Source organism: Oryza glaberrima, chromosome 2, assembly GCF_000147395.1.
Source record: "Oryza glaberrima chromosome 2, OglaRS2, whole genome shotgun sequence".
NCBI lineage: Eukaryota > Viridiplantae > Streptophyta > Magnoliopsida > Poales > Poaceae > Oryza > Oryza glaberrima.
In genome coordinates this window covers 16,982,973-17,054,339 of record NC_068327.1, presented here as the reverse complement: position 1 = coordinate 17,054,339, position 71,367 = coordinate 16,982,973, and the positions used below count along the sequence as shown (strand labels likewise).

Below are 71,367 nucleotides of genomic sequence, written 5' to 3'. Positions count from 1 at the left end.
ATTTATGAGGGTATAAGAAATACCAACACCAACCTAGATAGATTCACCCTAAAACATTTGTAGCTCTCACATTCGTATCTTTTTTTAGAACATGCAGGAGATCTGCGTATCATTTTATTAAGATAGAGAAGAAAATGTGTACGGTGTTAGAAAAAGACTTCGACACCCACCCACCAAAGATACAACATAATACCACACATCCAAAGAAAAAAAACACAAACTAGTGCATTAGCAGCACAGTTCTAGTAAAGAGATCACGGACCCTAGCAACTCCTGCTAGGCACCAAAGAGCGCCCTCATTAGCGATGGCTCGGAGGACATCGGCCAAGCATGGGGTAGCGCCATTAAACACACAATTGTTCGTGTGCTTCCAAATTTCCCAAGCAACCAAGATGATTAAAGAGTTTAACACTTTCTTCTCATAAGTAGGTAAACCCCTTACCATTCTTGACCACCAATTGACAAACCTAGCAGTAATCTGGGCTGGAAAGCTAGAGTAGCCAAGCCGTTGTAGGACAAAAACACCATACTTGTCAAGAAAACACACAAGTGATTAGGATGTGATTAATGGTTTCCTGAGCTTGATCACATAATGGACATGTAGGCGGGTGTTGAAGTCCTCGCTTGTCCAACCGATCTGCTGTCCAACAACGATTATTAATTGCCAACCATATAAATAATTTGCATTTCAAAGGCGTCCAACTCTTCCAAATTCTTCTCCAAGATGCAAACCTTACCGTCCCAACAAAGATGGCCTCATATGCAGATTTAGAAGTATAAATTCCTGAGTTTGAGAGCTTCCAAACATGCTGATCTGGAACTCCAACTTGTAAGGCCACCCCTTCGACCAAGTCCCAAATCTAAAGAAACTCCACAAGAACCTGAACCGTCAATGGTCCGTTAATATCTGTTACCCATTTTTTGTTGTCCAAGACTTGCACCACCGTACACCGCCTGACAGTCTTTTTGGCATCAACTTAGTCAGATTAGGAGATATCTCACTAACAGTTTTCCCTTCCAGCCATCTATCTGTCCAAAACAAGGTGGATTGTCCATCTCCTATGCAAGTCTTTACCGCCATGCTAAATAACTCACGAGAAACATGAGGCACCTGGACTGGTAGACTGTGCCACGCTCGAGCACTATCAGTCTTCTATAACGTTACAGAGCCAACGTATTCGGAGCGACCAACTCATGTACTCCAGATTAAGCACTCCCAAACCGCCATACTCAATGGGTCGGCAAACCAATTTTCGATGTGTGAATTGAAAGCTAACTTGATGGCTGACATCATGGATAGAGCCCAAGACTCCAGTTCCTTCTGTTTCACAGCAACAGCCGAACCAAATTAATGGTAGTACAGGTAGTGTTTACAAGCATTAATCATTCAAACTAAACACTAACTTCAAATATTTCCTTAATTCAAATAAAGGAATTATGTGTCATGTGTCATATTACTCAAAAACAATATCAAAAGCTCATATAAAAACTAAAATGCACACAGCTAGTCTAGTAATCATATTATCTAACAAGTATTACTAGAATGCACAAAAATATACAAAGCTCTTCTCCTTTTTTTCCTTTTCTTATTTTTTTCATTTTATATCACACCATGCATAAATTTAAACATTCATGCAAAAAGAAGAATCAAAAGAAGAAAAGAAAATATGAATACAACAAAGAGCCAAACTCCCCCTCAATTAATGCCAAAAGGATGAACAATTCCCAACTCACCTCAAAGAAAAACAAATCGAGAAGAATTCAACAGTTTCGTGAAAATTCAATTCCACATCTCCCTTCTCGACATGATCTCTCAAAAAGTGATAGCGAATATCAATGTGCTAGGTGTGTGAGTGTTGTACAGGATTTTTACCAATGTTTATAGCACTTGTATTATCACAAGAATTCTGAAGATTCTGAACAGAGGAGAGCAGCTGGTTATGTGTGCTTTCATGCATGCATCCACCTTGCTCTAATGCTTGTATGTGTGGTATTGTAATTAACTGAAGCTATATTTGTTTGATCTAATTTCTTTTATGTTTCCCAGGGAAAAGAGTTAACCATCTCTTACTCCTTGTGTTAACCTTCTCATTTTTTTCTTGACAGTTGAGGTTTCATTAAGCAAATGAAAGCATTCTGCTTCTGCACTAAAGTGCAACCCCTTACCTTTTCACAATTACATGACATGTTTGTTCAAACATACAGAAGCTCCCAGAAGGATAAGATTAAAATTATTGTTAATGAACAGACGCACAAGATTAAAATCATTAGCAAGGAACAGAAGATCGCTCTGATGATAAGTGGTAAGACACAAAAGGTTCCGCCAGGAGCCCAATATTGGAACCCAGGTCGGATTTTGTTTTTCATCACATTTTTTTTCCTAAGATGTCTCTTCTTGTTCCATAACAAAACACAAGATTACGTCAATGTAGCAACATACAGACTACACAAATACCATAACTGATATATCCGAGATTCCAGGTCAAATCTCATATGCGTCAAATTCATGTTTTTCACATAAATCCCCTATAAATCCAAAAATAAGCTAATACAGCACCCGCGAAGAATATACAAACAGTAACTCTGGAGTATTGTTATGGCACGTTCTACCAAACCTTAGACTGGATATTCACACTGCATTTTTTTTTAATTTGAAAGGCAGAATCACATTGAACAAATGTTCCATGATTTCACAATCTTGAATAGTAAAGCACACTAGTTACTAGTTAGAGCTCTGCCAGAGAAAAGGATAGCCTCCTGTTAGTGACAAAAAATGGCAACTGTCCTCCCATGCATCCATACTTATTGCCTAGCCCACCAAAGCCTATGTAAAGAATCCATTTGCACATAATACTTGTTTACAATAAATAGACTAACAATGAACCGTACTTACTTCATGGTTTCTTCTTTCGGAGGGCCTTCAGCAATCTTGTCACTCGTTTGGGTGTCTTTAGACTCTATGGCAGTGGCCTGAGCTCTCTTACTTGCAATTTCTCTTTGCATTGCTATTTGATCTTGCATTACTTTCGTCATCTCCTTTATTTGCTTCTCTTCTTTCTCCAGTTGCATGTCCGTTATGATCTTAGCATTCTTATCGATTGGTTTGAAATACTCATCTATGGCGGTTTCCTGAAAAATAGGATGGAGAACAAGTTAGCACGTTATAGATCCACAAAAAGAGAGAGAGAGAGAGAGAGAGAGAGAGTAGCATCTCTAGAAGTTACTACTACATAACATGTGCCATTCTGTTACACCTAAATTTCCATCGTATAAAATCATGGCAAACACGTAAAGCAAACAATCGATTAAACCATAGAAGATATGGTGTCCTTCAAAATCCAACAGCATGATGGCCAATCCACCTCTTACAGTCAGGTATACATGGGTAACTTAAAGCATTATTCATGATTCAAGTTGTGAGATGGTTCATAAACTAACATGTAACACTTTCTCAAAACCACAGTACACATTCCTTATGCAGGCATTCAGACATCGACTGGGTAATTTTATTTGTGGCAGGATGTCTTACAGTTTCTTCAAGCTGCTGATTGAGGGCTTGCATCTGCTGCACCATTTGACGAACCTCTGATAGAATAATTTGTTCTGGCTGCTTCCGAAGCTCTTCCTTCTTAGCTTGGGCCTGGAAAAAGTTCCTAATATTTTAAGTATTCATGTAAATGAACACAGCATGCTCATTGCAACTAATGAATGCATACACAACGATGATTGATGTTATCACCATGGATAACCAACCATGCTACCTTGAAACCATTGTTTTTGCAACATTTACAGACATTTGATGAGCTGAGTACTGAAAACTTAATAATTTCTATACTGGAATTAGGATAAGTGATCGTAACCCTTACCAACACCAAAACTATAAAAAATCAGAAAAGTGTAATCTTTTGTTTCTTTTAAAAACAAATTCATCGGTTCCCATTTATTTACATATCCCACGAGGACCCACATTGTCTTGTACTCCCTCCGTACCAAAAACAACTTCATTTCTAGCCTCTAAAATTTATCCCAAAATAAGTTCATTTATACCCTTTGCATACCCCCGGTCTGAGTTTTATCCCCTTCCATATCCTCTTTCCTACCCACCGAACAATACTACTTTCCTATTAATAATAGACTAATTTGAATACCACTTGCTAGAAATGAAGTTATTTTGGGGCAGAGGAACTTCAAGGCAGTGCATCATGGGCCAGCAGGGACGTGCATATAAGAAGCTAACACAACAACCACACCGACTGAACAGCCATCAGTTAGCATATTTGCTAATTTTATCTATTGGCTATCTCCTTGGATTGGATTATTGCATTACGAAATCCCTATTCAAAGAGAGCAATTATTCAAAGTAATTGAGTATGTAAAATAGGTACAATACGTGGTATTCTGCATAACTGTCGGCATCAGTAACCCTGCCAAATAAGCACAGTTACCATGTATAAAAGATATGGAAGTAAATAATCATTCCCAATACAAATATAAAAAACAGTTACTTGTGGTTGTGGCAGTAGAAATTGGATAAGACTACAATAAGTGGGATGGTTTGTCTGAATAAAAAGCAGATGGTAACTAGTACCACTTGCAGGACATAGCTGATATTTCCACAATCAATGAAACCAGCAACGGATATGCATTGTGAGGCACACAAAAAAGAGCACATTTGTCAATTAGACACAAGACCAATTTACCATAACAATAATCTCTTATCCGTGCCATGCCAAATTGCCAATCAGCTAAAGGAGAAGATTCCAGCTTCAATTTAACAAAACTCTACTGAAAACAAGATAACTACATCCTTAGCGGGCAACCCTATCCCATTTCAAGCAGGTCATCCCAAAGATGACAACTAGAAGATTCAGTCTTACGCTTTACCATAGTATTAGAGACTTGCAAAAGTAAAAATGCTTTCTTCAGCTTTCACATGACACAATTCATGGAAGAATAGATATGCCATCCAAGAAAATGGCCGTGTCATGGTTAAAGAAACAAAAAACACCAGCCTTACCCTCGCGATCTGCTGCTGCATCTGCAGCCTGTGAGCACGGATCCTCCTCTCCTCGTAGCCGGACAGCACCCGCACCACGAACCACGCCTTCCTCCCGAACTGCACCAGCTTATCCATCCCCGGCGAGCGGCAGGGGCACACGGCCTCGCCTCCCTCTTCACCAACCACCTGCTCCAATCCAAGAAACAATTTGCGTCATCAACAACAGGGGGCGGACCCAGGGGTGGGCCTAGGATTTTCAACTTGGGTATTTGAAATTAGAAGAGATAAAAAAAATTCTTGAGTTCTCTTCTTTGTGGCAGCTTTATCTTAAAAAAGGCCTTTAAATTAACCGTGGGAGCATTTTTTTTCTTCATTTTTCAAACGTACAAAACAACATTATACTATATTCAACCATGAACCATTCCTGGATTGAAATAAACTAAATCCTACTTCCTCCGTTTCATATAACCTGAAACGGAGGGAGTAAATCCTAAATCAAATGAACCATCCTGGATTGATGGATTTATCTATGAACTAAATCCTAATATCCTATATTCCTAATCCAAAATGTTCCTACTTCTTAACCATCTAGACATGACATCTACGGGGTACGGGCAGCAGGGGCGCAGGGCAGTTACCTTCGTCGGACTCGAACGACCGGGCGGCGTTGCTGGCGGCTGGCGCGTGGCCGGTGGAAGCCTGGTAGCCTGCCTACTGCTGCAGTGCTGCTGCCTGCTGGCGCCGTGGCGTGGTCGGCTGGCCGCTGGCGGCAGCCGGGGCGGCGCGAGCGTGGAGGGCCTGACCGGGGACCTGGGACGGCGGGCTGCGGCAGCGACACGACGCGAGACCGCGACGCCGCGACGGGGCGGGGGCGACGGGCGGGGGAGACGGGCGGGCGGCGGGGCAGGGCGATCGGCGACGGGGGGCGGCTGGATCGGGAATGGGAGGTGAGGAGATAGTGTTTGGGCGCTTTTTTTTTATTGGGCCAATGGGCCTGAAAAGGAGGAAGATTGTGGGAGGGATAGCAAGCCCTTTGGAATAAGTTCACTTTATGACCCTCAAAAGTGATCGAAATCTAATCCATGACCTTAAACCACAAAACAGGATATCTCGACCCCCAAACTCTTAAAACCAGTGCAATTTGACTCCCTGGGCGGTTTTGGAGGCCGGTTTCGCTGACGTGGCGCCTACGTGGCAGTATTGACTCGGTCTTCTTTCCACGTGGCGTTGACATGGCGCTTAGGTGGCATTAGAAATAAAAATATGCGTGGGACCCATCTGTCATTCACACACAAAATAAAAAATTGTGAGGCCCACTGACATGTGGGCCCCACATGTCATCCTCTCTCTCCCTTCTTCCTCCTCTCTTTCTTTCTCTTTCTCCTCTCCCCTTCGGTCGGTCGCGGGGAGCATGGGAGGCTGGAGCTGGAGCGGCGGCGGCGGCGGCGGAAGCTGAAGCGGTGGCGACGGCCTCGCCAAGTAGAGAGAGGAGAGGAGAGGAGAGCAGGTGAGGGAGGAAACGGATGTGATGGGTGACATGAGAGGCGGCGGCGGTGTGTAAGGGCCGGAAGGGAGAGGGGAGAGGCGGAGCCGCCGAGCTTGTGTTGTCGCCGCCACCGCTGCCGCCGGTGCCTCCTCCCGCACTCGCGCTCGCGACAGCGCTGCCGCGTGCTGACCCGGAGCGGCGGCGACGCGTCCCGTGGGTGGTGGCTATGGCCGCAGCCGACGAGGTCGGAGACGAGAGCGGCGACCGCGGCAGGCGTACGAGGGGCAGCGGACGGCTGGTCTCGATCTGGTACTCGGCATGGTCGAGGAGGTCGACGCCGACAACTACGAGGAGGATGAGATAGAGGGGGTGGGCAGCAGCCGAACGGTCCAGCCCGCCGCCGCCGCCACCTCTTTAGCTCCCGCCGCCCGTGCTCCCCACCGTCCACCGCCCACCGTCACCCACTCGCCGAAGGTCCGCCGCCGCCGCCGCCTCTTTAGCTCCCGTCGCCCGTGCTCCCCACCGTCCACCGCCCACCGTCGCCCACTCGCCGGAGGTCCGCCGCCGCCGCCGCCTCTTTAGCTCCCACCGCCCGTGCTCCCCACCGTCCACCGCCCACCGTCGCCCACTCGCCGGAGGTCCGCCGCCGCCGCCGCCTCTTTAGCTCCCGCCGCCCGTGCTCCCCACCGTCCACCGCCCACCGTCGCCCACTCGCCGGAGGTCCGCCGCCGCCGCCGCCTCTTTAGCTCCCGCCTCCCGTGCTCCCCACCGTCCACCGCCCACCATCGCCCACTCGCCCGAGGTCCGCCGCCGCCGCCGCCTCTTTAGCTCCCGCCACCCGTGCTCCCCACCGTCTATCGCCCACCGTCGCCCACTAGCCGGAGGTCCGCCGCCGCCACCGCCTCTTTAGCTCCCGCCGCCCGTACTCCCCACCGTCCACCGCCCACCGTCGCCCGAGGCCCGATGCGGTAGAAGGAGCTGCTCCCGCGCCCGTCGCCGGAGGTACACCGTCCACCATCACTCCGGCACCCACCCACCACCACCGGCACTCGAGCCCCCTCCTGCCGGCGGCTCATGTCAACGGAGAGAGAGAGAAGCAACGGAGAAAGGAGGAAGAAGAAGGGTAGTGAGAGAGAGGATGACATGTAGGGCCCACATGTCAGTGGCCCCACTTTTTATTTTGTGTGTGAATGACAGATGGGTCCCACGCATATTTTTTATTTCTAATGCCACCTAAGCGCCACGTCAACGTCACGTAGAAAGAAGACCGAGTCAATACTGCCACGTAGGCGCCACGTCAGCGAAACCGCCCTCCAAAACCGCCCAGGGAGTCAAATTGCACCGGTATTAAAAGTTTGGGGGTCAAGATATCCGGTTTTATGGTTTGGGGTCATGGATTAGATTTCGATCACTTTTGAGGGTCATTAAGTGAACTTATTCCCAAGCCTTTTAGTTTGGGTTTCTTTTGGATGGGTAAGCTTTTCTTTTTCCTTACTAAGCAAAAGGTCCATGTGTTGCAATGGATATTTTTATTGGCTCGGTTTCTATTATAGTAAATTTCTCATTATGCGTATAATACTTAAAAAAAATATGCTCATGCGGTTATCCCTGGCGTAAGAGTGAATTAGACCTTATTTTAAATTATGCATTTAATACTTTAAAAGAAGGATACTCATGCGGTTGTCCCTCGTGTTTGTTCTGCTTTTGTAATATCGCTGATAACGGGGACCCCGTAAGAACAGGTACAGTAGCAGGCTATAAGCCAGCTACATATTTTAAGAGGATAAATAAGGAGAGAGAATAGCAGCGGGCTATAAATTTATAGCCAGCTGTAGCACGAACTCCAAGACATATTGGGCCTGTTCGGTGGCACTGGCTGCTGCAGCACTGCAGCTGCGCTGCAGCAGCGACTACAGTAGATGCAGCAGCGGCTACAGTGGCTAAGCAGCCATCCAACAGCCACGGTTCTAACTGCAACAAGACAAAACAGCTGCCTACAAAAATGCTAAATTTGTTCACATTCAAAACTGGCGGGAATCATTTATCTGGCGCCAAAATGTTTTCACTGATACAGACATAAGGCATTGATGGGAACTACAAAAGAAGAAAAACAATATAAAGACATTTTGTTATACTATTCATGCATTGGAAGGTATTCATATCCAAGGGTGCTCGAGGAGCTTGTGGAGGGGCAGACGATGCACCGAATTCTTCACGAGCATCTGCAGATCAAAATATTTCTTGAGGTTCACACTCCGGTTGATGTTCTACTCTTCACCAACAAAGCATTCTTTACTGAAGTTGCTGGTAGCTGCCAAGATGTCAACAGCTTGAAACTGTTTTGCAGTTAGAAAGTTTTTGGATGTCCTGGCCCAAACTTTTGCTGTCATAGCTCTTTCAGGCTTAATGACATCACTAGAGGAAGTCTCACAGTCATTCATAAGAGAATTCCAAGAGTACAAGACCTCATTTGCTTTAGGGACTGTAAAATGATATGTATGAATTTCAGTTATATGAAAGAATGTAAGTCTATCCAATAATGCAACATGCAGGAATGGAGAACAAGATATATATACATGATTGGATATTATATACAGATCCTAACACAACGATGAATATTAGGTGACGAACAAGAATATATAGAATATGTCTAGCCATTAACTACAATTGCATAAAGCGGTTATGCTTAAACTAATAAAGTTCCAGTGCTACCTTTTTCCGCATTGGCAGGTGGAGATTTGGCATTGTTAGAGGTGCTCTTAGGAATGTATGTGCAGCTTTTCAGAACCAAGCCAACAATGAGCACAAAAACTGTACAACCTGGTTGAAACTGGTTCCCATCAATCCTGTAATGTTAGATTAGCCAGTTATTTCAACTAGATATGAAGTCAAGGCAACATGTATGCATAAATATCCTACGTAAAGAAAAGTGGGTTATTAAGCAGAACTGAATACCTCAACTCAGGAATGGACTCAAAAGTTCCTGGCACATAACCACTGAAGCGATTGTTTTCAATGTTGCTGCAACCAGTTGATAATTGTCAGGAAGGATGACAATAAACAAATATAGAGCAAGATAAAATACAGTTGAATTTCTTACAGGGCTGATAATGGAAGGTCTGCCAACAAAATAACAAATCCTGTGAACTCAATTATGTTGTAAATAACTGTAAAACCAAAACAAAATGAACCTTTTATATTCTAGCATATTTTTGTGCATGAAATCGTTAAGAACGCACATCATTCTTACAGGTGACAGGCTACAGCGCAAGAAATAATTCATTTATTCAAGAGGATAAAGAAATTAGAATCTGTTCAGAGAAATGCATGCACCTCTACAACTCCTTATAAAGTTCACCTTTTAAGGCATACTCCAAGATTAAGTACACACGGGTCTGCAAAATCCATATAGCAAAAGATATGATGATAAAACTAGAGGAAAAAACAATATGACAATAATTACATCATATTAGTGCTTTTTTTTTCTCTGGACCTGATCATAGAAATACTCATACAACCGTAGAATATTGGGATGACGAAGATGGCTCTGAATCTCAACTTCACCACGCAGCTGATACTTCACCTGGGACTGCTTCAGTTGGCTCTTGAAAAGTACTTTCAAAGCCATAATATGGTTACTCTGTTTCACATAAAGAAAATAGATTTAGTTCACTGACAGTGAAATAATTAGAATCAGCAAACAGTAATAAACATTTTGAAGCATGCAATTTTAGGTTACAAACACTTACAATTGCAGGAGATATAAAAAAATGCTTTAAGTATCAAAATAATTAGCATGATCCAGGTAGAACCATATGAAAGCACACTACTTAGTGACACAACTTGAAAAGATTTTAGAGTATTTTTTTAAAAAAGAACTATACCAAACTTACACCTTGCAATTCATGACATAGTATCGCCTGCAGTGACCTGACTAGATATCTTCTATGGGTTCTTCCAGCCCTAACACACATAAAACATAAGAAAAGAGCCAAAAACTTATGAAACTATTTTTCATTATTATCCAGGCAGCACAGAGATTAGCCATATTTTGCAGGTTACAACCATATCGAAATTCCCCATTCATAACCATCCTTCAGTCACATAAATATATGGTCACCTAATTCATAATATAGCAGCCTTAGCGAAACAAAATAAATACAGTGGGGCAAAATAACCGGTCAACCGACAACAACACACAAGGAGACATAACCATCTTCCAATTCTGAGGAGTCATAGATACACCAAATCACTAACATGTCTCGTGAGAACTGCATAACCAGTCAAACAAAAATATCAGTCTAGTATACACGATTACAAAGAGATCAAAATAATTGCACATGTAACATTATACTACTTTACACCAATTGATTTTGGTAACCATATAAGCATAAGTACCGTACCTATTCATGCCAAACCATATAATCCAGCTGCAATCCAATCACGGACAGTGCCAATATCATCATTGGCAGTAGCTGCTAACCAATCTTGCAATGGGTGAATTTGTTGACCCGGCTTATGAAGGTACTGGTGATGCCCAAACACATTGTCCACGTCCATCTCAGGTTCATTGTTGTCCATTGCGAAATTGTGCAGCGCGAAGCATGCGACAATAATCTTTGATTGCTTCTCCATAGAATATAATGGTATCCCCTTAAGAATCTTCCACTTGTTCTTTAAAACACCAAATGAGCGTTCAACCACGTTCCGGAGACAAGAATGGTGGTAGTTAAAAATCTCACACAGATTTTCAGGACCTTTACCATCAAATTGCTTCAAATGGTACCTAGTCTTGCGATATGGGGCCATGTAACCCTCGCGTAGTGGGTAACCAGAATCCACCAGATAGTACTTACCTACAAAATGAACTAAGTCATATTTTGTAATTTGAAATGGGAAGCCTCAACGTAATTTAAACTGGAAGTACTCACCTAGGGGTGGGTGAGGGAAATGGTCAGCATTGTTCACTGCCTCCCTGAAAACAGCCATGTCATGGGCAGCCCCCCTTTTACCCGTAGCAACAAATGTGAACCGCATGCCCATGTCACATACAGCCAACACGTTCTGGCTGGTGAACCCCTTCCTGTTAATGAAATCATCATGAGCCGGATCAAGGACTGTGACTGGAATGTGGGTTCCATCTATAGCTCCTATACACCCATCAAAGTATGGGGAGAACTGGTGTAAGTTGGGATGCACAAATCTGAAGCTCGGGTCCCTTGGCCTAATAATCCTACGTGCAAAAGACAACATGGCATCTAAGACCTCGTCAAACTTCCTGCTCACGGTGTCCAGTGACCGACCGAATCGATCTGACATCTGTCTTTGACATTGTCTTGTGCCACAAGCCCACAAGAACATCTCTAAGGCTTCAATCGACTCACATTGGCGTGTGGATTTTAGACGATGGTTGGCAACTAGTGTTCTATGCAGCAAATGGAATGCAGTTGGCCGGAGACGGAAATTTGTGTAGCACTTGTTACTGTCGGCAAGATTGAGATCTACCCATTGACGACCCGTCACCTCCTTGAAGGGCAAGGGAGCATCTTGCGCTCCACAACCACTTGAGCTTGTTGATGCTACTGCTGCTAGCACACCGACGGTTGCACCCATGTCCCACCAGATAGACCACCCATCATCCAAATGGGCAGCTGAGGAGCTTGTGCTGCTTGAAGTTTCGGAGGTTGACATTCTGCAAGAAACGTACTATCTTTGAGATTCAACAAAAAAAATATGGTTTCGCATATATCATAGTGCCTTTTACCTAGTATTGACCTCCTTGCCTATCCTTTAGCACCTCTTCATCAGTGAGGCCTGCAACTTATAGAATTACAATGTCAATTACAAAATGTATGCATGTACAAAACCAGTATAGTGCATTTTTCCATTGTTCTACAGTAGGTGAGGATGCAACATGGTTATTCAATTTTCAAGTAAAAAAAAGAATAAAGAAAGGGCAAGTAGATCTATACGAAAAGACAAGCTGACTGATACAAATTTATATGATAAAATAGCAAAGCAAATAAGGTCCTAATGCATAACATAAGAGTATGCCAAGGTCAAACAACCGATTACATAATGCCACGTCATGTTGGCGATGGGTATATACAATCAAACACCGTGTGTGACAACCGGTGTAGTTAAGTGGAAGCATGGACTGGTATCACTTTTTCCTAGCATTGTCCCAAGTCCATCGGAGCCATGCTTTGCGATTCTCTGCAGGGTAAATACACCTAAAAGCTGCCCGTCGTGCAGCTGACCTAAATAGATCAGTAGCTATGAAATACAACTCAGATCCTTGAGCCACACCATCCTCTTCTACAAGTCGCAGCAATTCTTTCATCTCATCTTGCTCTCCCCTGAGCACACTGCTTTCATTCCTGCTCCTTTCGAGCATACTCTCTGATATGCACCCTACATAGTACTCCATATTCTTACTCTTCTTGGGTGGTGGGCTGTCAACCACCTGCTCCTTCCCTGCCCTTTGAGCCACACGGCCAGCACTAGACAGGCCGACATTATCGTTTGACATCGGAGTAAGGTTGTCGTCGCTTCCACCGCTTGGTGTTCTCTCGCCAATACCACCTACGCACAACATTGTACCTTCTTCGGTGTCCATGCAGCCAAAAAGAGTAGTTAGCTCATCCTCATGTTCAAGCGGCTTTCCACGGAACTGTCCGGCATCCCTATTCTCCTACAAGTCAGATATGGACAATGTAAGCTTGACGAGACAACAATAAAAACTCAATATTAGTTTAGTAGTAAAATCAATATTCACATGTAGTTACCTCTATACGGTCTTCCCACCAGTCATCATCGCACCTTATGGTGCCAGAATTATTGTCCCACCCACCTCCGCTCATATTCTTTAGGCTCTTCCATAGCTTGTATTGTCTCTTCATGGTGCTAAACTTGTTTTGAAGCTGTTTACTGTCAAAGTTCTTGCCTGTTTGTTCTCTGAAATTGCGATATAAATTCTGCCAACCTATGTTGGTAAGACCCTTCTTGTTGTAATTGCGCTTTATCTTCTCAGCAATGCATAAGTCTAGGAATATCTTTGTGAGGGCTTTGTCCCAATAGGCGCGACCACCACCCATCTGTGTGTAATTTTGCATTACATGTAGTCCAACTTAGGAGTTTTTGAGATCTTAAACACTGTACTAACATCAAGTTGCAGGTATGCGAAACATTTTTCGCACTGATAACTAATATGAGAAAACAATGCTTGCCTTGAGTCGGTTCTGCCGTGCAGGAGTTGTACGCAGATTTTATCGTGCGGCTTCAGGTGGAGACCATGACGATGACGATGACGACGAGGGGAGGGAGATCGTTTGTTCAGATTGGGGATTCCTTCTTACAAGTCGCTCCTGTGACCTTACAAGTGCCAACCGCTCCGTGGTGCCATGTCGTCTGAGGTTACGTGCCAACGGTTCTGGCTGCGGTCCTACAAATGTCCAAGAATCAAATCAGCGGTTCGTATGCCTGTGCAAGGTGCCCTTCGGGCCGAGTTGACATGGCGAATGGTGCCATTCACAAATACCCTAAAAATGCAAGATCAAAAATCACTAATGGGAGATGATTCTTACCTCCTTACTGCCGGACCTGGATGGATCTGGGGGAGAAGACGTCACTGGCGACACAGCGTGGGTCTTGCCCGACGGGATGTGTCCCCTTGGCTGCACTCTATCCCCTCAACAACCAAACCCTAATGAGGTGAACTCCAGCCGACTGATGAGCTTCCCCTCCCCTCAGCCCCCACCGTCGAATCAGGATGAACTTCACATCCTATTGGATTTAATCGATCAGATCGGGAGTGGTGGGAGGGCAGGAAGGAAGGGGATGGGAAGGGGTGGCGTCGGGTGGGATATTGAAGGCACGGTGCGGCTCGCCGGGAGGAGGATGGGAGAGAAGGCGGAGGGGATCCGGAAGGCACGCCGCGGCTCAGTGGGAGGAGGACGGGAGAGAAGGCGGAGGGGATCGAGACGCCCTCGGTAGAGTATGGCGATGGGAGAGAAGGCGCGGCGCTGTGGCAGAGAGGGGCGGAGTTTTGGCGACGCGATGGGAGATGGGAACGAGAAGAGTCGCACCTTTTTTCTTTTTCTTTTCGCGAGAAATCTTTCTCTACAGGAGAGTGGGCTGCAACCGTTCCCACAGCCGAACGGCTGGGCTGTGCAGCACAGCCCAGAACGCTGCAGCCGAACGGCTGGGCTGTGCAGCACAGCCCAAACAGCTGCGAAAACGGGCTGCCGAACAGGCCCATTGTGTATGACAGGTGGGGCTAGGTATTAATAGTGTAGTATGAAACTATTATATAAATGAGCTATTAGATTAGCTATAGATGAATTGGAGCCAGTAGTTGCTATACTATTAAACTTGCTCTAACTGTCGGTGAAGGGACTGAAAAATCTAACTTGGTTCGAGGTTAGATTGATCCCCGATTCCCCACCCCGACTTATCTCGTCTTCTCGTCTCCCTTTATCTCTCTCCCTCTCGCCGCTTCCTCCGCGACAGCAAGCCGTCACCGCCACTCCAAGCTGCGTCCCTCCCTCGTCGTCGCACGGTTCTAGTGGAGTTCTAGTCGGCGGTGTGCCTTAAGTCCAAGCCTGGTGCCCTAGCAAGCTGAGGCTGGCGACGCCAAGGTGATGGCAGCGGCGGCGGTTATGGCGTGCGGTGAGCTTAGGCCGGCATGGCGCTCCCCGCCGGTTCTTCTCCTCTGTGCAGCAGAAGCCACGGTGGTGGCGAGCCTCGCTCTTGTGCAGCCAACAAAGCCAGGGGCGAGCCCCGTCCGGGAGGTGGAGATGAGCTAATACGGGACTGATGCTATGCGCGGCAGGCTCTGACGATCTGATGCTGCCAAGACAACGAGTAGGACCCCGATTCGGTAAGTCTAAGCCCCAATTGCTTAGGAATTTGATTGATTTGGGGTTTTTATTCCGGTATCCACTTAATTTTTCTTGGGGGGAGATTCTGAGTCCTTCCAGGAGAGGGTGGAGTCCTTCCACGCGCGCAGGAGGAGTCGGATGCGGATGACGACGAACGAAAATCTTCCGAAAGCCTTACATGGTGGCCATCGCTAGCGACGGACGGAAAAACTGATGTGACGATGGGAAAAATATCAAATAGTTAAACGTTGTAAGATTTATATATTTAGATTCACCGTGTAAAATACTTTCCTAATACATGATACACATGTTGTTAAATGATATGGGTTTTCAAAGATATATCGACTTTGGACAAGAACGACAATTAATTTAAAGATTATGTCGTTTAGAAATTCGAAAAACATATTACGAATTAATCCATTCGTCGAAAACAAACAGGTCGGCCCATCGATGAGTCCGATCCATCATCCATGCGTGAGCAACTGAGCATACGAGTACCCGCAGCAATTTCCAGCTAAGCGAGTGAACAGTGAACTGATGACACACTATACTTCTCCCCGTGACTTCCCTTGGCTTCCCGCGTACGCCTCCTCTCTCCCCCTCTCTCTTTCCCCTTCTCCCTTCTCTCCTCCAGCCCCAAAACCACCTCTCTTTTTCCCCTTCTTCCCCTCTTCCTCTCTCTCGAGGACGCCGTCGGAGCAGCGGTGGCCGGGAGGCGGCGCGTCCAACTTCGCCTGGCCCTCCGGCGTTAGCACCAGCCGTCGGATGCTGCCGGCCGACGGCGGCGACGGCACGCCTGCGGCAGGGGAGCACCGCGGCGGAGGTGGCCACCGCGAGGCCCGCGGCGCCTGAGGCGGAGCGCGAGAGCATTGCTTGCTGTCGTCGCCGTGGAGAACAGAGGCTCGCTGGCGGGGTCGGTGAGGCGACGAGGTCGCCGTCGAAGGAGAGCGAGGCGGGCACGGATCACTATGTGGAGCAGTCGGGGATGGCGCGCCAGAGCGGGAACGAGGACGGGAGGTGGAGCACGGCTGTCGTGGAAGCTGAGGCGGCGGAGGTAGAGGAGCGCTGAGCGGAGCTGGTCGCGAACGCCGAGGTCATCGGTGAGGAAGGCAAAGACCGGGTGGAGGTCGGCGCGGACGCTGGCGGTGTGCCAGGAGCTCCGCCGGGATGCCGATGTGGAGGCGGTCGACTTCGACCCCTTATGACGTCGACCTCATGGACGAGGACGCCGCCGAAACCACGCCGGCGCCCGCCCCTCGCCTCTGCTCCACCATCGCGGGTGGCGGCGACGACGGGGGTGTAGAGGTCGGCCTTCATCGAGTCGACGACGTTCTCGCGGAGCTTCATCAGGCAGAGGGCCTCGTCGATGATCGATCCCGTTCCCGGCCCGGCGCCGGTGGCGGCATTGGTGCCCCTCATCATCTCCTTGTCGGTCACCCGCTCCGTCGCCAGGCAGAGCATGCGAAGGCCGCCGCGGCGGACGCGCACGATGTTCCCGCGCATGATGTGGAGAGGCGGCGCGCCGGCTGGCAGCAGCGGCGTCGCCGCCCCTTCTCTTTGTCTCCTCTCTCACCGTGTTCTCTAAGTTGATAAGGGGCAATTTTGTCTCAACAATTAGTAGAGGAGAGAATCTTTTCCAAAATGAATAAAATGGTGAAAATGGCAAAGTGGCGGTGGACGTACGTTTCATATTGGCATTTTATCGAATCACGTTTTCGGGATGGCATTCTAGCGAAACCGCGTTTTAAACATGGCGAAATGTCCATTTTCTCATATCCGATGTAACACGCAAAGACTTTAAACCCCTAAATTTAAACACAGCCAAAGTTAACATTTTTGGTAAATACTAGTCGAAAACCCCGTAGCATAAGGGAGTATTCCTGCTGCTGTAGTTAGGTAGGCAGGCAGTCGCAGTGTCGCACATTCAAATCCAAGTTCCTACTCCCCAATCGATCCCTTCCATTCTTCTTCCAACCGGCCAACGCGTCAACCCTAGCGATCATCCAGCGGCGGCAACCTTACAATGGCGTCGCTCTCTCGCGTGCCTCCTCCCGCCCGCGGAAGCCGCCGCCGGCCGCCCCCGTCCAGTCCCGTCCCCCTCTCCCCGCGGCAGGAGATGCTCCTCGAGGCGGCATCCGACGGCGACCTCGGCTTCCTCAAGCGTGCGTGCTCTACACCCCCCCGATTTCGGTTTTGATGTTGTTCGGCCGGCGCTGCGTGCTTGATGATTTGCCCTTTCTTGCAGGGGTGGTGAGGTCGCTGGACGGAGGGAGGGGCCGCCCCGCGGAGGCGGTGGAGGCCGTGCGGGAGTGCGGCGCGGGCGCGCTGCACCTCGCCGCCGGCACGGGGAAGCTGGCGGTGTGCAGGTACCTGGTCGAGGAGCTTCGGGTGGATGCCAACGCCATCTACGACCAAGGTCCTCACCCTCTCACTCGCTCACACACCCGCGAACGCCATTGTATTTAGCACGGGTCGTGATCCTATCGTCGTTGTCTACTCCTATTTGGTAGCAGTAATTAATGCAGGGAGATTTGTGCCTTGCTAATTGTGGAATTTGGGCGATACTAATGATTTTGTAGTGTCGCTGGGTTATTTTCAGAATTCGTTGGCTGATGTGTAGTTGCGCTTTGTTTAGGGATGCGTTTATTCTCATTGACTGATCACTGATGTGAGTTTGCCTGTGTACGTGTATACCCGTACACATTTACTTGATGCCATTCATAGTGTGCTTTGGTGTGTGAGTGCTTGTATGCTTACTTCAGTGATGCTAATTTTGACTTAATGGTACTCGCTTAACTGGCTCTGTCACATGATATATAGACAACCCCTTTTTTTTTTTTTTTGCAGAGTCCATCTATATACTAAATTTGTGTTTAGCCATTGTTAGGAAAGGTGATTGTTTCTTTGGCTGCTTCTTTTCTTATTTTTAGCAACTGCTACATCGGTCCCAATTCTCAAAAGGACCTTCATCGGGAATGGAGGTAATATATATGTTATCATGAGTCATGACTGAAAAATAACCATTCCTTTGTTTTCCTCTGAGGTTGTGGTTTTCATAGCTGTCTAGCCCCTTGATTAGCATTTCTTTTGAACTTGCATTTGTTTCTTGGCTTCTTCAGTTTGCCAATTCACACTGTTGCAGTTTTTCATAGTTGTCTAACCCCTTGATTAGTATTCATAATTTTATTTCTCACAATTATGCTGTAGTCCATTTGAATCCTGGAGTTGGCATTGTTCAGTTGACAAATATCATCCATCGTTTATACTTCTATTTTGGGAATGCCATCATAAATTTGCATTTGCATCTGTATGCTACCTGGTACATGATATGTCGTATTTGTTAGGCCCTATTTTCATATAGCATATTAGATTTTACTTATGTAAAATCCATATACTTAAAACTGAATTGGCCAACAAGACATTGGCATTAGTCAGCCTTATTGTTATAAGATAAGTTCTAAAGTACTAAAACTAAGCATGGTATAGGCATGAATATCCTGATATTTTGGATCCACTATGTAGGGAAAAGATACTTGCATTTACAGTATATTGATGTAAACTCCCATTCTCACATGAGTTGTCCAACAAAGGTTGAGTAAATAATTCCATGGTTGTTTCATTTTTCTCCAAATAGTCCCTGTGCTGCAAACATTATGCATGACCTTACTTTTTATCTTATGGTGCTTTCCCAAATCCGATGCACACTTTATTTGAATGTCAATGGGCGGTACGTATAACAGTTATTGAGTGTTCATTTTAAACATGTTTCTGACACTACCTTTTGTATCATTAAATAAATATTATCTTATGGTGTTTATTTGCCTTGATTAAAAATATGCAGTTTGTTTTTTATATTTTGGACTGCTCAAAGGGAAAAAAAGGGAACCTGCCGCATATTAGATAATCAACATTTAGTAATGTAATGTGATCATAATTTAGAAAGGCCTATGCGTTGCACACTTGAACTATTAGTGGTTTCTGTTTTATCTTTAGGAGATGGAAGGTAAATGTGTAGCAAACTGTACGCATGCTAAAACCCCAAAACTTGCTCTTGGTTGATATAATCATTTGTTCCTGATGCTTTTGACAGGTGAAACACCTCTGGCTTATGCAGTCAATGGTGCAAATGTAGCTACCGTGAGGTACCTTCTTGACCATGGCGCCCATCCAGAAAAAGCTGATAATAAAGGATTCACCCCTCTCCATTTTGCTGCTGAAGAAGGTTTGCATATATCATCTTTTTGCCTGTCTGCTGTACTTCAATTTATTTTTCATGTGTTAGACTCTAGAGAAATGAACATTATGATATGTATCTGAGATAAACTGTTTGGCCATTCTTTGTTTATGTAACTGATCGAAAACCAGTTTTTCTACATGTGAGGTGGCATATATGCTGCTTGTTCTTATACCATGCCACCATGGTATTCTTTTTGTACACCAGTAAGTAAGCATTTGTTAATTTTGAAGTTACTAATGAATGAAAATTTTGGTACTTATAATGTTTGACTTGATGTAGACTGGGTGGTCTAACTCTGACCACCTGCTTACTGTTAATTGGGCAACAAGCTGCCTAAGTGCTTATTTGCATATTTAGGTCTTAGACCAAATCCCTTGAACGTAGGGATTTATCTGGGTATGGCCATCTGGCAAGCTATCTGCATGTTGTAGATCTTATCAAGGGTGTCTATTCTAATTCTCTCCATATAAAACTGTCCACCTTACGTTTTTAAGGTATTGATTTTAATTTGACTATATCATAAAATTTCTCACAATGATCCACTGAAGCAATTACCTTGTTTAAGGATGGGGCTGGCCCATATAGCCCCAGGTTCAGATACAACCAACTCATCAAGGTGGTGGTCAAGGGCGCTGAGAGAAAGAGACAAAGACACTAATAAAGGACTTAGCTCTCTCATCACTCTGGTGTTATGGGAGATTTGGAAGCATAGGAATGACTGTTTTTAATGGTGCTAACCCTTGTGTAGCTACTGTCCTCCAAACAGTGGCAAATGAGTGTATCATGTGGTCGCTAGCCGGGGCTTCTAGGCTAAAGGAGTTAATTGATAGGCCAATAGCCCCTCGGAGGTGGGGTTTTTTGTGTGTGTTGTAAAGGCTACGGCCTGTTTTGGATCCGGTCGGTGGGCACTGCTCACTTCCCGTCCTTTTTTTTCTTCTCTTAATGAAATGATACACAATTCTCTTGCGTGTTCAAAAGAAAAGTGATACCAAAGTGTTACTACTATTTGCCATTGATTGATCCTATGCTCCTTACTTGATTTACAGATATCAAAATATCCAAAATTTGCCCATGGGTACTTCTCCAGGAATTGTTTATCATTTTTTCTGGCTCAGAATAGATATTCTAATGCAATATTTATATTTCCTTGATCATTTATGTCCCTAATATACATATGTTAAGGGCAAACTGAAATCTAGCAGATGTTATCAGGAAAAGTAAATCATATAGAATAACTATCTTGCATAGTGATACCCGTTGAAATTTCTTGTTCTTTTTTTACAGGATATTGCAATGTAGTGGAGCTCTTGCTTGCTAAAGGGGCTCAAGTTGATTCGATGTCTGTTCGTGGTACACCACTACATCTGGCTGCTACTAATGGACAACATCGTGTAGTGAAGATTTTATTGGACCACAATGCTGATGTATGCCATTTTTTGCTTTCATGTTCCTAGTTTCTAATTAGCGTAATGCCCACCGATTGTGTTGGCAGCCTAATAAATATACCATGAAATCTAAACGTAAAGATGCAAAGAAAATATAATTATCCTCAATACTGTGTATTGCACAACTACAGGAGATTGGTCAACTACCTCCATAATATGCACATTTGCAATACATTTTTCTACAAAAAAGAAGTTGGAGAGATATCATGCACATGTCTATGTAGATCCATCCACGCAGATGTTTTCTATTGACGGGATGGGTGCAGAGTGCACCATCACTCCCGACTCTTTTTAAAGACTGCAGACCATTGTAAGATAAAATTAACATGGTTTAACGGCATTGCATGGCTTGCTCCTACTCATAAATATTATATTTGTTCATGGAGGCTGCGCTGATTTTTCTTCCACTGAATTCTACACTACTATTGTTTAAAATCATAAGAAATTCAAAGTTCAAGTACAGTCGCAACCCTTGATAGATAACATTTGTAGAGTAGTTACCCCTTTTCAAGTCTCTGAAGTCTGTATAGTGAGCATTGCGGTTCTAGTTTCATCAATTTATCTTTTTGTTTACATTATAATGCGTCTTTGTTTCCTTTTGTCACTGAGGTTTTTGGCCAACTGATTATTTTTGCAGTGCAATAAGATTGTATCTGCTGTCTACACTCCTCTCCTCGTCGCCATTTATGGTTCATCACTGAAATGTGTAAAGCTGCTGATTAAGGTACTGTGGCTTGTTCCTTGGGATTTACTGTCTACACCACTAAATAATGGTTGCCCTCGAATCCACCGGTTCAAATCATTCTTAATTTTGACCTTGACTGCGTCAGATGATATTGGGATGCCACATAATTTCTTATTGCTAGATTTATTTTGAAATTACTTATATAATATTTTTTAATGATTTACAACAATATATTACTCCCTCCGATCATAAATATTTGATAATTAGGACAAGATTTGGTCAAAATTTGAAACTTTGACCATCAATGACTTCTAAAATGCTTAGTTTAAAACCCCAAAGAAAAGGTATGCTTAGGTTTGTCTAGAAAAGTGCTACCATAATTTCATAAACTTAAAGTTCAAGTACTATGATAGTTGATCAAAGTTTGCCCTAAAAGTCAAATATCTATGACAGGAGGGAGCAACAGAAATTAATGGTCATGATAGTTGATTAGGTACCATGCCAATGTCCAACAAGACCTATATTTAGTGAAGAGGGAGTAAATCATCTAGAATGTTTTGGTGTCAAATATTTCATGGGGAAATTCAACATGTATCTCCTGGAAATTCTAATTTCATATTTGTGATATGATTATAGCTGGCTACAGATTACATGTGTTGCCCATTTATGCTGTTCTGCTCCTAACCATCCTGAAACTGCCACCAATCAGCAGAGTATGAAGGGCGACCATTTTTTTTTTTTAAAAAAAGGTACTATGGGGAAGGTGCTATTATATGTCTACTACTAAAAAGGGGAGTTTCATCCATCTGCACCTCCCACACATCGGGCGTTCCTCCCCTCCCGAAAAACCAAAAAAAGCTGGTTACTGAGAAAACAAATAGGTCAAATCCCATCTTCTGTTGCACGCACCGCATGGCTGCACCAGCTGTGCCTTGTCAGGGTCAGGCCCGCCCTGCAAACTCCCCAAAACTACTTTGGCCCAGTAGGAAAACTAAACAATACAAGGAAAGAAGTAACCTTGAAAAGGTGCAGTCAAAACCATGACAACCCAGACCAACCACGAGAAAGAAAAGGATAATTTGATGAATTCAGATAGCCAACATATTCTTTTGATTAGTGCATATTAACTATTGTGAGTACACGCTGCCTTATTTTTGCTTTCAAATGAGCTTATGTTGGTAAATAATTTCATGGGGTGCACCACTAAGTTTCACAGTTGCATTGCTATATGTGCGTCACAAGCAATTGACGTGATCCATTTTGTTATTCTGTAGCAATACATGGGCATTTGACTAGTTAAGAAAAATACCATGGGAAGGTTTTTATGATGCACATGCACTTAAAAATATTTCAGATATTTCGTTTTGATTTTAACTTTAAAGAGAGGCATAATATTTGGAATTTCAGAGGAAATAGATGTATTTGTACAACACTGCATTTCTCAATGTTATTAATTAGGATATTTATTTTAGAGGAGGCAACCCAACATTTTTTTCTTGGTTTAGGCTGGTGCTGATGTAAATGGTGTTGGTAATATAACCCCCTAATAGCTTCTGTTGGCTCAACTGAGATCATGAAGTGCTTATTGGAGGCCGGTGCTGATCCTAATGTCCCTGATGAAGTATGTTCTCCCCTCCCATCATTTTGATGGCATGTTCACCAACCTTATTTACCTAAAGATATAAGATATTTTGTTTTAACAAATCATTGCTGAACATGTTGCTCTTTTAGGCTTCGCAGTTCTTAATCATTTATCCAATCAATTTATGACGTTTTTATCCCATTAGTGACTAAGACAATTGCAGCAACCATAGTATCAGATGGATACACCGATTTAGCATGCAGCAGCCTTAGTCATAATTGTTCGATTATTGAATAATTTGAACTCCTTTTGTCATATTAGATTTGGTAATTCCTTGAGTAAATTACTTTGATACTTTTCTCAAGTACTTCAAAGACTAGATTGTTGCCAATTATTGCATTGAAGTTCTGATGTTTTTTATTGTCTCTTGTGCTTCTATTTCTTGCCCTCCAAATTGCAATTATTTTATGAACTCATATTTTCTTGATCATGAGCAGTTCGGCAGGATGCCAATAGAATTTGCTGTGCGATGTGGTACATTGAAAGATGTCAATATCCTATTTCCTTTGACATCTCCTATGCCGACTGTACCTGATTGGAGTGTCAGAGGAATAATCCGTCATGTGAACACACTGCCAGGGCAAAAGGTACTATATGAACTGTGGCATCAATATTGTATCTCTCTTTAACTAATAACTTCAGTATGCAAATTGGTATTTGATTTGGCTTTAGAAAGTCTTCAGAATTTTTTTTGTTTCATCCTTGAATTTTGGGAAGTTCGTGATGATGGAATTTTTCATTTATTTTATGTCTGGTTCATGTTTTCACACCCACTTGTTGAAATGTTCTTTTTGTTGTGGTTGGTGCTAGCAGTTTCACCAATGTGCTAATTGCTAGTCAGATCGCAGACCGTACCTAGGATTAGCCTGCCTAGGTAGCAAATTTTTGTTGGCCACGCAAAATAAAATAAAAACAGTGCACTCAGGGCATACATGTTAGGAAGAAGAGGGATCAGGGAGGCTCAGTTGCTACCCTCGAGCTGCATTGCCACGGCTTTTGGTTGCTGTGCGCCACCCTCGAGCTGCTGCTGCCAGAGAAAAATGATGGCAGCTGCTAGTAAGAAATACCTAACCCAAGTACTCTTTATGGCCTGACTAAGTTTCATGGGCTGCTAACCCTACTAGCCTTCTCGGTTGTTCAATCACCAATTAATCCCCCACAGCCATTGGATTCCGCATTTGCCTCCTACTCCTAATCCCTTTCACACTCTTGGCTCTCTTACAAGCGAAGTGCCTAGGCACCACCTATATCTTCTACTTTTTTTTTCATAACACTGGATGCTAGACTTGAAACATAATGCTTTTAGGGAGTTATACAAATAGTTGTATATGTTGGATAGTATAGGAGACTGCGTAACGTGGGACACATTTTGTATTGAGCCTCAGGGGGCCGATATATATTGAGTACATGGGGAGGAGATAAGGAAGGATTACAGATATGGAAGGAATCCAAACAAACCAATCATATCCTAATATGACTCTAACTACCATATACTCTAACATCCCCCCGCAGTCCAAGCGTGAGCAGCGCAGACACTTAGACTGGAGAAGAAACCGGCAAGAGTGCTCAACACGGATGATAGCCCTTTGTGCCATAGTCGATGTAGCCAAAGCGATGGGTGCGAGGGAGCCGTGGTCGATGAAGCCATGCGTAGAGTAGCCGTGGTCGATGTAGCCGAAGTAGAGAAGCTGATGTCGAGGTAGCCGAGCCGCAGGCGCGCATGGGGCGCCGTAGAGTGGTCGTGGACGCACGGGAGGGGCGTAGAGGTAGCTGATGTAGTTGAACCGTGAAGGACGAGACGTCACGTCGGGTTTGCCAGACCCGGGGACAACTCGGGACGAACGCACGCAACGGTGTTGCCAATACCGCGCGGGTGAGGTAGGGGACCACCATGAATCATACGCCAATGACGGTCGCGGCATGAGAACGGCATAGAGGGAGAATTGCTGGAGCAGCACGCGGTTGTCGGAGAAGAGCGAAGTGTAGTCGAGGAAGATACGGGCGATGAATCATGCTGGACGAAGACGAAGGCGACGAAGACGAAGGCGAAGTAGTGGGACCAACGGCCTGGATGGCGACGTCGGTAGCCATGTAGAGGTAGCTGCACCACCGGCCTAGAGTGGCGACAGTGGCAGATTGGAGATGCGGCGGCGATGCTCGAAGTAGAGGAAGAAGACCCTGAGCGGCTAACGATGACCAGTGCGGACGACGAGGTTGTTGTTAGAACCTCAATGGTTACTCTCATTGAGAAGAGGATGGCACAAGAGATGGGGCAATTTTCTGGTTTTCTCTCATTCACAAACACAAAGCCATACCTTCCCGAGGAAGGTTGGATACATATATATAGCCATAGCTGGCTGCAAGCCTATTGCTGCACTCTTCTAGTCTAAAAATTCGAAATTTGAAAGGGATGCTGTCCTAGAGGGCATCCCAACTGAATGCTGTCCTAGAGGGCATCCCAACTGAATAAAGCATAAAGGGGGGGCATAAAGGAGATGCTAACCGCAGCTGTCCTAGCAACTGAAAATATGCTAAAGGAGTAGATGCTGTCCTGAAAAGGTGAAACTACCCAAAAGCAAAAGAAAGAATCACAAACAAGGACCACAAAGACTTATCCATCATTCTCCCCCTAAGTCTTGTGCGTCGTCTTGTGGGGAAGTTGGGCCATCCCAATCCTGGAGCAGAGCTCGAGGAACTTGATCCTCCCAAGAGGCTTGGTGAGCAAGTCCGCAAGCTGGTCCTTGGTGTTGATGTAGCTCGCCTTGATGCTCCCTTCCTCCAAGTAGCTTCGGATGAAGTGGTACCTCACCCGGATGTGCTTGCTCCGTTCGTGAAAAACGGGGTTCTTTGCCAGGGCCAGAGCGGACTTGCTGTCCACCCTGAGCTCTACCGCTCCAATGTCTCTGCCGAGGAGATCACCAAGCAGTCGAGCAAGCCAGAGCGCCTGGGTCGAAGCGGCGGATGCCGCCATGTACTCGGCCTCGCAGCTGGACAGGGCCACCACCTGCTGCTTGATCGACTGCCAGCTAACGAGGCACTCGCCGAGGAAGAAGAGAATCCCGCTCGTGCTCTTGCTGGTGTCGATGTCGCCGGCGTGGTCGCTGTCGCTGTACCCGACGAAGTGTGCCTTGCCAGGACACCTCGGGTAGTAGAGACCGTGGTCGAGAGTCCCCGCAACGTAGCGGATGATCCTCTTCACAGCCTGCTGGTGCTCCGTCGTCGGTCGCTGCATGAACCGACTGACGTAGCCGACGGAGAAGGCCAAGTCCGGCCGTGTGTGGGTGAGGTAGCGAAGACTCCCCACAAGACGCCGGTACTGTGTAGCATCCACCTCCTCCGTCGTGCTATCGCGGCTCAGCTTCAGTCTCTCCTCCATCGGAGTGAGAGCTGGGTTGCAATCGGTGAGCCCAGCTAGCTCAACGACGCGCTTGGCGTAGGCGGTCTGTCGAAGCGTGATCCCGGAGTCGTCCTGGTGCACTTCGATCCCCAGGTAGAAGGAGAGAGGCCCCAGATCACTCATCTGGAAGGTGGCCTTCATCTCCTCCTTGAACGCCGCCACCTCCGCATCCTTGGTGCCGGTGATCACCAAGTCGTCGACGTAGACACCCACCAGCAAGGCATTTCCTCCATTGCCCCGCCGGTAGATGGCCGCCTCGTGCGGGCTTTGCTCGAAGCCCATCCCCTTGAGCGTGGAATCCAACTTGGCATTCCACGCCCTCGGTGCCTGCCGCAAGCCGTAGAGGGCCTTGTGCAGGCGTAGCACCTTGCCCTCCTTGCCGGGGAGCATGAATCCCGGAGGCTGGTGCACGTAGACCTCCTTCAAGTCGCCGTTCAGAAACGCCGACTTGACATCCATGTGATGGACACCCCAGCCTTCCTGAGCAGCCAGCGCAAGGAGGAGTCGCACAGACTCCATCCGTGCCACGGGAGCGAAGGCATCGTCGTAGTCGATCCCCTCCTGCTGCACGAAACCGCGTGCCACCAAGCGAGCCTTGTGCTTGACGATGGCTCCGGCTTCATCCCTCTTCAGCTTGAACACCCACTTAAGGGTAATCGCGCGGTGACCACGAGGGAGGTCAGCAAGCTCCCAGGTGCGGTTCTCCTGAACCGCGTCCATCTCCGACTGCATCGCGGCACGCCATGCCGCGTGTTTCTCGGCCTCTGCAAAAGACCGAGGCTCACCGTCGTCGCACGCAAGGTGCAACTGCGCCTCCAGGTCGCGAGGCACCTGTCCCGGCACCGGCTGGTCGCCGAGAAGATCCTCCATCGTACGGTACCGTAGCTGCTCGCCGTCGTGGTACGCGTCGATGCGCTCCCCGTCGTGGGAGAGCAGAGTAGCGAACTCCACCGGGCTGCGCTCAACACGAACTGGCGTCGGAGTAGACGTGCCCGGAGGAGTGGCTGTTGGTGCTGGAGCGCGTGGGGTCACCGGCTGGGGCGGTGTCGGCGAAGAGCTCGTCGTAGTCGAAGTCGTGGTCCGAGGATGTGTTGGTGTCGAAGTCGGTGGAGGCTCGGGGACTGGGGTAGACACGCTCGGTGAAGAAGAGCTGCCTACTCCCCCAGCTCCCTCGAAGTGGACGTACTCGATGGTGAAGTCGTCGTACGTCGGAGTCGAACCATCGTCCACCGCCTTGTCCCATACCCACCCTCGCCCTTCGTCGAACACTACGTCGCGCGCCGTGCGCACACGCTGTGTCTCCGGGTCGAGAATGCGGTAGGCCTTCGAGCCCTCCGCGTAGCCGATGAACACCCCTGGGGTGCTCCTGTCATCGAGCTTGCCGATGGGTCCAAGCTCCTTGGCGAACGCGAGGCAGCCGAAGGCCCGCAGGTGGGAGACCGCCGGCTTGCGCCCATGCCAAGCCTCGTACGGTGTCCTGCCATTGAGAGCCTTGGTAGGCGAGTGGTTGAGGATGTAGACGGCCGTCACCACCCTCTCCCCAGAAGATGGCCGGCATCCCCCTCTGCTTGAGGAGAGCCCGAGCCATCCCCACAACCGTCTGGTTGCGCCGCTCGACGACGCCGTTCTGCTGCGGGCTGTACGGCGCGGTGTAGTGGCGTTGAATGCCCTCATCAGCGCAGTACGACGCGAATTCAGCCGCCGTGAATTCGCCGCCGTTGTCGGTGCGCAGCACGCGCAGCTTGCGGCCACACTCCGCCTCTGCAGCAGCCTGCGCGTGCCTGATGGCGTCCGCAGCCTCTCCCTTGCTGCCGAGGACCATCACCCACATGTAGCGGGAGAGGTCGTCGACGAGCAGCAGGAAGTAACGTTGTCCTCCTGGTGTGGCCGGTGTCACTGGGCCACACAAGTCCCCGTGCACGAGCTCGAGCCGCTCCTTGGCTCGGAAGCTCGTCTGCTGGGGAAAGGGGAGCCGCCGCTGCTTCGTCACCACGCAGACGTCGCAGAGCTGCTCCACGTGGTCAAGGCACGGCATGCCTCGCACCATCTCCTTGGCACTGAGCTGCTTCAGGGCCTCGAAGTGGAGGTGCCCGAAGCGCTCGTGCCACTGCCACGCCTCGTCGTCCCGACGAGCAGCGAGGCAAACTGGTTGTGCGACCTGCGCGCTGAGGATGTAGAGTCGATTAGTGCCTCTGGTTACCTTGGCAAGAAGGCGACGACGGCGATCCCAAATCCTCATGAGTCCGTCCTCGACCAACACGCGTGAGCCGTTCTCATCCAGCTGTCCCACGCTGATGATAGAATTCCTCAACGCGGGGATGTAGTAGACTCCGGTGAGCAGCCTGTGCTCACCGGACTTGGCGGTGAAGGTGACGGAGCCAACGCCCTTGATCTCCACACCGGAGGCGTCCCCAAACTTGACAGAACCTCGGACGCTGGAGTCAAACTCGGTGAAGAACTCCCGTCGGCCGGTCATGTGATGGGTGGCGCCGGTGTCGAGGTATCACCCATCAGCCTTGTCGTTGCTGGAGCCGTTGCAGAGGGAGACGAGTACCTTCGGCTCATCAAGCTGGAGAAAAGCCGTTGCGGCCGGTGCCGCTGGAGGTAGCTCGATGCTTGCGTGAGCCAGGAGCAGAGCCGGTTCTTCCTCCACCCGTGCAACGTGGGCCTGGCCGCGTCGTGGCTGGCGACAGTCTTTGGCCCAATGGCCAAGCTTGCCACAGTTGCGGCAGGCGTCGTCTCGTGCCGGCTTGTGGTTGCCGGCGGCGCTGCCTTGGGCGCCTCTGCGAGCACCACCCTCGGCGCGTCTTCGCGCCCACCGCAACTGGACACCTCCACGCCCCTTGCGCGGCTTGCGGCCGCCTGTCGAGGGAGAAGACTCCCCCTTCCTCCCGTCGCTCTGAGAGGCGTCCCACTGTTCTCGAGTGAGATGGAGCTTCCCGCCGATGGTGATAGGCCCCGAGAGAGGCTGTGGCTCATCACCATCGACGACCTTGAGGCGACCTAACGCCTCCTCTATCGACATCGTGGAGAGGTCCAGCAGAGACTCGATCGAGCGAGCGATCTGCCTGTACTTCTCTGGGACGCAGCGAAAGAGCTTCTCGACAGCTCTCTCCTCGTCGTAGGTGTCGTCGCCGTACTGCACCATCTTCTGCAAAAGAGTGTTGAGACGGAGGGCAAAGTCATCAACATCCTCACCCGGCTTGAAGGCCAGGTTCTCCCACTCCTTGCGGAGTGCCTGCAGTGTGGACTTGCGGGCGCGGTCGCTGCCGATGTGTGCCGCAGCGATGGCGTCCCAGGCCTCCTTGGCAGTCCGCTTCTGGGAAAGCGAGAACTGCATCTCGGGCGGGACTGCAGCGATGAGGGCATCCAGTGCCCGCCGATCCTCATCGTAGTCGACGTCGCCGTACCGGACTGCCTCCCACATGTGCCGCACCTGGAGCCTCACCCTCATCACCGCGGCCCACTCGATGTAGTTGGTTTTGGTGAGGGTAGGCCACCCACCGCCGGGACCAAAGTCCCTGACCACCGTCTGGACGCCGTGGTGACCATGCCGCCGGTCAGGGGAGGGAGAGCCGCGCTGCCTACGAGGGCCGCGCGCGGGCTCCGGGCTGCCGCCGGCACGCCAGCGCCCGTCTAGGTTCCCGTCGGCGGGTGCGCGGTCCCTTGGACCGCCGCCGCCGCCGTGGGGGTGGGCTGCTGCCCACCGCTCTACCCGCTCCCGCGCCCTTCCTCTTGCCAGCTCCTCAAGCTCCCTGTCGGCGGTGATGTCGCCGGCGATGGAGCCGTTGATGCTGCTGCGCAAGGTCTCAACCTCTACCTCCGCCGCACGTGCCGCATCTTCCGCCGCCTCTGCTTCCGCCTCCGCCCTGGCTGCTGCCAACTCCGCTGCCGCCAGTCTGGCCGCCCTCGCTGTTGCTGCAGCGGTCTGAGCCGTTGCTCGCCTGCGCTCTTCTGCTGCAGCGAGCTCGGTGTCCTGCTGACGCCGAGTGCTCGAGGCGACCGAACGCCGAGACCGAACGTCGGACATGGCGTGCCTCCGGGAGGCTGCTGCGTGGAGAGGGGGAAGGGAGAGGGGAAGGAGCAGCCGGTGCTGCTGCTGCTGCTGTTGGCTGAGAGCTCAACCGAGCTTGGGAAGGGGTGGAACAGGAGATGTTTAGCCTACAGGAAAGTGTGGCTCTGATACCAAATGTTAGAACCTCAATGGTTACTCTCATTGAGAAGAGGATGGCACAAGAGATGGGGCAATTTTCTGGTTTTCTCTCATTCACAAACACAAAGCCATACCTTCCCGAGGAAGGTTGGATACATATATATAGCCATAGCTGGCTGCAAGCCTATTGCTGCACTCTTCTAGTCTAAAAATTCGAAATTTGAAAGGGATGCTGTCCTAGAGGGCATCCTAACTGAATGCTGTCCTAGAGGGCATCCCAACTGAATAAAGCATAAAGGGGGGGCATAAAGGAGATGCTAACCGCAGCTGTCCTAGCAACTGAAAATATGCTAAAGGAGTAGATGCTGTCCTGAAAAGGTGAAACTACCCAAAAGCAAAAGAAAGAATCACAAACAAGGACCACAAAGACTTATCCATCAGTTGTCGATGCGCGAACGGCGATGAAGACGACGAAAGCGGCAAAGCTGCAGTCCGAGAGGACATCACAGCTGCAGCTCCATGTCGATGCAACAGCAAGAAGTCCACCGGTGATGTAGAAATGCTGAGGAGGGCGCCTCTCAGCACTGCAACAACCTGTGGAGGTGTGGACCACAGGCAGCGACACTGTGGCCTGAGGGGGGCGACGCAGCGGCACCCCAAAGCTTGATGGCGTAGACGCGTGCTTGATGACGATCGGTTGCAGAAGTCGTTGTAGCCGGGCGCTTGAACGGGTGATCAAGCCGAATATGCGTGAGGCGGAACGATGAAGTCGAAGCAGAGTCGACGCCGATGTCGGAGACGCGTGGATGTCGACGAGGCGGTGGGTGACAAACCCGTTTTTTTGAAACGGGAAAAAGAAACACAAGGATACATGTAGCAGTAGAATAGCATCAGTAGCAAGCTCACCCGTGCAGCTCATCCTCTCACACATGGTCCATAGACCAAGTCCACGCCACCTTGTGCACCACAGAAGGGACCAAAGTCATCAAGTAGCAATCCTTTGACCGGTCCATCCACTGCCTTTCCCTGTCCCCAATCCTATCCATCCACACACGCGTAGACAGATAGAAAAGAGAGACATGAAGCAGTAGATTGATGGCGAGGCAGGCAGAAAAGGTCGACGATGACTCGGCCGGCGAGGAGACGGCGACAGCCGCGACCCTCCAGGTGGGGACGGGGTGGCGCCGGGTGGAGGGGACCCAGTGCCCGGCGAGCGCCGGCGCCGGCACCGGCGGCCTCAAATCCTAGTGGTCCCGAGCGGCGGACGTCCGGTGAGCCGGCGGAGGATGGTCCCGGCAAGACAGGCGAGGTGGTTGGCGAGGACCGGCAGCGGAGAAGCAGCGCCGGGAGCTCGTCCCCCCGGTCGACGGTGGTGCTAGAGACGGAGTCAGGGGCGGTGGTGGCCGACACCGCCGATGCAGATCCGGGATCCAACCGGGCCGAGCTCGGCCGGGGGCGAGGTGATCCGGTGAGGGACGAACAGGGAGGAAGCCGGGGTTGCAGGGGGAGACCGGTGCTGGAGGTGGAGCCGAGCTGCACCGTTCGTCTGTCCATTGGGGTGCGATCGTCGGCCAGTGGAGGCGATGACGACGGCAGGGCCCCGTCGGTGAGGCCGGCGGAGCAGAACGGACACTGAGGGTGAGGCCGGCGGAGCAGAACGGACGCTGAGAATGAAGCCGACGACAGGCGGCCTGACGGCGATACAAGAGCGCCGCGCACGGAGGTTGGCAGAGGAGATGCAATCTGTTGCTGCTGCTTGACGACGACTAGACTCGACGAAGAACAGTCGTGGAGATCGATCTCTCCAAGATGACGACGACAGCGACGAGGAAGAAAAAAGAAAAAATGGGTGGCCGCCCCCGGGAGATCGCTACTCCCGGGGGCGGCGGCGGTGGAAGCGTGAGAGCGGCGCTAGATCGCCCGCTCTGATACCATGTTGGATAGTATAGGAGAGGTATATTGCGTAACGTGGGACACATTTTGTATTGAGCCTGAGGGGGCCGATATATATTGAGTACATGGGGAGGAGATAAGGAAGGATTACAGATATGGAAGGAATCCAAACAAACCAATCCTATCCTAATATGACTCTAACTACCATATACTCTAACAGTATATTCATGTAAAAATGTTCACATTTCTTATTTGAAGCAGAAGCATATTTCATCTTTGATCTCAGGTACTTAGTTCTGCTAGTCTGTTGTATCTTTTTCCATAAAATGTATTCATTATTTGCATTCGGTGATTCAGGACTATGAGAGTGGCCTTGAAAAAGAAGTGGCTGGTTTGAAATTACAAGGAGTTGAGGCATTGAAGAGGCAGGATTATTTTGCTGCATCAGACCTATACACTAAGGTATATAATTGCACATCTTCTCTACTAATTACTATCTCTGTCCCAGAATATAGCAACCTATTTAGATGGGACACATTATAGTCGGCCTATCTAAATTCGTAGTACTAGGATACATCTCATCCGGTTCTAGGTTGCTATATTCTGTGATAGAGGGAGTACTTTTTTTTTCATCTTCTTCCACTTTTAACCTTACACGTATCAGTTGGAACTTCAACTTGGATTGCTACAATATTTCTCACAGTGAAGGTTACAGTTCCCCATTTACTATCAGTCTCTGGTTGCAAAATGCTAATGGAAATCCTTGTATCTAGAGAATTCAGCATGATGATTGATAGTCACAACGTTTCAGCTTAACTCTTATATTTTTGGCACATAAAGCCATGTTTTCGCTAGGTGAGCCAAAATGACCTCATTGATAATATGAGTTCCTAGTGTCCTAGGTAGTCAAACACAGCCTGGGGCATATTATGCAATCCTGTCTGACTTCTGTTTTAAGCATCGATTGAGTGCATATGACTGACATTTGTTTTAAGCACCAAGTAATTGCTTGTGATATATGAAACCCCAGTTACACCTACTTATGATCATTTCCAAACGTTTAAAGGCAGTCATGACGCATCTCCAGCTTTTAGAGTCCGTGGGAATCAGCTGGATTTTGCAAGCCAACAAGGTCTGGGAATTGCGGCAGTACTGCAGTCTGATTTTATTGTTGGGATGGCTAGAAGGAGCTAGCCATCCAATGTAATTAAGATAGGAGCCACATATTTTCCAACCCTTCATTTAATCCAGGTGGAAGGTGAGGAGTTCAGGAATCGAACCCTGGCTGCAACGTTCACATTGAATGTTTGTGCCAACTGCACTAGAAGCGCATCTCCAGTCTGATTTTAAGATTGTTTACTTTGGCTATCTTGTCGTTCTCCATGGTTGCTCATATGTTAATTGTTTTCTATATAGTCCTACCCCCAAAAAATTGCAACCAAAACCTTAACAGTAGCTCTTCTATGCTAAATGAAGTTATATTCATGTGTGGCAGATGTAGTAATTGTTCACTTGATTGTGCTTGAATGAAGGCGCTTTGCCTCGACTTCAATGATGCAACCCTGTATTCAAACAGGAGCCTCTGCTTTCTTCACATGGGTGATGGAGACAAAGCTTATGGGGATGCCTATACTTGTAGGATGATGCGGCCTGATTGGCCAAAGGCCTGCTATCGCCAAGGAGCAGCTCTAATGCTGCTGAAGGTGAGATCGTTTTTCTTTCCCCTTCATAATCTGAAGCAAATCTGTTTCTGTACACACCCTACTCCGTATGTATATATGCAGGAATACCAAAAGGCGTGTGATGCTCTCCTCGATGGTTTCAAAATGGACCCAGGGAACTCTGAGATTGAGAACGCTCTAAGGTATAGTATCTCTGGTTACGGTTTTACTGCATATCTGCGTGTTCTAGTTTGTGATGGTAGTGAGTGGCCTACTGGCCTTCGATCCTGTGCCTCAGTAAACCTTCAACCTATATGGTTTCTAGTGTTGTTGATCAACACGTGCAAACATTTTACGGAAGCTTGAGACGCTGGAGCTCGCTCTAACCTGTTGTGCCACGACGTGCTCCGTGTATATATGTACGCAGGGAGGCGATGGAGTCCTTGAAGATATCTGATGGTGCTAAGCTGACAACCTGAATGAAGCGTCTATACTCGAGAGCCACAGCCTGCAGGTTCTTTCTTTCTAAGTTTCTATCTTTGTTTTATACTTCCGTATGCTTTAGCAGCAGCAAGAGCCGTTGAATTGTGAATATGTTGGCCGGCAGCATATTGCTAACTTTGCTATAGCACTGTAGAAGTTGATTAGTGCATTTAAGGTTGTTAGTGGGTCAACCCGCGAATCCACATTGCAAGCAACCGGGATTATTGGCCTGGAGGAATAAGTTCACTTTAGGTCCTTCAAATTGTCCCCAAGTCTAAAATTCATCCCTAAACCACAATACCAGATATGATGCGTCTCTCAACTCCTAAAACCAGTGCACTCCTAAAACTAGTGCAAATAAAGTCGCAAGGCGGTTTGGATAGTGGTTTAGACTGATGTGGCACCTATGTAACGTTAATGTGGATTGCCGGCCACACTTTGCCACAACTAACGTTAGGCAAGTTGTGGCAGTCATAAAAGTGTAGTGGATGCTAGCCACAAAGTGTGGCAAAGTTGGTAAAAGAAAATTAAGTACATGTGGGATATACTATTGAAAAAGTGTGGTAAGGCATAACTGTGGCACTGAACCTTTTCCTACGTGCTCAAGGCTGTTGCGTCGGCGTGCGGGGACCGACGGCCACCGAGCTAGACCTCTCCGTCCCTGTGTGCTACGGCGAGCAAATGTGTGCCGAACTCTCAGCATGTCATATTCCTGCACCTGCAGTTGTTGCGTGTTCATAACAGCTGGATCGTAGAGGACACAAGGCTGGTCAATTTTTATCACCTTCGTTTTGTAATATACGAGACATTTTACTTTCTTTTAAGTTAACTAGGGTTTGGTCCGGCCGGACGAAATCTATGCCGTTGATTGCCGATTCGACGATCCCACGGCTGAGAAAGGGCCGCCACAGCTGGACACGTGGACGGTTAGATCGGCTCTACCGCGAGGTCGAACGGACGAAGTTGGTGGGGGAACCAATATGTAATTAATAAAAACATAGGGTTTTTTTTGCAAAATTTGCTGATGTGGCGCTCCTAACTTTCAACCGATCCCACGGCTTTTAAGTAAACCTATATACTAACTATTCGCTATTTTTAGAAATATTCATGTGCAAATAGATAAACATACCAGGCACGCTTAAAATAGTTTTAATGACAGAGCTAGTGGTACTTGTTTCACTTTATTTTACATGTAATTGAATAAATATTATTGGTCAAAGTTTGAGAAAAACAATTGACTGCACTATATATTAAAACTATATAAATATTGTTGATGGCGTCATTATTTACATGGTATGGTGCATTTGGTTACAGTGCAATGACAGCTTACACCCATCAACCAAGTGGAAACTGTGTATGCTCATTTATCATGTTACTGTAGTTAAATATGGGGATTGGATTGCTATCTCGCGCGAGTGCTAGGAAGCTGAGTCACGCCCGCCCTCCTCTCTCCCCACGTGCCTGCACGCCGCACCTCTCTCTACACGCACACGTCTCTCCCATCTCCCCCCTCCCCTCTCTCTCCACATTATCTCTTTCTTTTTGCTTACTCGCTGGTGACCGACAATGAAGACCTCTCTCCGGCGAGCTCCCTTCTCCCTCTAGTAAGCTTTCTTCGGCAACCAGGTTAGCCTTCTTTTTCGACGCTGATCCCCACTGTGTCATCGTCCTAGCCTCACCAACGAGATCTTTAGCTTTGGCTAGCCAGCATCAAAAGGAATCAACGTGTCGCCACACCCCTGCCCGGCACAGCCTCCTCCCCTTTCCCTTCCCCTCGCTTTACCCTGCCACCAACACCAGCCCTCCACCGGTTGCTGACCCCCCTGGCTCCGCGACAGTGCCACCGCATTGCTCGCCCTTGTTTGCCACCCAACGCCGGTCCGCCGCCTCACAAGCCCTTCCTCTAAGCCCGATCCCCCACTTACCCCTCTCTAATGCCACTTTCCCTCCGCCACACTCTCGAAGTTCTAACCCTAACTATAGCTTGTCATCATGTGGTCGAAAACTGCGTGCGACGTTCCTCCCTAGCGAGCACGCGTTAATTAGGATTGCTATTAAATACTCCCTCGGTTTACAATGTAAGTAATTATAGTATTTCACACTTTTATATTGATGCTAATGAATCTATATATATATATATATATATATATATATATATATTGTACTTAAATACATCCACTTATGGCGTACTACTAATTTATTACCTCTGGATGGGCCCTAGAGCGACACGGTTCGGACATTTGGCCCATCAACACAAAACGACAATACAAGACATAACCCTTACAACAGGAGTAGTCGCTCTCGCTCTCACGCCACTTCGCTAGTACTCCACCTCCCACTCCACTCCGGACTCCCACGCCACACGACTCCACTCCACTCCCCAAACCCTCGCGTCCTCCTCCCTCCCTCCCTCCCGCGCGCCGCCGCCGCCGCCGGCCACCATGGAGCTCGGCAAGGAGGCCCTCGTCGGCGTCAGCATGGACCACATGCGATCCTCCATGCAGCGCGGCGGCCTGCCGCCGGAGATGCTGGAGGTCGGCATGGAGCTGATGCGGGTCCTCGTGGGGGACTCCATCCCGGACCCGCCCGTCTCCACCCTCCCGCGCCTCGCCCCCGCCGCCGCCGCGCGCGCCCCCGCCGACGGCGTCGACCGCATCAGCCGCCTCCCCGACGAGCTCCTCCGCGACGTCGTGTCCCGCCTCCCCGCCAGGGACGGCGCGCGCACCGCCGCGCTGTCCACGCGCTGGCGCGGCGTCTGGTGCTCGGTGCCCCTGGCGCTCGTCGACGCCCACCTCGCACCGGAGAGACGCGGCGGCGGCGGCGTCGTTGCCGCCGTGTCCCGCGTCCTCGCCGCGCACCCGGGCCCCTTCCGCTGCGCGCACCTCACCACCACCTCCATGGAGGCGCACCGGGGCGAGGTCGCGCGCTGGCTCGAGGCCCTCGCCGCCAAGGGCGTCCAGGAGCTAGTGTTTGTCAACCGCCCGTGGCCGCTCGACCTCCGCCTCCCGGCCGCGCTCTTCGCCTGCTCCTCCCTCACCCGCCTCCACGTCGGCGTCTGGCGCCTCCCGGACACCCGCGCCGTCCCGCGCGGCGCCGCCTTCCCCCACCTCCGTGAGATGGTGCTCTCCTGCGTCGTCATGGAGGACCGGGACCTCGCCTTCCTGCTCGACAGGAGCCCCGCCCTGGAGAAGCTCGCCATCATCACGTGCCAAGACGGCGCCCGCGTCCGCCTCGCCAGCCGCAGCCTCCGCATCTTGCAGGTCTGCCTGACCGTCGTCAACTACGTCGACGTGGTGGACGCGCCGCGCCTGGAGCGGCTCATGCTCTGGATGACGAGCAAGCACCGGAGCTGCCTCTCCTCCATGGTCAAGATCCGCAATGCGCCCAAGCTGCGGTCGCTGGGATTCATGGAGCCTGGAATGCACGAGCTGGAGATCGGCAACACCATCATCCAGGTTCATAATTTGATTGCTGGATCTTGATCCCAACCACCAAATGTCACATACGATTTCGATCGTGACCTGTTCCTCCCGTGCAAATGTGACACAATTAGTGTAATTTGCTTCGCATTTGCAGGCGGGGATGAAATTGAGCCCAAGCACTGTTGTCCGGAGTGTCAAGATCTTGGCACTAGAGGTGAAATTCACAGTCCGCAATGAAGCCAGAATGCTTCCAAGCTTCCTCAAATGCTTCCCCAATGTCGAGACTCTCCATATCCATGTAAAATATACTGGTTGCTTCATTTGGTGTTTCCCATCAGTAATGAGTAGCTACTACTCCTATCTGGCAAAGCATGATCAAACCATTTGTTCTCTATATCTACCTGAACATGTGAGTGACTGACATACTGACTAACTGGTTGGTTTAATTTGCAGTCTGCAGTTGAAGATGAGCCAACCGGCAAGAGCAAGCTCAATCTCAAGTTCTGGCAGGATGCCGGCCCGATCGAGTGTGTCCAGCACCACATCAAGAAGGTGATCATGCGCGAGTTCCGCGGAACAAAGAGCGAGCTCACGTTCCTCAAGTTCGTCGCGGAGCGTGCGCGGAAGCTGGAGAGGATGGTCGTCGTGGTGACCAATGGATGCTTCTGCTCGTCGGGCTGTCAAGGAGATACGCAGGCTCAGATGGAGACCCTCATGGCTTCCGCGAAATGGGCCAGCGAAGGGAGTAAGCTGGTAGCCTTCGAGAACCCTCATTCTCAGGTTGGAACTCCAGCTTGGAGCTTCCGATTTGCATTCAATTTTGATTGGAGTGACCCTTTCGATTATGGCTACGATCAAGCATCCCTGGTAAGTCCACGTTGAAGTGGTCAGTGTAACTAATTTTCTGAGTGTTTTAGTAGACGAGTAGTGCAAGACACTGTCAGTTTCAGATTGTTGGCATGGCAATGTTTTTTGAGGGATTTGCTCAGGTTTCTAGTACTAAGCAACCGTGATATATTGCTCTAATTAGTTCGGCACTGTTTGATTCTACTGATGCAAAAGACTGTATTTCTCTCGGATGCTGCTATGTTAATGAGCACACAAGTGACATTTGCAGTTGATGTTACTTCCACCCCTATTGCCAGGTTTTAGCTTGCACAATTTCTTGTAATTTGTTGGGTTTGATGCTTCTTGGAGTGATACAGAGTTGCTTGAATTTCCAATGCATGAATTTAGATGGTTGCTTATTGTTATGACTTTTCCTGCATAGCACTTATCCGTTGATATAATTGATGGTTTAGGGTGAGCCTGTCAGTAAAAGGAAAGCAACAGAGTTAAAGTCACTGGGTAATAAGGCGGTCGAGAAAAAGGATTATCTTTCTGCAACAGGATTCTACAGTCAGGTACTTCAGAACACCAAGTTTCCTCATTTTGTTCATCTCTATTTTGAACTTGTACTTTCATACATTGTACAGAGATTATGACCTGGCTTTGCTTATTCTCGCATGCAAACAAGTTAATCTGAAGTATTCTTTTAGAAAAAAAAAATCTCAATGTACAAAATTTACTGTCGCTGGGTAAAAAAAAAATCCAACTCAATGTACATAGGAGCTATTTTTTTGTGTTCCCAAAACAGCCAAACCAAAGATTTGGCAATGTTGCTACAAGGGGTATTACCAAAAACTTGGGGCTTTGGACCATACCTATAGAGTGCCATGTCCTAGATATCTTATTTCCTCTTTCAGTTATGTGGTGCATTTCCTATACTATTTTCACATAGGCTTTGTTGAGGTGTACCTGTTTATCATAACGGAAAGAGAGAATATGTGCATGATGAGAGTAGCGCAATTGTTCTAGGAGACTCACTTTCTCAGTGCTCTTGTTGTCACTCCTATGCCATGAAACAAACTACAGTAGAGCTTTTGTGGAGTTGCTTGGCTTGTGAGTAGTGACTGAAACATAGCATGCACGCACGCACGCACATCGCCACACTACTATTACACTAGTATAGAGAAACTGGTTGAGCAAACTAGACAACAAAACTAGAAAATATGCGTGCGTGTGTGCTCAACCAGCATTTGTTGAGCACGCACGCATATTTTCTAGTTTTGTTGTCTAGTTTGCTCAACCAGTTTCTGTATACTAGACTACTAGTGTAATAGTAGTGTGGCGATGTGCAAGTTTCTTGTTTCTAGGTGTTAGATTCATAACTGTTCTTATGTTCTCAGTAAATCTGCTAACTCATGCTTTTCCTTATTCAATGTAGGCAGTGGACCTTTACCCTGATGATGCAACCTTGTTCTCAAATAGAAGCCTTTGCTGGCATCACATGGGTGATGGACACAAGGCTTTGTTGGATGCTTATGAATGCAGGAAATTGCGGCCTGACTGGCTGAAGGCCTACTACCGACAGGGTGCTGCTCTGATGCTACTGAAGGTTAATAGATGATGCAATTATCTATCTTTTGGTTTTGTGCTGAAAATTATTATTTGCTTATTTACTTGGCACTGTATCATCAGGACTATGAGAGTGCTTGCGAAACACTTTACGATGGATTCAAGTTGGATCCAGGGAACTCTGAGATGGAGGATGCATTACGGTATCCTTTCTGTCTATTTCGGCCACACTACGGCTCTCTGTTTGAAACAGATTATTTGGTGGATTAATGCTGTGGATTATCTACTTCACTGTTGGGATTAATTGTAAATATTTTGAGAAATAAACTTTAACAAATACTACCTAGGAACTAAAGGTTTTTTTTTTAGAAAATGAATCTTTAGAGGTGTGGAGCAAATATCCATGGCAATAGTCCGGTGAAGTTTAATGAACAGGGCCTTTGGCTTCTTGTAGTTAGGTTTAGCATAAACTTATGCCTTGAAAACTTGTGGGGTATGAATATTATTTAAATTCCATTCTGTTTTTGGGAGATTGTTAGGACTTTTGCTTTAGCGGTGATGCCATCCATATCTTGCTGTACCAAAACTTGCTCTTTGATCAGCACTATCCACTAGGCACAATGGTTACATGGGAGTATGGAATCTTCCCGCCAATGAATTTCCTAACGTAAATTGTAAACTAAAGAGGAGGTGTGCATTGCATTTCTCATCAAGGTATTGGCATAGTGCATTCACCCGTGCTAGAGGAATTACGAGTTTTGAAGCTATCGTACTTGTTTTCTCATAGTTCGTTTTTAAATAATGGAACAAAAGTTCTGCCTGCTGCATCTATCGATGGACAAAACCATCGTAAATTATCGCATCTTCTCTCATAGTTCTTGAAACATGCAGGGAAGCTCTGGCGTCCTTGAAGGCATCTGCAAGTACGGAGGCTAGGTGAACAGCATGGGTGTTTGCAAGGTGGGCAAGGCGCCCTGGTCCTCTCCTACACGTTTTGTCCAAGGCGTCTCACTTTTTGCAAAGAGCCTCTGGTTCCCTGAGTCCACAGGTGTTCTCACATTTTGCCCGGAGACTTCGATACCCAGAACCAGAATGGTTTATCTCCTTTTTATAATTGAAGCAAAGTAGCTAACCGGGGTGGTGACTGATGAACATCACGGTGATTCGTGTCTATAACTGCTGTTTGGGGTGGCAGTGTGTGCAATGCTGCATTGGGATGGCATAGCGGGGGTTTTAACTATTTGCCACTTTTAGATTTGGCAAATCACTATTTGCCACCCCTATCTCAATGACATATGGGTCCACATGTATCTATGACATGTGGGTCCAGTGGTAAAAAGTTAATTGCACATCTAAATGTGGCAAATGGTTAAATATCTCTGGCATAGCTGCTGATACTGTGCTACTACTATACACTCGTACCTGTGGATGTTCTCCAGGTGGCATTAAACTCTGTGCATTTTGTGCTACAGAGAAGCTAGGTTCTGATGATTCTGCGGATTGCATCCTTCTGCTATATACATCCTTCACTTTTTAAAATATTAAAAATATTCTAATACATATGTTATTAGAAATCTCATACAACAGACTTGTATATTCCATAAATAAATTTATTTTTTTATACCAAAGGGTAAAATGGATTTATTAATAAAATATTTACAATCAACTAACGGAAAGAGGGAGGTATATAATGGAATGAGTAAAATTTAGGGGTATAAAAAGGATTGGGCAAACTATTAGGGTACATAAAGAATTTTCTCATTACTTAGGTTTTATTTGGTATAAAATAATTTATTTGAATGTTATCAACGTGATTGTAAATCTAGTATCATATATTTATATATTTGTGGAACTAATAATACACAGAGCTATGCCAAAAAGAATATTAATTAATGGTAATGGCATTTCTCATTTCACATGCGGCAAAAAAAAAAAAAGTAGCCCTAAAGGAGCTTTCAAACAGAGGCTTGGTAACACAAAAATGTGGGTTTACCAGTGGACACTAATTTCTTGGTTCTTTGGTATCAGACACCGTGCATATTATTTTACCATTCATTGCCATTTTAAAGAGAGAAACTTTGCTAAATGACCAAAAATGCCCTTCACCTCATTTCTCTCATTTACTCTGTTCCTCTCTGACAATGTCGTGTTGCTTCCTCTTATTTTCCTCTTCCTTGCTCGGACTAGGGACAACCAGGGTTTACGGTGCTTCCTCTTATTTTCCTCTTCCTTGCTCGGACTAGGGACAACCAGGGTTTACCTTACCGTTAGTAACCGCGCGGTTACCGGGCTTACCGCGGGGTACGATAATATAAATACCGCGGTAACCTCCTTAAATTCAAATAAATTTAAAAAATAATTTGAATTTTTGAAAAATTTTGCACGGTTTTATACAGTTTAGCAAGGACGTTTGTGTCATTTGTCTATCTAAAATGGCAAGAAATGATAAAATAATGCGTGCCTAATGGCAAAGAACTAATAAACTAGAATATCCACTAGCAAACCACATTTTTATGATGTTATCCAACAAGGTCTTTTTAAATTGTCCCATAGCAAATTTTGTCATAAATATATTTCAAAATATTAATTGGATAGTCGAATAATCCTCGAAGCAATGTTAGTTAATAACTCCTCTATATCAGTTGTCTAGTGTCTTCCTTTTCTTTTCTTCAGGAAATAATAGGCCTTCTGTTCAAAATGATGGTTTTTTTTTTCCATAGAATGGCATAAGATTTCTCTTGCCTTGGATTTTACACATAAGATTTCTCTTGCCTTGGATTTTACAACAACTCCGTTGCTTGAGTAAATTGTGAATCTGCAAAAGAGCCCTTGTATTCTCTGGAAATTCCGTGCATCTTTCCCTATTATGAAAACTAGCATGGTGGCCCACGCAGATTGCGCAGCTAGCATCATTATATTTTTTTCTCATATAATAACATATATGTTTTCTCATTGTATTATTTAAATATATTAAAATGACAGCATAATTTTAAATTTTGCAATAACTTTACGAAACTACTAATGTGTAATATTCATATTGTATTTTATATACGTGTTAGTTATTAATTATTTTTAATATCAAATTTTAGTTATTTGTAAATTATATATATTCCTATATGGACTCTAGACCCGTCTTTTAATATTTCTATTTTTTAATTCTGAATTTTTATTATTTCTAATTGTATTTCTATGTGGACTCTAAACTCATCTTTCAATATTCTTTAATTTTTAATTTCAAATTTCAAACTTCTAAGTTGTATTCCTATATTGATTTTAAACTCTTCTTCCCATATTTTTCTTAATTTTAAATTTTAGTTATTTGTGAATTTTATTTTTATACGGACTTATTCCGAATTTTAGTATAGACTCTACACACTACTTCTAATTTTCCTTATTTTTAATTCCGAATTTCTATTATTTCCTAATTGTATTTCTATATGGACTCTATACTCTACTTCCAACATTCCTTATTTTTAATTCTAAATTTCAGTTATTTCCTAATTGTATTTTTATATGGACTATCTTCTAATATTCCTTATTTTTTTAATTCTGAATTTCAACTATTTCTAAATTGTATTTCTATATGGACTCTATACTCTACTTCCAATATTCCTTATTTTTAATTCCGAATTTCAGTTATTTCCTAATTGTATTTCTATATGGACTCTAGTCTCCTCTTCTAATATTCCTTATTTTTTAATTCCGAATTTCAGCTATTTATAAATTGTATTTCTATATAAACTCATATATCAATATTCTTTAATTTTTATTTTCAAATTTCAGTTACTTCTAAATTGTATTCCTATATTGACTTTAAACTCTTTTTCCCATGTTTTTCTTAGTTTTGAATTTTAGTTATTTGTAAATTGTATTTTTATATGGACTCTAAACTCTACTTTTAATTTTATTATGTTTATTCTGAATTTTAGTTAGTTTTAAATTCCTATATGGACTCTGTACTCTACTTCTAATATTCCTTATTTTTTTAATTCCGAATTTCTATTTTTTTCTTAATTGTATTTCTATATGGACTCTATACTCTACTTCTAATATTCCTTATTTTTAATTCTGAATTTATATTATTTCCTAATTGTATTTCTATATGGACTCTACTTCTAATATTCCTTATTTTTAATTCCGAATGTCAGTTATTTCCTAATTGTATTTCTATATGGACTCTAGTCTCCTCTTCTAATATTTCTTATTTTTTAATTCCGAATTTCAGCTATTTCTAAATTGTATTTCTATATTTACTCTAGTCTCCTTTTCTAATATTCCTTATTTTTTAATTCTGAATTTCAGCTATTTCTAAATTGTATTTCTATATGGACTCTGCTTTTTCTTTTTCTCCGATTAATGTGAGAATTTCTAGGCTATGAGAGCGAACGTGGAGGCTCCTTTTTCTATTCCTTTAATAATGTATTTCTATATGGACTCTGCTTTTTCTTTTTCTCCGATTAATGTGAGAATTTCTAGGCTATAAGAGCAAACGTGGAGGCTTATTTTTCTATTCCTTTAATAATATAATAGATAGATAGATTCCGTGTCTAAACCCCTGGATTTTTCAAAAAGGAAAAGGAAAACATATATACCCCTCATGCTGACCAGACGAGAGAGATGCCCACTTTGTTACATGACGTGACCAAATCGCCTTCATGTGTAGAATCACGGAAAATCGAACTTACCATTTGAGCAACCATTTTAGATGCACCGGCTCTATCACAGATTCCATGACTGCAGGTTAGTCTCCCACGAAACATGAGCTCAGCCTTGCATCTCGACAACAGGGTTGGTCGGTGCGACGAAGAGAGTGGTGGCGGTGGCGGCAACGTCAGCACAAGGTGAGCATTGGGTTCAGGATGGAAACCTTGGGTTGTAACAAGCAGACAGATGCAGCGAACTTAAGCAAAATATGAAGTAGCAATTTGGTCAAACCGTGTAACAAATTAAGTGGGCTTCCTCTTGTCTCGTTAGCATGAAAACACTAATTTAATGAGCACGGTGTTTTCTGGCAAATAACCATATTTACGAAGGATGTTCCTCAAAAATGATTTTGTGTAGTGTTCACCACGAAGTCGTAATGTCGTGTATCAAAATTTACCTTGCGTCTTCCGTCAAAAAAAATTTACCTTGCGTTTAAGGTCTTATATTGCTGGTATTTATAATTATTCACCGTATTTGTTGTTATTGATTATTGATATTGTTTATTACTTTTAATCAATTGCTTGGCAGTGAGTTATGGAATTGCATTCTCTATTGTTTTAGGAGTTACCCCCAGGGGGCTAAATCTGATTTTTGAGAATTTTTAGAATATACCACTCAATACGCACCACCTTTAGGATTTGCCACTCAATTCGTAACATTATTTTAAGAACATGTCACCGAGCACGCGAATTGTTTCATTCCGTGACACCCCATCCCTTCGAAGCCGAGCGCCATCGCTTGCCCCTGTCACGAAGTTCATCTAAGTCATCTGGGCGCCGCTGACGAGTTCATCTCCCACGCCGGCGAGCTCTTCCTCCCCATGCCAGCTCCTCCCCAACGCCGGCGGAGCTCCTCCTCCCCATGCCGGCAAACTTCTTCCCCACACATGCCGGCGAGCTCTTCTTTCTCCCCATGCCAGCTCCTCCCCAACGCCGGCGGAGCTCCTCCTCCCCATGCCGGCAAACTTCTTCCCCACACATGCCGGCGAGCTCTTCCTTCCCGCGCTGGCGAAGCTCCTCCTCCCCACATCTACCAACGAGTTCTTCTTCCCGCCCTGGCGGAGGTCCTCTTCCCCACGTCGACAAGCTTCTCCCCCGCACATGCTGGCGAGCTCTTTCTCCCCGCACCGGAATGGCGAGCTCTTTCTCCCCAACGCTAGCCAAGCTCCTCCTCCCCACAACGGTGGCCTTCCTCCCCCACGACGGCAATGGCAAGATGACGCAACGGGCGACGCGATACGGATGGGCGATGACGTGTAACTTCGGAGAGACGGAGTGCCACGGAATGAAACAATTCGCGTGCTCAGTGATATATTCTGAAAGTGTTGCGAATTGAATGGCAAATCCTAAAGGTGGTGCGAATTGAGTGGCATGTTCTGAAAAATCTCCTGACTATTCCCCATGTTGAACCCCTTCCTATTTTGCATTTTTATGAATTAACTAATTAATTCGTACTTTTGCTTTTTATTATTTTTACATCGCTTTCCTGTTTATATTGTCCCATTATCAATGCATGTTTTATTTGAGTTTAACTCTATTTAAAATGTCATATAGGCTAATGAAACTTGATACACAAGAATGTGTACGTTTGAACTGTCTTACAAAGAAAATAATCCACTAAAAAAAGAAAGAAAAAATTCCACTCACAAATAAAGAAAAAAACTTTTATTAACACCCCTTGTTGGCACCCGAGTTCGTCGACGACTCCACCACACTCCACAACACGGCCGGGCAGTCCAACTCCAAACGCCCAAAGCCCCAAACCACACTGCACTCCACCTGTACGCTCCCCCCTGTGTGCCCGAGCCAATTCGGTCGGTCGGCGCACGCAGATTGAACTCCCCCACCCGTCCCCCCACCGACCCGATGTCCCGAAGCCCAACGCGACTCCTCCTCCTCCCCCTCCCCCTCCCCCTCCCCGCCGTGCGCCTACATATACATAGACCCTAGGCAGAGGACCTCCTCTCGCTAGCATTAGCATTACCACTCCACTCCGCCATCATTCCACGTTCCGGGAGCCCAGCCATGGCGCCGCCTCTCCCCAGCGGTAAGCGATCGATTCGATCCCCCCCCAACCCTATCTCCGCTCCGCTCGGCTAGCACTAGCACCCGATTCCTAGCCACCTTACTCGGCCTCTCGCGCAGATCCCCGGGCGCCGACGCGGCGGCTCCTCCAGGCGGCGGCGGACGGCGACCTCGCCGCCTTCAAGAGTAAGCCAAGCTACTCCCCTCCCGTCTTCTCCTGCTGCTTGTCGGTTTTGCGTTTGGTTGAGCTACCGGGGGGCCGGGGCTGATCGGTCTCTCCGATTGATCGATGCCGTCGTCGTCGTCGTCGCGCGCGCAGGGATCGCGGGCAAGCTGGACGGCGGGAAGGGCCGCCTCCGGGAGACGGTGGAGGGGGTGAGGGACCGGGGCGCCGGGGCGCTGCACGTCGCCTCCGGCCGCGGGATGCTCGCGGTGTGCTCGTACCTGGTCGAGGAGCTCCAGGTGGACGTCGACGCCGCCGACGATTCAGGTTACCCATCTCTCCGCCGCTGACTCCTCGTGCGATACCCTAGGTTTATCTAGTCGTTCTGTAGCACCTGGGTGAATTTTTGGGCCTGTTGGATTTCACAGCACGCACGATGGCATCATCAGTTGAGTTTTTTTTTTCTGTGTGCTTTGTTCATGGCATGCTTTATTGTGATGACTGATGTGGATTACCTCGTTGAGGATTACGATTGCTTCATGCTGTCGGTTTTGTTTTCCTCTAGATGGGAATGGGATTGTGCACAGATATTGAAATATTTGGTTAATTATTCTCTAGTATTGAAATGAACATCAATCACTTGCATGCATGTAAATGCCCAACGAATTGGACTTAATATGATATGCATGATGAACAGCCATGTAGAGTAATGGTTTTCATGTTGGTGTCTCTCCTATTTTGGCATACATATTTTACAACTTTGGTAGAAGCTGCTCTCGATTAGCCATAACTAAAATATTACACAAGGACTACTTGGTAAACTCAGCTTATATGCTGAATGTGAATTCCATTTCAGTCCCTATATTTATCTTCTGAGAAATTTAAAAATTAAACTATGTAAAACTAGGCCCTTACTAGGAAACGTACATGACACAACCTCATGCTGTAAAATCATGCTAATGTTTATGATTTTCATTTGTACCAGGCTACCATCAATCCATCATGACATATTTTACTATTTTAATGCAGAACCACTTCATTGGAAAAACCATTGCTGCTAATTTTCATCAATTTACCTCAGAAAGGAACTTCTATCATTCTATACACTTCTTTCTATATACAAAGACCTTTCAAGGAATGCAGCTTATCACATTTTTGTCTGTGTGCACTGTACCATCAGAAATAGCTTGCTTTAGGTTTAGTGGCAACTGGCAACTTCTTGATTATGATTTTGGGTTTTAACTCGACAATAACCTTTTGATTTCTTCTGTGCCAACCACAACTGGTTATCTGATTGTTCAGTTGGTAATATCTTCTTGTTTGATATTAAAAAAAAAGAAACATATTAACATAATATTGCCTCACAAAAACATGCACCTTGCCTAGGGTGAATTATACATGGACTGTGTGATTATCTGCACATAGGCAACTCTATCCTTGTTTTCCTACTGTTTTAAGTTTATTTATTCTTATTGAGCTGGACATCCCACAATATAATTTGTGCTGATGATACTCATCAAATTAATGAAGTGTTTATAGGCACCAGGAGTCCAGGATATTTTGATGTACTGAAGGAAACTGATATCTTACATTCTCCTGTAAATCTGAATGTGCAATTGTCAAGTGTAGATAGTTTTTTCTCGGATACGCAGGGGAGTTGCATATCATTGCATTAAGAGAGAAGATTTCATAAAACAACACACACACACACCCCACATATACAGGGCACATACATCCCAAAACTCCCTAGCGTAAGGATTAACCTGCAGCTAGCTGCACCAGACTTCTAGCGCCGACCAAACTCCATAGTTAAGCTTCTTTACTGGCTAGATACAAGACCCTTTGAACATTTGGCTGCGCACCGTTGAACACATAATCGTTACAGTGTTTCCAAGTCATCCAGGCCCCAATACTAACCAACGAGTTGAAGCCACGCTACATTGGATTGGTGTATATACTTATGATGTGTATTTAGAGACTGGAACATATTTAATTAGGTATATAAAAACATTCTCTTGAGGGCTTAGCAAAAACCTTAGCATGCATTTTCTGTTGTTTTTTGTATGAGTCTCTGTTTTGTTAAACTTCTTTTGATGCTTTCTGTAGGCGATACACCTCTGGCTTATGCAGTTCGTGGTCGTTCCATCGATGGTGTGAAGTATCTTCTTGACCATGGTTCCAATCCAGATAAGCCTGATAATAAAGGATATACACCTCTCCATGTGGCAGCTATTAAAGGTCCACTTATATGCACATTGAATACATATCTATTATCATATGCATGCAGGACACTGCTTTAAGAGTTTTGTTTCTATACCGGAGGGTTGTAGATAATGAAATTTGCAACAGATTGTGAGATATCTTGCTGGACAAGAACAAGTTGTTTAATTGTGGTCATTCAAGTCTGAAAATATGTTATCAACATTTCATGGATAGGACAGTGTTCATTCAACCGTGCAGAGCTACCATATTTATTTTGTGTTAGTACTTAGTTGTTCAGTCAGTGTTGTTTGAAATTAAAAAGCCAATACTTATACTATGATGCTATGTATTGTACTCCCTCCGTTTCACAATGTAAGTCATTCTAGCATTTCCCACATTCATATTGATGTTAATGAATCTAGACATATATATCTATTTAAATTCATTAACATCAATATGAATGTGGGAAATGCTAAAATGACTTACATTGTGAAACAGAAGAAGTATATGTAGTATTGTGATTTATGTTTCTCTGCTCTGAATTTGACGAAAGGTTTAAAACTTGTACTCTACCGAGTACTGTAATCAATTCAACATATATAAATGTCCAGAACTAATTTAGCATGTCCCTATCATGCAAAATAATCAATTTGGTTTCAGTTATTATTTAAACTGACATGGTTGCTAATGCATCTATAAATGAGTGACACTGTTATGTAATTGCATCAATATGGTGTAATTGCATCTTTGGGGTTTGTCCTCCATGTGTGCATTATATTATCTCCTGAGCTAACTTACGAAGTGAATATGTTTCCCACTCTGATGTTGGGCATGAGAGCATATCAACATATTGGAGTCCAAAGATGGTTTACATGTACACACTAAATGATCTTGTCCCCTTTTCACATATTGCAATGTTTAGATACATTAAAGAACTAGTGGGCCCTCCACTGTTAGATCATGGGTTCTACTCCTGTACAAAATTTGTTAAATGTTCAAAGATGTAGATGTATTAATTGTATATTCTATCTCCGCCTGATCAAATATCTCCAGCACTCATGTATTTCACTCCAGCTGTGTGTGGATGTTCGATGGGAACCTACCGGTGATAATTGTCTCTAGCATGTTCTGGATAGTTGTATTATGCAAATAAATTGTTGGATATTATGGATTGTTCTGTATGTATATAATATCTAATTATCTATTACATATATATTTCTGGTTTCAGGAGAGTGTGAAATAGCAAAAATCTTACTCTCAAGAGGTGCTCATGTTGACTCATTTTCTTCTCATGGGACACCACTGCATCTTTCTGCTTTCTGCCAGCAGGATGGTGTGATGAAGATTTTGTTGGACCACCATGCAGATGTATGTTAGATGTTTTTCTATGCTTGCTACTAATGTTCAGAATAATAGTCAAAGCTACTAGATTATTTCCCATTACTTCTCTCTCGTGGCATCTTTTATTCATGCGACTTCGGTTGATTCTCTTGGTAGGTGTACTCAAAAACTGACTTTCCATGCTGACCAAAACTGTTTGTGGACAATGTTAGTTTGGTCAATTATGAAACATGCTTTGTTTGGCAGTGAAAACTGATTTGTTCTGAATATAACTTTTTTCTTGATCCATTTCATATATAACAAAACACCAAATGCCAATAGCCTGGAAATACTAAGGAATGTTCAGAAGTATGTACAATGATTTGAACCCAATGCAAATTGCTAGGAAACTTGTTCGCGTTCAATTGTCCATATATATAAGGAGAGGGGAGGGGGAACTGAAAAGAAAACGCAACTTATAAGTGGTCAGTACATTAGGAATGGTAATGTTTTAATTGGTGAAGAAAATAACAAGGGGCTGCAACTATGGTCTCACTGACAGAGACCATTAATAAGGTCTATCCAGTCATTGCCTAATTTCTTGTTTTTCGTTGTCTGCATAGAGTACATTTTTTTTTGGGAGGTCTGCATAGAGTACTTGAGATGGTAAAAAATTGTAATGATGGATTGACACTAAATGATGACCCACGAAGAAAAGTCGCACTACCTCTTTGATTAGAATCCTTAAAAGGAAACAAAAGGAACATATCCTGTATTCTTAACGACTTAAACCAATATTCTTTTATAATTAGTATTCTTTTAATTATAGTGCTACGCTTGGTTAAATTTAGTCTTGACTCCGCCTGAACATAGAGTTTTACCACTGATTGGGCATGCAGAATGTGGCATGGTGTGAATTCAGATGTGGACTGTAAAAAAATAATCGAGTCCATGCTTGGGATATTGTCTATCTTTGGCCCAGGACTGTAATAAGCCTATTTCAAAAGCGATTCATCGCATAAAAGTGTTCTTATCATGTATTTAGCTTGAAACTTTACTGGTGCACCATTAAAAACAGGGACCAGATCATTTTTGTTGAATACCTTAATACTAAGTGGAGCTTACATGGAGTATGAAACATTCTGGACTTGCCACTACCAATCCTTTCACCCCTCAACTCTCGACCAAAAAAAAAAAAGTCTGCCAACTTACCATCATTTAATCATAGTGTTTTTCAATGTTTCTTCTCAGTTTAACAAGCTACTCAAACCTGTGTTTACACCTCTCATCATGGCTCTCAATGCTGGCTCGCTGAAATGTGTTGTGCTTCTGCTTAAGGTATTGGATGTTGTGAACTTTTGAGTAGGATGAATACTTCAATTCCAAAATTTATACAAATCATGGCATTCTTATTTAGATGATGCACCTACAATATTTTCTGTATCAGGCTGGTGCTGATGTGAAGGGTGTTGGTACGGTAACTCCCTTAATAACTGCTGCAAACAACGGGCAAACTGACTTCTATAAGTGCTTACTGGAGGCTGGTGCAGATCCTAATGTTCCAGATGAAGTAAGTTTTTCTTTTCGATTTAGCTACCACGTGCATGTTATTCACAATGAAGGTGTTGTGAGGCATAATTTCATTTCTCTGGTACTATCCCTAATTTGCACTGTAATGTTTGATATTAGAATTAATTGGCATAGCCTTTGCAAATGCTATAGCTAATTTTTTTTCTTTGTTTTATTCTTAACAGTTCGGCCACCTTCCAATAGAACTCGCTGCATATAACAATATGAGGAAAGATGTTGAGATCTTACTTCCCGTAACTTCTCGTATTCCATCTGTGTGTGACTGGAGTGTTGATGGGGTAATTAGTTATGTGAAATCGTGTCCATCGGTGGAGGTATGATCTGAAGCATCATTGCCATATTCTAATAAGTTTATCATTTGCATTAGGATATTTCCTACTCTTAAGATTTCTCCAATGCATGCACACAATTCCATTTCCACTAATTCGGATGCATCACAATTGGTTGACTGAAAATGATGTAGAATATTCTTTTTGGATGCAAGGGTCTAGTAACAATAATAGAAAAGAATGTCAATTTGATATATCTCAATATTTATTTGTTCTGCCTTATCAATTGCTTGCTACTTTAAGTGGTGCCTTTTCATTCTGCCTTCTCTTTTTGGCAAGGGTGGTATGGTGTATCACGAACTCTTGGTTTTGTTGGAACCAAACAAAGCCGCGCTATCTGTACTCATCTAGTTTGGGTATAAATTGTGCAGATCAGTTTTTTTTTTTTTTTTTTGGTCTAAACAGTTCAGTTTAAGTTTTGGATTTTTTTTTTCTCAGCTTCATTCTATACACAGAAATCATTAGGTTTTATGTGAACATGTTGGGTGCAAAACTGGAAACGTTACAGTTTCCAGTCTCCTAATTATTATCTTCACATCCATGATCCATGTGGTATTCTTTTCATATCTTTCTCAAACAAATCTGTGTAACTATTGTCTTCATCACACTCATGTGGCATGCCCTCACCCCCTTAGTCTATGACAAATAACCTGTTTCAACATTCCAGGATGACCCTATGTACAAAATGAGTCCAGCTGATATGAAGTTAGCAGCAAGTGAGGCATACAGGAGACAAGATTACATTACTGCAATGAAGCTCTATACTAGGGTATTTTATCGCACTATGTTCTTGTACTACTCATAAAATGATTAATCATTTCGATACTGTCAGTTCATAATATATGTTTATGCATCATTTTGAGTCCCTATCATGAATTAGATATTAGTACAGTGCCTCTATTTGTATGTTCCTTTGCTGCTTCGGTTTACAGTTCTTTGTGTTAATAAATTCACATTCATGTGGAGAAATCAATGTTCTGCTCTCCTGCATGGGCTGCTAATGAGAACTGTCATCGTTATAATGATTCAGTGGTTACTTCTTGTTCTGCATTTCCTATATGAAATGTGGTACATAAATGATCTTGTCAACACTCCTATAAAATCTCAATAGAGGTCATCTAGATTTGGTACAAAACCTCAATTATTATCACACCAAACTGTACCTCTTGTAAAAAAAATCTGAAACAAGTAGACCATTCTAATGGTATGGATTTTGGAAGAAATCTATGTGGTTTGGATGGATATGTCTACAGATCTGCACACTATTGAGTTGGAAATTAAATATCAGATAGCCACATCTGGCTAAGCAGCCTAACATGGAAACATTGCATGCAAGTGGGAATTTTTGTATGATATGCAAGTGGTAGCAATTAACAAATGTGGTGATTGTCGATTTGGTTTGTTGTTGTAGCTAACAGATATCTGCCCGCATGATGCAACCCTATTCTCAAATAGGAGCCTTTGCTGGCTTAAGATGGGTGCAGGGGTCAATGCATTGCAGGATGCTCAAATTTGCAGGTTGATGCATTCTGACTGGTCGAAGGCATGCTATCTGGAAGGTGCTGCTCAAATGTTACTGAAGGTGAATATTCCAGTACATATTGTCTTGCTACCCCCATATTTGCCAGCATGTATTGACGAAATGCTTCTGGACCCTCTGTATTCAGGACTTTGAAAAGGCATGTGATGCGTTTTTTGATGGACTCAAATTGGATCCAGCAAGTGATGAGATTGCAGAAGCATTAAGGTAGCATACTTATCTTTCTTTACATTGATTGTTGAAAGTTCTAGTTCACAACGGGTAAATTTGCTCAAAAAGAGAACAAAATCCACAACAAAATATCGTTTTTAAACATACATATGGCAGCTGCCTAATATTTTTTGGGTAAAACCTTGTTATCTCTATATGACTGTTCTCCTATTTAGGTCCTCAAGAACACAGACCATGCATTAACATTCCATTACACCATAGTGATTATCATAACTCTGATGCAGGAAATCTTTCGAATCCTTGAAGATATCTCATGCTGCCAAAGTGGGTATTGGATTGCCATCTTCTCAGAAGAAAATCATAAGATAATCTGCCAGCGTAGCGCTGTTGCAAAGGCCGTTTTGTGAAATACCCCACCTGGTCTTGTAAATAGTTCCTAAACAACTGAACAAGCTCAACAACTCTTACCAAAGTTTCGTCTCTGAAGAAAGTCGGTGGGTTGCCTCGGAGGTAAGGTACTCCCTCCGTTTCACAATGTAAGTCATTCTAGCATTTTCCACATTTATATTGATGCTAATAAATCTAGACATATATATCTATTTAGATTCATTAGCATCAATATGAATGTGAAAAATGGTAGAATGACTTACATTGTGAAACGGAGGAAGTACGCTGGCTCACAGGAAGACTCCGGTTTAGATCCTGAACTAATACGGGCAGACAGGCACCTTTGTACATTCTGTGTTACTACCTTCTTTAATCTTGACGTTGTATAGCCTGACGTGCGGCTCCTCAATCAAATGATCGTTTCGTTTCGCAGCGTGCGCTCACCTCACTTGTATGGTTCCGGAAAACTGGTGATCGTCGCTTTACATGGTATAAAATCAAAATCGGCAAACCGGCCAGTTTCAGTTTCCTGAAAAAGCAATCGACAAGGTAGGTTACAGCCTGGCTGTGTACACAGTTATTCGTAAGCCGAGACGCTGTATACATGGTTCTATCGACAGTTATTTGTAAGCCGAGACGAGAGTAGACCGGCTGTATACATGTTATTTGTAAGCCGAGACGAGAGTAGACCGGCTGTATACATGGTTCTATCAACAGTTATTCGTAAGCCGAGACGAGAGTAGACCGGTAGAGAGGATCAAGAGAGACATTCCAACATGAATATATTTGCATATTGCCGCACGAAGATTTTAGTATGCATAAATATTGGTTGACCTCTAGGTTATGCACAACTGAACTATAAAAACGAGCAGATCCATATAGTGATTAGGTGACTATATATACGGATCATTTCGAAGAGCCGTAGTCACATTTTCTTGAACCTTTTTTCAAATAAAATTTAAGAAAATGAACCCTTTTGGAACTTGCTCTCAAAATAAACTGTCTTGCTGTGGGCAAAAAAACCTCTGTATAACTTGCCACCCTAAACCCTAATATCCCTTCCTCCGGTATCTAACTTAACGTATAACACCATCGACTCTTTTGACCATTTCGTCTTACTATTAAAAATTTATGTAATTTATTTATTTTGTTCTGATTTGTTTTACTATTAAAGGTAATTTAACTTATATATATTTTAATATTCACACAAAAATTTGAATAATAGTACTCTAAGAATTCACTATTAAAGGCAGTTTAAACCTAACTTATATTTGCTTATTTTCTTCTAATTTGTTTTACTATTAAAGGTAGGATAAACATGACTTATATTTTACATATTTATAAATAAATAAATAAATTTATGGTTAAATGTTTGTTAAAAGTCAACAATGTTATACATGGATGGAAGTATATATTTTTCTAGTGTGCTGGTGTTTGCTCATATGTGGAAATAAAACTATTTGATTTTATTTTTAAAAGTCCCAAAAACACTCTAACTACTCTCCCAATATGTAGCAATTTAAGATGGGATTCATAGTCATAGGATTGCTACGGCCCCATTTGGTAGAGCTCCAAACTCCAACTCCCAACTCTAAATTCTAACTCCAGTGGAAGCTAGCTCGTATAGGAGCTAAGGTGGGTTTGAAAGTGTTTGCTAGACTTGTTAGCTCCACACCACCACATCCCTTGTAGTCATTTCGTCGAACACTTGGTTGGCATCACCCCGCCGTCAGCCTGGGCACCGGCACCGCCAACACTCGACGCCGGCACCGCCACTGGTCAGTCCGCGCGCCGCCGTCGAGGCCGTGCGTCGCCGCCGCTAGCCCGCCCACCGTCCGTTGCCACCGGATCTCACCAGAGATGATGGGAGGATGGGAGGAGAGAGAATGGGAGGAGGAGGAGGAGTTTAGGGGTAGTTTAGTGGCATTTTTATATAAATACATCAAAAATTTAAAGGGTAGTGGGTCTTTTAGGGTGGAGTGGAGCTGTAGAGCAGTAAAAACCCAGCTCCATCCTCCGTAATATAAATTTGTGGCGCAGCTTTGCCAATTCCGCTCCAAAAAATAGAGAGTCTGTACCGTTTGGCACAACTCCAACTCTAGGTAAGTTGGAGTTGGGAGTTGGAGCTGTGCTAAACGGGGCCCATTGGAACGGAGGGAGTATTTGTGTGTGTCCAGATTTTATGGATCAGTTCAAAGGCCACGTAGCACTGTCCACTGTGAACAAAGTGTCTTTTCAAGTTCGGCTGTGTTTAGTTCGCTTCAAACTTATAAAAATTCCGTCACATCAAATGTTTAGACACATGCACGAAGCATTAAATGTGGATGAAAAAAACAATTGCACAGTTTGCATGTAAATTGCGAGACGAATCTTTTGAGCCTAATTACGCCATGATTTGATAATATGGTGCTACAATAAACATTTGCTAATGACGAATTAATTAGGCTTAATAGATTCATCTCACAGTTTATCGGCAGAATCTACATTTTGTTTTGTTATTAGTCTACGTTTAATACTTCAAATGTGTGTCCGTATACTTCAATTTTTTTTTTGAAAAAGAACTAAACACGGCCGAACAAGGACAACGACACAATCGATCAAAAGTAAAACTCAAACCAGAACGAAGAACTAAACGAAGCCAGCACTATACACGACCATGGACTAGAATTCGACACAAAACTGATCCAACATGAGGACAACTACGATAGACACTGCAATTCAACCGGGAGTCCGAGACGACGACGATCCAGATGCAAACTCAAACTAAGACAAATCTAAACTAAAACCAGCACTTTCGACACGACGAGGGACGAAAATTCAATATCGCAAACTGAATGATAATCGTAAGGCACAAATCTATGGTTTGGCGAATGGAAAAGTAGTGTGGCTATATAGTGGATGATGGGGAAATTACAAAACTAAATTCCTCACCAGGTAACTGAAGCTCTAATACCAACTGTTGACGCTATCTCTCGTGGCCCGATCTTCTGGTGAAGGGATAAATCTCGCTTTTATCGAGTGCGACATTTGCGACGTGGCTACCAATAAGAACAAGTCCAGGACGCCGTGCAATCACTACACCATAAACGATGTTGTACCAACCGTGATGCGCGGTTGATGATCCCTGCAATGCAAACTAGAGAACACTGTAAGAACAAGATAAGATGTAATCTAAAAATTGCGAATAGGTAATTAGCACAAAGAAATAGTTGCGATTGACGTGGTAGATCTAATCGACCCGGCAAATCAACACACTAACTATTGGGGGCTCTGAATCTATAGTCGCCGACTAATCGAACGAGGACTAGAGACAAGGTGAATGGCACTTGGCAAAATTCAATTAAACAAACTCCAATTGTTTTTGAGGATGTACAAAGCTATTTATAGAGGAAAATAACGCTAGGGATAAGTGATAATTCGTGGAGGTGAAGGGAGACATTTCCGAGATAGATCTAGTCTATTACAAGACCTAAGTTTGGTTTCAGCAATAGCAATATCTTATTTTCCTCCGTCTATTTGGCAGTCCACTGTCAAGGACGCGTTGCTACTTGCTACCTCCCCCCATCTGCCAGTGGCTCCCCTCATTTCCACCCCCACTTCCGCAGCTTCGCCTTCCCGCCTCACTCTCCCAAAAAACCCACCGCCATGGCGCCGCATTTCGTACTGGGTGAGCAAGCAGCCCGAAACCCTAGCTTCACCTACCTGCCCGCGGGCTAACCATTCCTCCTCCTCCCTCCCCTTGCAGGCCCCGGCGTACCGCAGCAGCTGCTCATCCAGTCGGCGGCCGCCGGCGACCTCCCCGCCTTCAAGAGTGCGTGCTCGCTCCGCCGACCGGGCCCCTTCCTCCGCTGCTTTTTCGCTGTTTTTTTAATCCCTTTTTGGATTGCATGGTTTAGCTGCGTTTTGGTGCTCGATCGGGAGCTGATTTGGGGGTTGGGATGTGTGTTTTTTTTCCTTTATCCCCGATCCGCTCGCAGAGTTTGCTCGTATGCTGGACGGCGGGAAGGGGCGGCTCAAGGAGGCGGTGGAGGCCGTGAAGAACCGCGGCGCTGGGGCTCTGCACCAAGCCGCCCGCTACGGGAGGACCGCGATGTGCGCGTACATGGTCGAGGAGCTCCAGGTGGACATCGACGCCGCCGATGAGTTTGGTGATCTCTTCGCCTCCTCTCGTTTTGTGGAAGAGGAATCCCCGTTTTTTCCCTTTTTTTTAATTTTTTTTTTATAGATTGAGGTCTTAGTTGCGCCTCCGTGAGTTGGAGGCTTTGCAAACACTACAGCCGTACAGTCGATTCTCGGAGTTTGGGGTTAGTTGGATTTACGTTACTTTGACGTGCTTAGTTCAACCGAAAGAGTTACTAGTACTGTTACAGGCATAACGCAACTCGATGAGGTAATTAAATTGAGCAGGTAATTTCTTAATTCTGATGAATCATCTTTAAAAACTTATTATTTTAGTTTTGTTCTTTTGGCGCTTATCAAGCTGAAATTAAAAGTATGCACTTTTGTTTTACCACATGTCAGGAAATCTACTATCCTATACTTTCACAAGGCAATCTGAAAAATGATCAGTGTGGATTTTCTTTTGCTTGTTACAAGAAATCTGATTTTTTTTTCAATGATTCCAATAGGTGCTACGCCTCTTGGTTATGCAATTTATGGTGGGATTGTGGATACTGTGAGCTATCTTCTTGATCATGGTGCAAATCCAGATAAGCCAAATGAAAAAGGGTGTACCCCTCTCCATCTAGCAGTTGAACAAGGTCCCTCTCAATGCATTTCCTTTATTTTATATGTGCATGGCTGCACAACACTGTTTTTTATATTATTTTTTATTGTTAGGAGAACTGCAAATAATGAAAGTTGCAAAAAATGTAGGTTATCCATTATAAATTCGGAATAGGAAATGACCCATGTAATATTGTTATAAATGGTTATGCTAATTATTATGCTACTAATATCACTCCCACTAGTATTTTAGCACTCTAGTGCTAAACTTCTTCTAATCTTTTATGGCCCTTTTGCATTTCTTCATCTTCCATTTTTAGCTGGGGATGCCATCATTTCCTTTCATATTCCCCTTCCCCCCTTGTCGCTAATGTGTTTTTGTGAGCCAAAGAAAAGGGAATAAGAGAATTGAAATAGATTAGAAAGAGTAGGGGGAGCATTGAAGTTGCTATCTTTTGTTTTTTGAAATGATCACGTATCCTTCACAAGTACCTGTTTAGCATTCATGTACACAGTTGTGTTCTATACAATGAGCATAATGATATGTGCTGGGCATGTTAGAGATGTAATAGATATGTTCTTGTTCTTTTTTTTTTCGAGTGGCAGCTATGTATGTCTAATCACAGAACAACTATTACCTGGATGAGGTGGCACCTAAGGTTGCCTGCTAACTGTCTTTCATTGTTGTCAACTCTAAATCTTTGACAGAATTTGTACTGTTACATACATTTTTACTATTTGATAAGTTGGGGAAGCTTATGCATGTTGTTAGAGAGTAACTAGTATTAGTTAGCTGAAGCTAAACAATAATGCATTTAACAACTTAACCAGTACTTGTTGGGTTATAGTTGATGGCAACTATTACTAATTTGGGGAGCTAACAACTTATATTAGTATTGTAACTGTTGCTCTCATCACTAGTTGTCAAAACATGTGAGCACGGGCCCATTTGTTATTTCTCCTGGCACAGAAGATATCAGTTAAAACATGGTTCAAAATGGACATTAGGTGGGAAAAAGGTATTGTCTCTGTATAGGTAATAAAGTTACTAGATTTCACCAATAAAACTGTTGCAGTGACAAATAGCTTGCTATATATTCTACATCGTTACACACTTACACTAATGGATACTCAATATTTCTAATTCAGGACATTGCGAGATAGTAAAGGTCTTACTGGTGAAAGGTGCTAATGTTGATTCATCTTCTGACCATGGGACACCACTGCATGTTGCTGCCTCAAAAAGTCAGGATGGTTGTATGAAGATTTTGTTGGACCACCATGCAGATGTAAGCTTTGTTATATGCTTTTCTTCCCTTGCTTGCCGCTTACATTAAAATAGTTCATGCTACGAGATAATATATTTTAATTTCATCTACATTCATGTAAGATTGGTCTATACTCTATACTTGGTAGTGGTTTGCCAGGCTGTGTACAGACTGAAGTTGTTGGTTTGGTTTATTATATATTGCACACAGGCTTTTGGTTTGTTGTTTGATCTGATAGAAAATGTCTATTGCTGTAAATGTCACAAGCAATCAATTTCTTACCCTGAAAGGAATGCCAGCGATGAAAAAATTCAGGTCATTTGGATGGAATGAGTATTTTCAACTCCAAACAAAACAATTATTTAGTTGTAAATATGGATGAACTAAAAAGAAACCTATTTATAGTGCAATGTCAAGGCCTTTGAGGCTAGAGGAGGTACTCAACTGCTGCATAACATTGAGGTCTTTGTTGACGTTTACGACGGCCCTGCCCTCCATCTGATGGAAGGCTTGCTTATTAGCAATTGGTTGCATCAAGGAGTTGAGATGTTGGAAGACAGGATAATAAATTTTGGCTTAATAATGGGGAGAGAGGAAGTGCAACTTCGGTGGAGTGACCTGGGTGAAGCATTTCTTGACTTGCTGCTACAGTTAGAAAATCCAGATCGGACCAGCAGTTTGACCAGAAAAAGCGGGACCAAGAGCCTTGGTGGGTCTGCTCCAGCCAATCGGATAGTTCAAGCAATCGGTCCATGTTGAATCAGTAAAATACTGGTTAAATTACTGTTTTTTATGTGAACCATCTATGATCAGACTGGTGCAAACTACCCTCTGTTGCGTAAAATTGCAAAAAAAATGCGTATAGATTGGTTTGAATGCATGCCCTGCTTGCATTCAGTTGCCTGCCTTGCCAACTGTGCCGCATGTGCTATTGTGACATAATAGTACTCCCTCTGTCCCACTCACTAAGGCGCGGTCAAACTTGGCATGGTCTTTAAGACTAATCTTTGACTTCAAATTTCTCATATACTATAATATTTGTAGCAACAAAATCATAATCATATGAAAGTAAATTTAAATGACAATCCAATGATATTATTTTCATCAAATAAAATTTAATTTACAATAAACTATTTGTTGGTCAAATATTTGAAGAGTTGAATTTTAAAATGCGTGCGCGCCTTAGTGAGTGGGACGGAGGGAGTAGTATTATAGTGAAAGAATAAGAGGAAACTAATTAATCTGCATTTATTGTACCCAAATACCAAGACAGCGATAAATTTAAAGGTTTTTTTATTGTTCTTATATGATAGGTTAGAGTAAATGTGATTTGTAAATCACATACCTGCACTGGAATTTAACTGTGTATAAATGTATGTGTTGTTTTGTCTGTCAGATATACAAAAAATATCTAAAACAAAACATGTGGTCCAACTGGTGACCCAGTGATCCAGGGCTGAGTATACGATCGTGTTGGGTCTGATAACTATGCTTTATATGATTTATGTGCTTTTGCATGGTACCTATATATCTGCAAACTTACTTGTGATTTTGGTGACATGGTTTGATATTCTTTTTATACCTCTTTCTTTGTCCGCAAACCATCTTCTACTTTCGACATGTATGGGCACTAATTTTTCTTAATTGTCTTATTAGTGTAACAAGACATTCTCTACAGTTTGTACACCTCTCATTGCTGCGATGATGGGTCGCTCACTGAAATGTTGTAAGCTTTTGATTGAGGTGATATACCTTGTTCTTCAAATCCAAACTGAAATTACATTATTGAACTCCTCTTTAGAAGGCAAAACTTGGTGGATATTTAAGTTTTAAATATTGCACAAATCATGACATGCTTATTTAGAGAAAGTATCTGCATTTGTTTTTTGTTAGGCTGGTGCTGATGTTAAGGGTGTTGGTACTTTTACCCCCTTAATAGTTGCTGCAACTGAAGGCTTAACTGATTTCTACAAGTGCTTACTGGAGGGTGGTGCTGATCCTGATGTGCCTGATAAAGTAACTCTTTTCCTTTTTCACTGAATTTTCTTCACTGCACATCGAGTGGTTGTTTTCACTCATGGAAATTATATTATTGATATTCATATCTATCAGATGGTCTATTTTATGATCTCATACTACTATTCGTCTAATGTTTTATTGATAGCTATGTAGATGCATTAATGACAGGACTGTAGTGTTGACACCTATTGAGGTTTTAGCACAATGCACTGTTCCTCACGTTCTTTTTTCCCCTCTTAGAGAAACATACTGTTTTTTCTGTTAAGAATGATTTGTTAATTTTATGTTTGAATTCAAACTATCCTAGTTGCTCATGATACACAATAATTTGTCTATTAAGAATAATTTGCTCATGATGCCCATGCACATAATTTCTAGGTGCACAACCGAGCAATTACACTTGGATTAGTTTCAGATTTACAGTACACGTTTTTTAGATGGTTTATAATGACAAGCTGAATTTATGCATGCAATATATATATTTTTATAATAATTGCTAGTCAATTTTACTTGCAACTTTACCAATCAGTCATACTTGCTGAATTACTTGCATGCAATCTCTAAGCTAAATTATGAAATAAGGTTGCACTAGTATATTAGAAGTTCTAATGTCAGCCTCACAAATGGTGTCATATGCTATGTTATGGTTGAAACCTCAGCGGCATGGTGTAGGTTCTTATTTCAAGAGTGTTTTTTTATTGTGCTATGGTATATATCTTCTAGCTTTTCAGAAAAGGATTTTTTTTCTTTTGAAATCATACATGGATTGTGTGTAGATCTGTGTGCTGGTTTATATGCATGCGCCAGAAATTTCTAATGAAACTGACACTCACTTTGCTTGGCTTCACAGATGATATTATACTGTTTAGTTATTTCAGTAAAAAATACCAATAAAAAGTTAATTTTGCACTGGAAATGCTTAATGTGTAAGTTTTTTCCCTAAAAAAAATGTGTATAAGTTTTGAGCTTTAGATGACTCGAAATCTGCTTAGATAATTTTCAATGTGTTATTCAACAATTTTGGTGATGTGATGAGCAACATTCTTTCTCGTCTTGTTTTAGTCAGATATTTTATATGCTCATAGCTTCCACAGTAAGATGCAGCATTAAAGGGTGCATCTCACTCGTTTGAGCTGTAACATGTAATGTCTAAAATTCATTCGTACCAGCTCTTGTAGTGAACGCCTGGGATACATGCTATATTTATACCTTTCTGCACTTGTTAATATCTCTCCCCTTAGTAAACTGTCCTGTTCTATTTTTAAACAGTTTGGGTTTCTGCCCATAGAAATTGCTGCACGTCAGAACAGGAGGAAATATGTGGAGATCCTACTTCCAGTAACTTCTCGTATTCCATCTGTGCATGATTGGAGTGTTGATGGGATGATTACTTATGTAAACAAACAGGTGGAGGTATGAACTAGGTCACCATTGTAATATTTAAGGCTGCTACCTAAATACCCATGCATTTGCTGCGTATATAATAAAATAAAATCGTACATATCCTAATATTGTTTGCAATAATGCTATCTTGCGTCAAACAAGCCCTTCACTTTTATTTCAAGGATTCATGGTGTTTACACTTGCTAATTGTAAAATTATCTATTTATAGAGGAACTGTAAAACTAACTACATGTATGTATGAAAATATGTCTGGCTACTTGAACCTTTTCATATTAAGTTGTGATAAGAATGCAAAACAATTAAAAACAGCAGATGGAAACTTTAATATGTTATATTAAGGAAAAAATCAATGTGCTGGTGGTGGGTGGCAGATTCACTATCACAAGTCCACAACCACTTGATTTTTGGAGTATAGATGTTATTGCTTAGTATTAAGATTGCCTAATTTGCACTAGAGCATTTTTTGTATATAAACTCTTAAAATACATCTCCCTGACCAGGGTTTTCAATTTCGAAATGGGATTTTATGCCGGGGGTGACCGAAATTACCCAAATTTTGGAAATTTCTGGCCGAAATTTTTTGAAAATTTGACTGAATTTGAATGAATTTTAATAAAATTTGACCAAATGCTGGTGGGGGGCGAAATTACCGAAATTTCGGAAATTTCGAACCGAAATTTCAAACCCTGTCCCTGACTCAAGATTGATACAAAATTCAAATCTCTACTGAAAAGGGCAACACGATTGGTTAGTCATAAAAAAAATTATCCGTATGCAATTGTAGAAAAAATATTAAAGGATCTAGAAGCAATTGTAGAAAAAGAAATCAATTATCTGTATGCTTCGTCTCTTGGTAATTGGTATGCTTCTTGAAGTTTCAACTACTGCTACTTGAAGTGTAACAGCCTTTTATTCTCCTTTTCGCCTTTTCAAGTATGACTGTGTATCATGAACTCTCTTGTTTCTTTTGTACAACCAAACTGAAGTTGTTAGATCAATATAATTGGTGAAAATTTGGGGTGTGCGCTATGTTGAGGTGGATTTGAGATTTTTGTTTTCCATTCCATTGTCTTATTGTCATGTCACCAGTGTCCTGTTTGTTGACGATCATTGAGTGAAAATTCCCTTACGCCTGGACTTCTTTTTTTTTCTCTAAAAAAATCTTCTTGTCTATGAAAGTAAATTTAAATAGACATGCAGATGATGCAATCCTTCACAAAAGATTCTTTGTTTGCATAGATCCATCCAAATATCTTTTGAAGTGAAGGGGATGGATGTAGAGCTCACAATCATCAACAAGCCATTTAATAACTACAAATTAAGACAATATGGATGCATATTCGAAATATGAATCTAGTAGACCATGGAAACTAGTGCAACCTTTCTACCACTAAAGTTGAACTGTTGTATTTGTTGTTCACACTTTACAAAGATTAAATCTCAGAATGCGGTATGACCAAAAAATCTACGTACTGATTAGCTCTTTATAACTTCCTTTACATGCTTGTCCTCTACTTTATTTCATCTGCTTCTTTTCATTATTTCAGGTTGACCCTTTCTTCAAAATAAGACCAGCTGATCTGAAGTTGGAAGGAAATAGGGCATACATGAGAAAAGACTATCTTACTGCCGCAAAACTCTACAATATGGTATTGCGTTTCACCCTATTCTATTACCCAACTCTTGTATAATGTGCCAACTCATGATTTGATGACCTGCACCGTTTTGAATCTCTAGCAAGAATTCAAATTAGAGTGTAATTCATGTTTGGGAGAATTGCAAATATACCACTACTTTCACCCTCTAATTCAAAATAGCCATTATAAAACCATCAATTGCAAATTTGCCACTTAAATCGGTGCATGTACATGGCGTATGCCATTGCCGTTTGATTTGGTGCAGTTAAGGGGAAACTAAAGTAAAAAACAAGGGTAACACGATAAGACTATTTTATCTTTCTCAGATTCAATCCCCTATCGGCTCTGTTATGTGTGCTGTGTGCACAACAGAAGCTAGAAACAATCCCTTCTCACTTGATGAACCCTAAAACCCAAATCCCCCATCCCTTCTAAATCACGAACAGATCAACCAAAAATCGCCCTTCTAAATAAGAACAGATCAACCAAAAATCGGTTGCAATGAAGTAGGGGATGACAATGGAAGAGCTCATGAATGGGTAAGCGACGGCGGCTGGGTGTCGGCGATGGCATGTGGTGTCGGCGGGCCCTGTGGCAGCAGGCCGATGGGCGGCGGCAGCAGGCAGCGGCAGCGACAGCAGCAGCACTAAGCGGCGTCGGCGGCAGCAGCAGCAACAACAGCAGCACCAGCACCATTACCAGGAGGCGGCGCCGGCTACACCATCGGCAGCATGTGACGGCGGTAGCATGTAGCAGCAACACTACATCAACAGCAGCAGCAACAACCAGCAAGTTAGACTGTGGAACTAGGTTGTTACAATGCTCATGTTAAGATGATGTCTATGTCAAAATGATGTCAACTTTGCAATTTGTGGCATGGGCATCCTTGTCCTAATTTTTAGAAAAGCAGACCTTTTAACCCCGTTAGTCTAAGCTGTCAATCCAATGGCAAGTAGATTGGGTTCAAACTGGCTTCGGTGGCAAATTACCAAATACAGTTTTTTCAATGGCAAATTCATAATACCGGTTCAATCTAATGGCAAATATGCAATTGACCCTTCATGTTTTTATTAATTCCTTTACTGCTTTAATTTTAAATTATCTTGTGTTTTTACATTTATGTTACTATATACAATACTAATTTCCTGCAAGGTCTGTTAACGAAAACAATCCTAATTGTAATAATGAGCCAATACAATGTTTGTACTACTTTTTGCCTATTTGGTAACAGCAATACATTAAGCCATTAAGGGATGCACTTGGCATTCTTGGCAACTCTTTGTTACAAAATGTCAAATGGGATTTTGTAACTTGTATATGTTTGTGTTTCGCTATAAAAATCTAATCTGATGTTGACTTTGTATATTTGCTATGTCCCAATGTAGATTTTCTAGACAACTTTAGTTGTAGTGATGTCACACCAGAATGTTCATCTGTTACAAAACCACTTCAACGGTCATATCTCTCTGTTGGATTGGAAGCAATTGTGATAATTGTTGGTATTTTCTAGGCGATCGAGCACGACCCTGAAGATATGACCTTGTACTCTAACACGAGCGTTTGCTGGCTTAAGATGGGTAAAGGAATGAATGCTTTGGAAACTGCTCAAGTTTGCAGGATATTGCGCCCTGATTGGCCCAAGGGCTGCTACAGGGAAGGGACCGCTCACATGTTCTTGAAGGTGAGATGTAATATTCTGTTTGATTTTACTTCTAAGCTACCGCTATTTGCTCTGGCAAAATCGTTTTTTTATTCATAAACAACACTTATTTTGTTCTCAGGACTATGAAAAGGCCTGCAATGCATTTCTTGATGGTTTCAAACTGGACCCAGCGAATATTGAGATTGAAAATGCGCTACGGTAACGTACTTTATCTCTTGTCCATGTGAAACCTTCGGCAAACATGCTTCACACTGCTACCAATAATACTACCATGATATGATACACATCGCATCTGTGGTTCCACGCCAATACATACATATGCTGTACTTTCCTGCTGAATTGAATCAGCTAACATCTTGTGACCTGCAGAATGATCATGCCCCAATCCTCTTTGCATATACCGTATGTTTCCTCTTTGTAGAATAAGATTGTCTTAATCTTACTGTGCAGGGAGGCTTTGAAATCATTGAAGGCGTCTCGTGCTGCTTGAATTGCCTATCTGTTCGAGAGAGAACTAACTTTTGTACATGAGTAACACTTGTGTTTGCAAAGCCGTCAGCCATGCCACTAGTTGCTGAAGGTTTTCACCAGGTTCATGTATTCTGTGACTCCCATCAGACCACCAGCTAGTATCAATTACACCGTATAATTATATCTTAGTACTTTTTTTACTTGCGGAGAATAGTATTATCGCTGATTATGAACAAACTATTATCACTGATTATGATACAAATCTATATTGTTAGTTGTCGACCTTGTCACTGGGGTAATCAAGCAATTGATAAATACTAGACTTTATTATGATTATATTGTTTTATTATACCCGCATTAATTACACGATAAATACAGTAATAATTACAAGAACAGCAATGGATGATGCACTGCATCCGATCTACAGGAATTCTATAAACGGAAGTCTACAGTACTACACTAACACACTACGCTACTCTAACTCTAATTAATACTAGATAGATCCATGGCGGCGCCGCCGCCTCCCCTGCTTGGCCCTGATCCCCACGGACCATCACATGACATCGCGCGCCGCCGCCGCCGAAGTCGGGAAGCCCTGCTCCTGGACGACGGCGACCGTGGCGGCGCGGCGGAAGGAGGAGCAGCAGGGCGAGGACGCGCAGCCCCGGCGGCGGCGGAGGGCGAGGCTGCGCTCCATCACCGCCGACGACCACCCGCAGGCGTCGGCGTCGGCGTCGTGCTCCTCGCTCCGCGGGAGCAGGTGGCCGTCGCGGGCCCTCTTCGCGGCGCCGACGCGGTCGTGGTCGGAGGCAGCAGCCGCGACGGAGACGACGCCGTCGATGGTGGACAGGGCGACCGCGGGGGAGAGCGCGGCCCGCAGCATCAGCAAGGCCATACCCGGCCGGTGGGGACGCCTCGGAGGGAAGAGGGATCGAAACCCTAGGGTGGTCGGCGAGGAGGGAAAGCGAGATGGAGGAAACCCTAGGGCAGAGAGAGCGAGCTGAGAGGTGGGTGGCGGCGCTGTAGCGGGAGAGGAAACCGTTGCGCGGATTTGGCTTTAGATTTATGGCTCGATGATTTGGCTCCAACTCGGAAGCCGTATCTGTTTCGGAGCACCCTGTGTCTCTTGCCAGCTTGGTCGGTGCAGAGGGCAGACCAAAGCCGGTACCGATTCGGCTTGGCTCGGGCTCGGCTGGGCTAGCCGGTGTGCTACAAGCCGAGCCTCTCGCTAGTCTGGTGATTCGGTCCCGATGTTTACCTTTTTTTTTTTTTTTCCATTTTGGGATTGTCCGGTATCTTTTGGGATAAGATTAGAATTGCGAATAAAAAGAACAGGAGAATAAAGAGGTAACTGTGAAAAGTTTCACAGGGGCGGATCTAAGATTTTACGATTTTAGGGCGATGGTGCCGCTACTAACTTATAGTGACTATTATATCCTTTAATTAACCTAAAACAAGTATAAAAAATAACAAAAATTTTGACTAGATAAAATTGAATTATATTATCAAAAATGATATTTCGATCATATATATATATATACTTAAAAATACATGCCTACAAGGCTATAAGTAAACATTGCCAATATTTTTCTTACGCGAACCTAATATTGTGAAAAAAAAAAAATCTCTAAGAGACTAGACCAATTGTTATAGGTTGTAAAAAAGAAAAGGTCTTCCAAATAGGTCCTAAAGAATATTTCCAAGTGCTAAAAATCTCTAAAACTCAAAATCCCAAAACGTAAGTAATCAACTGAAAAAAAGCGTGTGCATTCAGTTAGATTTTAGAGACATTAATTGGCTTGCCAGCTTGGTGAGTAGGTTAGAACGAAACTAAGTTGAAATCACATCAATAATTGGCCATTTTGGTAGGTAACAACAAACAAAATCTCACAAACATTGCTCAACGCTACTACTATCTATCTCCATTTCAGGTTATAAGACTTTCTATCATTGTTCGCATTCATATATATACTAGTGAATATATATATATATATATATATCATATATATGCGTCTAGATTTATTAACATATATATATATAAATATAGACAATACTAGAAAATTTTATAATATAAAAGAGAGGAAGGAATTAGTACTTTTGAGTAGCGACTCCAATAGCAGTTTTGCGGAAGGAGAGCTCGCAGACGTACAGGACCTGCTGCTGCTCTCCTGTTGTCACTAATCAACTTTTTTACTAGCCAACGCCCAAAACAATCCACTGATGTCACATGGTCTAGCTTACCGGTGTCACTTGTTGTTAAATTCACATACTCCCTTCGTCCAAAAAGACTCAATTCGTGGATTTTTACGTCCAACGTTTAACCATCCGTCTTATATGAAATTTTTTATGATTAGTATTTTTATTACTGTTAGATGATAAAACATGAATAATACTTTATACATGACTTATCTTTTTAATTTTTTTCATAATTTTTTCAAATAAAACGAACAGTCAAACATTAGACACGGAAACCTAGGAATTGAGTTTTTTGGGACGGAGGGAGTAGGTACATGGACTGAGCTAGCTCCGCCCCTGAAGTTTCATGTGGCTTTCCGATGCTAAAATGTTGGGAACAAACAAAGTGAGCGTAGCTTAATTAGTTATGTTTTTTAATCAATTATATAGACTTAAATCCTAGATTTGATACGGGTGCTTAGGGCTGTCAACGAGTCGAGCTCGAGCGAGCTCGTCTACCTAGACTCGAGCTCGATACAAGCTCAAGACAAGCCTATAAAATGTTCGAGCTTGACTACTACGCTTGACTTTTAAGTAAAACAATTTATATTTCAAGGATAATATTTAAAAGTAATTGATTTCTAGTGCACCATATTAATAGAAGAGAAAAAAAGGAATAAGATGAATATATGATGCCAATACAAGGCACTTATTTAATATCCTAATTTATTAAATAACAACAAATATCATATATTACTAATTTCGTTGGAAGCTCGAGCTCAGCTCGACAAAC

At 44.3% G+C, this 71,367-nt stretch overlaps 3 protein-coding genes and 1 pseudogene across 9 annotated transcripts in view; 3 read left to right on the top strand and 1 right to left on the bottom strand.

Moving 5' to 3' along the window:
- LOC127761110 (uncharacterized) overlaps window positions 1–5,926 on the bottom strand; it is a 6,031-nt gene extending 105 nt beyond the window's left edge. The window contains exons 1-6 of one of the 3 annotated variants that reach the window (XR_008015202.1): window positions 5,638–5,924; window positions 5,018–5,185; window positions 3,530–3,640; window positions 2,894–3,129; window positions 738–1,321; window positions 1–637 (exon numbers count right to left, since the gene is read on the bottom strand). The exon at window positions 1–637 is cut by the window's left edge and continues 105 nt beyond it. Coding sequence is in view for 2 of the 3 variants with exons in the window: in XM_052285335.1 (XP_052141295.1) it covers window positions 1,291–1,321; window positions 2,894–3,129; window positions 3,530–3,640; window positions 5,018–5,134 (495 nt within the window). In the remaining variant the exon portion in view is untranslated. Of the gene's footprint in view, window positions 1,322–1,352; window positions 2,810–2,893; window positions 3,130–3,529; window positions 3,641–5,017; window positions 5,186–5,637 lie in introns of those variants that run through there. The other 2 variants (XM_052285335.1, XM_052285336.1) reach the window with 2 other exon arrangements.
- A 10,034-nt stretch (window positions 5,927–15,960) lies between these two features.
- LOC127762076 (uncharacterized) lies at window positions 15,961–36,224 on the top strand (annotated as a pseudogene).
- Window positions 36,225–36,491: 267 nt separating this feature from the next.
- Window positions 36,492–55,757, top strand: LOC127762550 (uncharacterized). Its single transcript, XM_052287052.1, has 19 exons — window positions 36,492–38,418; window positions 38,540–38,683; window positions 38,839–39,252; window positions 39,687–39,788; window positions 40,652–40,822; window positions 40,906–40,985; window positions 41,674–41,705; window positions 47,440–47,532; window positions 47,631–47,696; window positions 47,830–48,000; window positions 49,780–49,911; window positions 51,104–51,243; window positions 52,447–52,533; window positions 52,643–52,765; window positions 52,950–53,099; window positions 53,782–53,883; window positions 54,526–54,696; window positions 54,782–54,861; window positions 55,110–55,757. Exons 1-19 carry the CDS (start codon window positions 37,405–37,407, stop codon window positions 55,192–55,194), a joined length of 3,357 nt encoding a protein of 1,118 aa, XP_052143012.1. The 5' UTR covers window positions 36,492–37,404; the 3' UTR covers window positions 55,195–55,757.
- A 3,022-nt stretch (window positions 55,758–58,779) lies between these two features.
- Window positions 58,780–68,673, top strand: LOC127762077 (uncharacterized). Of its 5 annotated transcripts, XM_052286430.1 has the most exons (12): window positions 58,780–58,879; window positions 58,958–59,023; window positions 59,190–59,360; window positions 59,841–59,972; window positions 61,087–61,226; window positions 62,862–62,948; window positions 63,099–63,221; window positions 64,494–64,637; window positions 66,176–66,277; window positions 67,776–67,946; window positions 68,047–68,126; window positions 68,379–68,673. In XM_052286430.1, the coding sequence occupies exons 1-12, from the start codon at window positions 58,858–58,860 to the stop codon at window positions 68,416–68,418; spliced, it is 1,278 nt and encodes a 425-aa protein (XP_052142390.1). In that variant the 5' UTR covers window positions 58,780–58,857; the 3' UTR covers window positions 68,419–68,673. The 5 variants fall into 5 exon arrangements, with proteins under 5 accessions (XP_052142390.1, XP_052142391.1, XP_052142394.1 ...); XM_052286431.1 differs by lacking the exon at window positions 59,841–59,972; XM_052286434.1 differs by lacking the exons at window positions 58,780–58,879; window positions 58,958–59,023 and having other exon boundaries at window positions 59,236–59,355.
- Window positions 68,674–71,367: the final 2,694 nt, after the last annotated feature.

Bases quoted from the DNA above. Each gene is read 5' to 3' on its own strand.
- LOC127762550 (XM_052287052.1), top strand. From the start codon at position 37,405: ATGGAGCTCGGCAAGGAGGCCCTCGTCGGCGTCAGCATGGACCACATG. The intron at 40,986-41,673 runs GTATCCTTTCTG...TGAAACATGCAG, and splicing joins GAGATGGAGGATGCATTACG to GGAAGCTCTGGCGTCCTTGA. The intron at 49,912-51,103 runs GTCCACTTATAT...TTCTGGTTTCAG, and splicing joins CCATGTGGCAGCTATTAAAG to GAGAGTGTGAAATAGCAAAA.
- LOC127762077 (XM_052286430.1), top strand. From the start codon at position 58,858: ATGGCGCCGCATTTCGTACTGG. The intron at 59,024-59,189 runs GTGCGTGCTCGC...ATCCGCTCGCAG, and splicing joins CGACCTCCCCGCCTTCAAGA to AGTTTGCTCGTATGCTGGAC. The intron at 63,222-64,493 runs GTAACTCTTTTC...ATTTTTAAACAG, and splicing joins ATCCTGATGTGCCTGATAAA to TTTGGGTTTCTGCCCATAGA.